The sequence below is a fragment of the Solanum lycopersicum genome, chromosome 9 (assembly GCF_036512215.1).
Source record: "Solanum lycopersicum chromosome 9, SLM_r2.1".
Lineage (NCBI taxonomy): Eukaryota > Viridiplantae > Streptophyta > Magnoliopsida > Solanales > Solanaceae > Solanum > Solanum lycopersicum.
The window spans coordinates 65,935,023-65,993,966 of record NC_090808.1 but is presented as its reverse complement, the minus strand read 5'-3'; the positions used below and the strand labels follow the sequence as shown (position 1 = coordinate 65,993,966).

The following is a 58,944-nucleotide window of genomic DNA, read 5'->3' as shown; positions in this document are numbered from 1 at the left end:
CTTTATGGAGGACCTTTTACCCCCTAAATTATTTAATAGTGTAATTTTTTACCCCCTAAACTATTTGATAGGGTATATATATGTGCCCACGTGGACACATTACTATTACAATTGGGCAATACTTTTTTATGTCCACATGAGCACATATATATCTTTAAAATATACGATTAAATAGTGCAGTGGGTAAAAGGTCATTTTCCAAAGTTTGGTATCGTAACAACAATTCTGGTCTTCGAAAATATTTCAGACCTTTTCCCTTAATAAAATAATGATTAATATAGTGAGTTTTACCATTTTACCTCTATTAATTATGAAGTGGATGAATTAAACATTTAAAATTTTCAAGATTTTCTATCTTTTTCAAAGTAATTAATTGAGGGTACAATAGACAAAAAAAATTTATCCTTTTTGAATTTGTCAAAATGAACAAATAATAAAGGACACGTAAAATAAGAAAAAATGAACAAATAACTAGGAACAAGAGGAGTAGGCGAGTGGCTAGTACAATTTTTGTAAAAGTTTATCTTTTATACATTAACAATAAATACTTATCCCGATATTTATCATAGTCATATAAATTTATTATAGTCTAGTTATTCAATAAGTTAAAAGTGCAGGTTAGTTACACTACACCAAAAATAACTTTTAGCTTCATTAAATATTGATACTAATAAAGAGTGCTAACGTCTTTACCTGCATTAAGTAAGTATCATTAAAACCAATATCGCTAAAGGCTTTAAGGATATACACAAAGAGTGACAATTACCGCTAAAAATACATATTTAACGGCAATTAAAAATTAAATGTCGCTAATGGTCATTTTATTATAGTGTTAATCATGATTAAGTTCTAAAAGTCGATGTGCAAATACATGTTATGCATATCTTGGCATGCTTGGTGCAAATATTGGTTGCCAATAAGTTTTTACGATACAACGATAGAGTAAAGAAGATTTACAATATCATATATATCACAGAAAAGATATTACAGATAAATTGAATTGAAAAGAAGATTTACAATATCATATCACATAAAAGATATTACAGGTAAATTAAATTGAAGTTTGAGTTTATATAATATTGGTATAATGCCCAAGTACCCCTTAACCTATGTCCAAAATCTCAGAGACACACTTATACTATATTAAGGTCCTATTACCCCTGAACTTATTTTATTAATAATTTTTAACCCCTTTTTAGCTTACGTGGCACTATCTTGTGGGCCCAACGATGATTGACTTTTTTTTTCGAACTAGTGTCACGTAGCATAAAAAGGGGTAGAAAATTACATATAAAATAACTTCAGGGGGATAATAGGACCTTAGTATAGTATAAGTGTGTCTCTGGGATTTCGGGCATAGGTTAAGGGGGTACTTGGGTATTTTCCCTATAATATTAGAGCAAACTATTATATCATCCAAAGAACATTTATAGAAAAACCTTCTTGAAATCTTAAATTTTAAATTACGTTACTTACAACAAAATTAGGAAAAAATACGTGATATAAATAAGATTAGTAAATAATTGGAAAAATAAGACATTATTTACACTAATATGTTAAAATCAAATGAAATAGTTGATGCAAAACAATATCTATATCTCACACGTAAATAAATCATAGCAATAATTTTCCTTTCCTCATTAAAAATATTACAAAGTAAATTCAATAGGAGTTTAAGTTTCTATACTCTATTATATGATATACACTATTAGATAGGATATGTTTCTATTACTATCAATAAAATATTTCATAGTAAATATTTTATTATTCATTACGTAAACTCAACTGGCTATAATAAGTGTGCTTAGTAATTAACCTGAAAGTGAGACACGTAATTATTAAGTTAAAATTAAATGAAGAAGTTGAAGTAAAATAATATATATTATATTACACGTAAATAAACCACTATAAATTATGGCATGCATTAACATGATGAAAACCACAAGCATAACAACAATAAAGTAAAGTTAAGCAAAACAAAAATTACTATGCTTTTCTCATCACATCATCACTTTGTCCTTTGCCTCTTCCTAATTATTTTTTTATCTGTTAATTCACAAAGCTTCCCTGGTGGTTATGTTGTGATCTTAAATAATGAAACCCCAATTGTGGTTACAGGAAGATGTTACATGAATGGAGAATTAAGTCCTGATAGCGATATCTCGTTAAATCCAGGATGGTTTGATAATTTTACTAGAGATATTGTTTCTGGAAAAAATAACACTTTTTCTTGTGACTTGAAATTAAGAGAAAAACACGGATTTTTTAAGTTATTTGATTTGAATGACACAAATATTTGTCACATTTCTAGTGAAGAATGTCGATGGAAAATACAAGAAGATGGACTATGCATGTTCTCTTTAGGTGTATGTAAGATGTTCAAATGGGATACTAATTTATCGACTAGACATATTGCAAGTGAACCAATGAAATATATTGTAAGTGATAAACTAATAAGTGAATGATAAAATTATAGCATCATATATCACGATTTGAAGTTTTACGAAATATATGAAAAAAAATGTTGTGGATTGAGTATAAAAACTTGTTAATCTATTTATTATACTTCCAAAGTTTATATTCTTAATGAGTAAAGATCGTTCAAAATTTCATTGGGATAATGGGACATTGATATTCAGGATGCTCCAAATATCATTTCAATTAGAATTTGTGTTAAATAAATTATTCTTGAAGTACTAATTATTTATCTTCTCTTTACTATTAAAATTATATAATTGGATAAATTTTACTATCATATATACTATTATTACCTATTTTAAAAATATTACGTATTTTATCACTAAATTAAGAGTTTTTTTTATTATAAATTGGAAAAGATATATTTATTTAAAATGTATTTTTGTTACCAGATGCACTAAAGTAAAGAAATAAGGGAGACAGAAAGGGAGGCGAATAAGATTTTATTATATTATCCATATACATGTGAATCACACTAAATATGTATATATATTTGTATGTATTTGGTGTAATTCATATGTATCTACTAGATACATACATAGGAGAGTGGGGAGCGAGATGGGCTAGAGGCGAGCCATAATTTATTATGCATCTCAAATACATGTGAATTCACTTGGATACAATATATCTATAACAAATTTGACCTCATATGTTCTGAGATACATGTATCTAGGCTATCTAAACGCACCAAAATCTGATAAACTATGTAATATTACAAAGTAGAGTGAATTTATAAACTATTAACTCCTAGACTAATGAAATTTTTTATTCAAAGTTTGTTGGTATATATAACATATCCAGTGGAATGAATTTAATGATATTCAAGTACAAGAATAATTATATCTACTCAAAATATTTCTTAAAACCCTATTCACAATAAATATTGTTGACGTAACCCCAATTAAAAGTATAAATCAAAAAGAAAAAAGAAAAAAAGACAAAATGGTGTTTATTTTTGTGTTAAACAAAATGCATATCTACCAATGTGAAACATTGTTAATCAGGAAAATCAACTAACTTCCTCCCTTTTAATGCTTTGTTTAAACCTAAAAAGAAAACGTAAACTTCTACCCTTTCTCCTACATTATTCGTAGCTCCAAATAAAGAGCAACATTTAATTAAGTTCATACACATACTTCTTCGTCCAATAATAGTAATTCACTATTTACTTTATTATATCACCTTTTGAATATAATAAATATAATGTCTTAAAAATGCAATAAGAAAATGATTATAATGAATGTAAGGGTAAAGTAGGAATTAAGTCTAAAATTATCTAATTGTTTCATAATGTGGACAAGTATTATTGGATAATATCTCAAAATAATATAGTGGACAACTATTGTTGAATCGAGGAGTACAATTTTTTTCTTTTTTTTTAAGAGTTCATTTCTTTTTTATGCATTAACACTAAGCACTTAAGGAATTTACGCTATCATTACCGTAAATTCAATTAGAGTTTAAGTTAATACACTGTTAGAGTAAAAAAAAAGTTAGACTAGATATTAGGTTATCAAAAGGGCATTTCTAGGAAAGTCTCCTTAATTTAAATATTAAATTTAAATTCTTAAACATTAAGATATGTTTTACTTAATAAATTAGATAAAATATACATTACGTAAACTCAATAATTGACTATAATAAGTGAGATTAATTAGTAATTAACTCGAAAAATAATAAGACACACAATCTAGCTACCAGATAATTTAACATTAAATGAAATACACTGCAAGCAGCAATTAATTCTTGATGCGGTTAATTTACCGACAATTGACACTCTTTGTATACGTCTCTAAAAATTTTAGCGACATTGATTTTAATGGCATTTAACTAATGCCGCTAAAGACTTTATCACTCTTTATTAATGTCAATATTTAATATCGCTAAAAGTTATTACTGTTGTTGTGATAATTGATGTAAAATCACATCTCACACGTAAATAAATCACTATAAATTGTGGCATGCATTAACAAGACGAAAATAACAACAACAAAAAAAAAATAATCCATGACTATGTCATACTCATCACATCATCACTTTGTCCTTTGCCTCTTCCTAGTTAGTTTTTTATGTGTTAATTCACAAAGCTCTCCATATTCTTTTGTTGTGATCTTACAAAATGAAACTCCAAGTATGGTTGTAAAATATTGTATGGCATATGGAAAATATCTTGCTGAAAATGATCCCTATTTAAAACCAGGAGGGGTTGATAACATCATCACAAAAATTTTATCTGGAGAAAACAACACACTTGAATGTCACTTGGGATTTGAGGGAGAGCACGGTTTTTTCAAGTTGTTTGATTTGAATGACACAAATATTTGTCACGTTCCTAGTGAAGAATGTGTATGGAAAATACAACAAGGTGGACTATGCATGTTCTCCCAAGGTAAATGTGTGATGTTCCATTGGGATTATAATTCTTTATCGATAAGACATATTACTAGAGAATTAATTAGTTATAATAATAATATTGCAAGTGAACAAATGAAATATATTACAAGTGATGAACTAAGACATTTGGAGGAGAGAACTCCTTAGTGAATAATGATGAAATTGTAACATGATATATCATGATTTGAAGTTTTAAGAAATATATGATAAAAAGTTGTTATTTTATTTTTTCTTCCAAAGTTAATATTCTTTGAACTTTATTCTCAATGAGGTAAAGTATTTCAAATTCTCATTGGGTTTATGGGGAAATTGATAACAATATTCCTCATGTTGAATATGAGCTTTGATATCAATTGTTTGTCTCAGCCTACATAAATATATTCTTACATCGCGTGATATCGTCTTATTTGAATCAAGTCTACGCGTTTTTTCTAAAAAGTTTGTGAAAATCTCACACCGTACGTTAAGAGATCTTACTTCCCAATCTTTTAAGCTACTAATGTGAAACTTTTATTTGCTTCAAAATAAAACAAATTCATACTTAATCTATTGTATTATTTCAGGAATGTCATTCACATTATCAATACAATGACTTGATAGATATTACCAAGTCTTTAATGTGAAGAACTTGATAAATGCTACCAAGTCTTAATAATACCCAAATATTATATCAAGTAGTTTTTCCCTTCTATTTTTATTGAAAAAAAACTACTTGCTTTGAAGCGATTCATTTAAATAATGGTGGTCCTATAAAAGTGGATATATAATGATTCATATTTAAGAATATTGATTAATATGTACAAGAATTTGGAGAAGAGAGAGGTTCACATAAATTTGAATATAATAAATGAAAATCTTGATGAATTAAACTTAAAATCAAAGGTGAAATTTGAATGGACTGACAATGAAGAAAATGAATGTGACTGAGAATACGAAGGTTCTCTTATATGAAATTTTTTTTTATATTTTCTTCGTTTCAAAAATGATGTATCAATTTTCTTTTTAGTTTGTTTAAAAAAGAATGACCTCTTTCTTTTTTAACAATACTTTAACTTTAACTTTCTATGTGACATGTTTAAGAACACATGATTAAATAGTATTTTAGTACATTTGACATAATTTTAATTTAAAACCACAAAATTAAAAAGTTTTCTTTTTTTTTAAACTCCATTCCAATCAAACTAGGTTATTTTTTTTGAAACAGAGAAATATTTATCTAATTATTAATCTGATAAAAGAAAGAAGTATTTGAAGGTGTTAGTGATGAAGATAAAATAATTGATCACCCAATAACAAAAGTAAGTTAGAAAATGGAGAGTGAAGTTTTAAAATATATTTATGATAAGAAACTCAAAAAAGAAATTGTTGTACTTAATGATAAGGGAAAATATTTACTCCCTCCGTCCGATATCATTTGTCATGTTACGCTTTTTAAAAGTTTGATTTTGGCTAAAAGTTGACTCTTGTAAATTTACTTTCTTTAGAATTCTAAGAATTCAATGACTCAAATCACTCCAGATCATGTTCTGGTTTGTATCAATTATCCAACTAGGTACAAAATTACTTATGGATCTAAGGAGCTATCATAACTCAAATCAATCTCGCTAACCTAGAATATTAACTTTGGTCAAAATTATATGACTCAAATCAAGTCTAAATTACATTTGGTCAGTCCATTAAGTTGACAAGACAAGCCCAACTCATGTTCTTCAAGCCCAATCGAAATTACTTAGACGAAAATATCCCTAAAACCCTAACACTAGCATAAAGAAGTCTTCATAAGATCAAACGAAAAGGAAGAAAAGAAGAAGGCATATAGAATCCTTGCTTTTCAGTGGTCATCGAGTCTCCACATACGAAGAAATCTTTGCTCCAAGTGTTGAGCTGCAAATACAAAGAAGTCTTCGCTTCAAAAGTTGAACCGCAAATATTCTCTCTTTACCAAATACTTATACTCGTCTTATCGACTATGAGCTCTGATATCAGTTATTAGGATTAGTTTGCCCAAAGATTGATACTCTTACATGGTGTGATTGTTAATAAATGTAATATGTGACTATATTATATATGTTGACTATTTTTTAAATTGAACCATAAAGTAGCTAATTTTGCACTTCGCCTCTTCTATTTCTAGCTTAAAACTTAAATAGGATAGTAATTTTTTAGAGCGCTTAACATAAAGAAATCAATCTTAAATTTAACTCCATCCAAAATATACCTCTGACATTTTGTTGAGAAAATAGCAGAGAGAGAAAAAATAGTGTAATGCTTATTTTTCAATTACTTTGCAAATAATAAGTGGAAGCATTCAAAAGCAAACACAATGACTTAAGAAACATTGTGTATTAGGAAAATTAGTTAATTTACTTCCTTTTTATGATTTATTTGATTTGAACAAGAAAAAGTAAACTTCAACCCCTTCTCCTAGCATAATTGGCACTAGCTTTAAATAAATATCGGTAGCAAGTAAAATTATTTTCAATTCTAAGAGTTTTACCCCAATATTTACATTAAATTGATAAGTTTTTACCATATATCAAATAATATGTAAATTTTATTGGAGTTTAAGTTTAACTATTAGGATATCCAAAGAATTCTAATACAAAAGTCTTTTTTAAATATAAAATTGAAAATCTTAAACGTAATTAATATATGTTACTTACCGCAACAAATAAAAATACATAATAGTGGAAGTTGTTTACACTTATGATATACATTAAGTAAACTCAATTGACTATTTTAAATGAGATTAGTAACTAACCCAAAAAATAAGAGACGTAATCTAGCTACTTAAAATTAAATAAAGTAGTTGATGTAAAACAATATATGACACGTAATAAATCACTATAAATTGAGACGAAAATCACAAGCATACCAACAACAAACTATAGTTTAACAAAAAATAATTTCATGACTATATCTTCCTCATCACATCATCAATTTGTCCTTTGCTTCTTCCTACTTAGTTTTTTATGTGTTAATTCACAAAGCTCTTATGTTGTGGTCTTAATAAATGAAAGTCCAAATAATGTGGTTAAAGAACGATGTTATGTAAATGATGATATGGATCATCCTGGAGAGGAGATCTTGTTAACTCCAGGAATGTCTGATCACATAACGACAACTTTTTTTCCAGGAGAAAATAACACACTTTCTTGTACCTTGCACTTAGGGAGAAAATTATCGATTCTTTTCACGTTGTTTGATTCTGATGATACAAGTACTTGTCATAGTCCTCATGAAGAATGTCTATGGAAAATACAGGAAGATGGACTATGCATGTTCTCCCAAGGTAAATGTGTGATGTTCAATTGGGATTATAATTCTTTATCGATTGGACACATTGCAAGTGGATCAACAAATTATATTACAAGTGATAAATTAAAAAGTGAACACATCATTTGGAAAAAAAACTCCTTAATGAATAATGATGAAATTGTAGTATCATAATTTGAAGTTTTACGAAATTAATGAGAAAAAGATACGGATATAGCATATTAATCTATTTATTAATTGTTTATTCTTCTCTTACAATAGCCAAAGAGATGTAATGGTATATTTATCACAATATTTTTTTAAAAAAAAATTGTGTCAACTATAATAATGTCCTGCAAAATCGAACGTGCAAAATAACTTTATTATATATATTGTGCATAAAATCGAACAAGATTTTTGTCACAATATAATGGTAATTAAATTGTAATGTCCCCAAGTTTATGGACTATAATCTTATGATTTGTATCGAAAAGTTAAGCAAAATAACGTGTCTATTTTCATATATTGGAAAAATAAAAATAATAGAGAGTATAACAAAATTAAAAGTCCTTTTGAATTGGCTTAAAATAAGTAGCTTTAATTTTAAGTCAAAAATAAAAAAATTAAACTGAAATAATTTTTAAGTTGAAAAAATAAAAAGTATGAGAGACTTACTTTTGATTTTTGACTTATATTAAGTCATGTTATTTTAAGTCATTTTTTTAACTTGCTAAATACTTCCTTACTTTTTTTTAAGTATTCTTTTACTTTGTTAAACACTTCTTAACTTACTTTAAATTATTTTTGACTTATGTTAAGTTATCTTTTATATTTTTCACACTTTCATAAATAAAAAGTTGACTTAAAAGTAGATCCGATCATTTTTTAAGTCAGTTCAAACCTCCTTTAACAAGTGAAAGCTTTCAAACCCTAACCCAAACACAAGCGTAATGAAATAAATGGTGTTTATTTTTTAAACAAAAATTAAATGCATATCCACCAACGTGAAACATTTTTATTAGGAAAATTATTTAATTTACTTCCTTTTATGTATTGTTAATTAAATTCGGACAAGAAAACGGGAATTTCCACCCCTTCCTAGCATAATTCATACTACATAGTCTTAAATAAAGGGCACCATTTAAGCAATAGCTAATAATAACAACGGGAAATTGTATATAATAACAAATTAATAACCTAAAATAAATAGAGTAGCTATGGTTTGATTTAATTGTGCTCCATAGCAAACATTTTGCAAAAAATTGTCAGGCGCCTCTCTCCCAAATATCTCGCTCACCACTCTCCTCCAATCTCTCACTCGCTTTCTCACTTTTTATACAAAAACAAGTGTATAATAATTGTTTCTAATTGTATAAAGCAGAGAAAATTATATAAATACACATATTTTTGTTGCGCTCTCTCCCCTCTTCTAAATCTCGCTCGCCATTCTCCCAAATCTCGCTCGCCACCCTCGCCTTTCTCACTTATACAAACAGAAGCGAAATGTATAAATTGTCAATCTGTTTGTATAGAGCGTGAGAAAATTGTATATACATATGGAAGTACATATATTTTCGTTCTATACACTTATAATTATACAATAAAAATACTCTCCTACCCAGTTTCTTTTGCCTTTCTCTCTTTCTCTTTTTATACAATTTTCAAATTATATCTAATTTCTCTCTTTTTCGTTTTATACAGTTCTATTCAATTGTATATTCCTTGTGAAGTCTCTTTTGTCTTTCTCTCTATCTCATTTTATACAAATTTAAATTGTATATAATCGTTCCATACACTTATAATAATACAATTCGTTTTATACACTTCGTTTTTACACAGTTCTCTGCCCAAGTGTCTTTCTCTTTCTTGTTTTATACACTTCGTTTTATAAAATTTGCTTCAACTGTATATGTACAGCGAATTATACAGTTTCTATGTTTGCTATGAAGCGTGCAAATTTTGTTATAGCATACAAATATGAATTTTTTATTTGCTATATGTGAAAGTTGCCCTACTAATAATTAGTAATATTGTTATCTTTTTTAAGAGTTCACTTCTATACGTCAATGATAAATATTTATCCAGATACTACAATATAAGTAAATAGGTTAACATTAAATGTACGTAGTAGTTGATGTAAAATCATATCTTACACGTAAATAAATCTCTATAAATTGTGGCATGCATTAACAAGACGAAAATCACAACACCAAATTAAATTCAACAAAAAATAAATAAAAAAATCATGACCATGTCTTCCTCATCACATCATCACTTTGTTCTTTGCCTCTTCCTACTTAGTTTTTTATGTGTCAATTCACAACCCCCCCATGATGTTTTTATTGTGATCATAAAAAACGAAACTCCAAGTGTGGCTACAAGATATTGTTCTATAAATGGAAAATATCTTAATGTAGATCAAGGAATCGAGTTAAAACCAGGAGAAGCTAATAACATCACAGAAAGTATTGTGCCTCGACATAGAAACACATTTATTTGTCTCTTTGAATTAGAGGAAAAACGTACGATACTCGATTTGTTTGATACGAATGACGGACGTATTTGTTACCGTATTAATGAAGAATGTGTATGGAAAATACAGGAAGATGGACTATGCATGTTCTCTGAAGGTATATGTGTGTTAACGTTCCGATGGGATGAACTAAAAAGTGAAAAATATTATTTGGAGGAGAACTCGTTAGTGAATAATGATATGAAATTGTAGCAATGATATATCATGATTTATAGTTTTATGAAATTAATGAGAAAAAGTTATGAATAGATTATAACAACTTATCATTATTTTTCTTATTCTTCCAAAGTTAAATATGCCTTCAACTTTATTAAATTAAATTTCTATGAGCGAAATAGTAAAGTGTTATATACATTGGGTCGATTTAATACTATGTTAAAAGAATTCGAATTTTCAATCATTACAAAGTAGATTTTTATCAAGTGTAATATTGTCACGATCCAAATCGAGCCGTGAGTGGCACCCACATTTATCCTCCTATGTGAGCAAACCAACCAATCTAACCCCCAATATTTCAAACATATTAAATAGAAAAACAATGCGGAAGACTTAAAAATCATTAACAGAATCAATAATCAACTTCTAAAACTCAAACTTATCATTATCCCCAAAATCTGGAAGTCATCATCACAAGAACATCTATCCTCAAATTACTAAAGCTAAGAGTATCTAAGAAACTAAAAACAAATACAAGAAATAGTCCATGTCCGAACATCAAGGACATCAAGACATGAATAAGAGAGAATCCAGTCCAAGCTAGAAGCTTTAGCTCACCCTGAAATCTGGTGCGATGAAGACTGGCTAGAGTTGCGGTTGGGTTGAAGACGACGGTACGTTTGTTGCACTCCACAATAACAAAGAAAAATAATTACAAGTAGGGGTCAGTACAACCACAAGTACTGAGTAGATATCATCGGCCAACTCAAAATAGAAAACAGTATATATCAGATAATATCATAAAATCAACTACAATACTCAACATGCGGCATTTACAATTACCATAACCCTTGGTCACAACACCAAGCTCATCAATGAGGACTCACGCCTCCCCATCATACTCATTTGGGAAATAGGTTCATTAAATTGAGTATATTGACATCTTTCAAGATTCATTATCTTTATTCCTCTTACGTCGGTACGTGACACTCCACTCCCCTACTACGATGTGCCGGAACGTGGCACTCCGATCCCCTAATTCTACGTGTCGGTTCGTGACACCCGATCCACTAATCTCATTCTGTTAATTCATCCAGCCTTCTTTTATACCAAGGCATCATCAATCTCATTACTTTAGTTCATCAAGCCTTCTCTTATACCAAGGCATCATCAATCTCATTACTTTAGTTCATCAAGCCTTTTCTTATACCAAGGCATCCTCATTAACAAAGTAGATTAGGGTTTCTTTTTCAAGATTTAGGATTCAATAGCTTCATCGTGCTTATTTTATCACAATTATATAATCACATTCATGCAAGCATACAATTAAGCATATAGAAGGGTTTACAACACTACCCAAGACATATCATTCGCTATTAAGAGTTTACTACGAATAGCATAAAAATCATAACCTACCTCCACCGAAGATTCGTGATCAAGCAAGCAATTTCCCAAAGCTTTGTTTCCTCTTCGTTTCCCTCTTCTCACGATCGTTCTCTTTCCCTCTCCTTGTTCTTTCTATTTTTCTTATTCAAACCCTCTTTCTTTTACCCTAATTAACATATAATTAAGTATAAAAGATGACAAAATAACCCACTAATTAATTTAAGGTTATCTCCTTTAACCCTCAAGAAATTGGATTATTAATATTCAACCACCAACTTTATAATTATAAGCAGGAATAGTCCAAAACATCCCTTAAAACATTTAAAGAAATCCGACCCAGCCTGGGATTACGCAGCCTGTGACGGGCCGTCGTGCCTGCGACGGTCCGTCCTGCTGAGTCGTCACAGAGTTCAGAGACTGAAATTTACTGAAAGATCTGTGACGGTCCGTCCTGCCATTTCGTCACGAAGTTCAGAGAGTCGATTTCAGTACCCAAATTTCAGAAATCTAAGTGTTTTGGAACGAGACCCCCTCGACGGTCCGTCATGCTCATGACGGTCCGTCGTGGGATCCGTCGTCTCAGCCAGTTTTTCCAGAAATAAAATCTGCTGCTCAAAACGAATAAACAGGTCGTTACAAATATGAAGGGAGAAAAATTAAAACTTACAACGTTGAGTATTGCATCATGACATAATAATACACTAATGTGAAAAGTAATTTTATTTAGTCCAAATATACAATAAAAACTCACTTATTAATTTATGTAACTATAAAATCACTCAAACGTTTCAAAAAAAAAAATGTAATATATGATTATAATTTAAATACGATGACAATTTTTAAAATAGAAACCCTAGAAGTTGCTTGCACTTCCGTACTCCATTTCTTGCTTGAAATTTAAGTAGGATAGTCAATTTTTTAGAGCGCCAAAAATAAAGAAATTAATGTTAAATTTAAATCAATCTAAAATTTATTTCTGAAATTTTACTGAGAAAATAGCAAAGAAAAAAAATAGTATAATGACAATTTTTCAAATTACTTTGCAAATGCTAACAAAATTAAGAAGTGGAAACATTCAAAAGCAAACGTAAACACAAACACAATGGATTAAATAATGTTTATTTTTAAAAATAAAATAAAAATTGAATGCATATCTACTAATATGAAACATTGTTTATTAGGAAAATTTGTTATTACTTCCTTTTTATGTTTATTTGATTTGAAAAAGTTATCTTCTACCCTTTTACTAGCTAGCTCTAAATAAATACAGGTAGCAAGTAGAATTATTTTTCTTTTTTAAGAGTTTAACTTCTATACATTCACGATAAATATTGATTTGGATATTTAACTTGAATATTGTAAATTTACTGTAGTTTAAAATTATTTAATAAAGCTAAGTGCATGTTAGTTAATTATAAAATATGAGCAAAATATCTTATATACCACAACAAATAAAAATATATGATAGTAAAAATTGTTTACAGTAATGATATGTATTACATAAACTTAATTGCCTATTATAAATGAGATTACTAATTAACCCAAACGTATCTAACTACCACGATAGATTAAAATTAAATAAAGTAGTTGATATAAAAAAAAAAAAAAAATTCACACATAAACACATCACTATAAATTGTGGCCTTCATTAACGAAACAAAACCACAAGCATAACAAACAACAAATTAATTAAAGTTAAAACAAAAAAAATAATAATCCATGACTACCTCATACTCATCACATCATCACTTTGTCCTTTGCCTCTTCCTAGTTAGTTTTTTATGTGTTAATTCACAAAACTCTTATGTTGTGATCTTAAGAAATGAAAGTCCAAATAATGTGGCTACAGATCAATGTTATGTTAATGATGAGATAGATCCCGCAGAGAAGGTCGTGTTAAATCCAGGAATGTCTGATCACATAACCACGACCTTTTTTCCTGGAAATTTTAATACACTTTCTTGTAACTTACAATTAGGGGAAAAACATGCGAATCTTTTCACGTTGTTTGATTCGAATGATACAAGTATTTGTCACAACCCTAGTGAAGAATGTTTATGGAAAATGCAGGAAGATGGACTATGCATGTGCTCTCAAGGTAAATGTGAGTTGTTCCATTGGTATTATTAATCAATTTGACATATTGGAAGTGACGAACTAAAAAGAACTCCTTAGTGAAATAATGATGAAATTGTAGTATAATGAATTGAAGTTTTACGAAATTAATGGGAAAAAAAAGATACATTTCGATTTGAATATTCACACCAATGTCATTTTAATTTGACTTAATGCGTTTATTATAACTACTCATGAAGTAATTATTTAATCTTCTCTTACGATAACCATAGAAATATAATGGTATATTAATCACAACACGTTCTTATGATATTTTTAGAATGTGTCAAAAGTTTTTCGTTTCTATCAATTCTAATAATGTCTAAACAAGTTTATTATATATATATTGTGCATAAATCCGAAGAAGATTTTTGTCGCAAAATAATGGTAATTAAATTGTAATATCCCCAAGTTTATGGACTATAATATTATGATTTGGGTCGAAAAGTTCGACAAAATAACTTGTCTATTTTCATATATTGAAAAAGTAAATAATAGAGAGAAGTCCGTTTGGATTGGACTAAAATAAATAGTTTTAATTTTAAGTTGAAAAAATAAAAAAATAGGGGAGACTTACTTTTGATTTTTGACTTATTTTAAGTTATTTTAAACTTATATCAAGTCAGTTTTTACCTGGTCAAACACTTCCTTACTTATTTTAAATCATTTTTGACTCATTTTAAATTATTTTTATATTTGTCAAACACTTTCAGAAGTTAAAAACGGACTTAAAAGTAAGTTTGACTAACTTTTAAGTCAAATTCAAACACCCTCTAAAATGTGGAAGCTTTTGAACCCTAACCCAAACACAAACGCAATGAATTAAATGGTGTTTATTTTGTTAAACAAAAATTAAATACATATCCACCAATGTGAAACATTTTTATTAGAAAAACTATTTAATTCACTTCCTTTTATGTATTGTTCAATTCGGACAAGAAAAGGGGAACTTCCACCCCTTCCTAGCATAATTCATACTACATCATCTTAAATAAGCTAATACGTATAATTAGCAAAATTGTTTTCTTTTTAAGAGTTTCATTTCTATAAATATATTTATCTAGATACTACAATATAAGTAATAGTTTTAACATTAAATGAAGTAGTTGATGTAAAATCATATCTTACACGTAAATAAATCTCTATAAATTGTGACGCACATTTTTCAAGACGAAAATCACAAACATAACAACAACAAATTAAATTTAACAAAAAATAAAATCATGACTATTTCTTCCTCATCACACCATGTCCTTTGCCTCTTCTTATTTAGTTTTTTATGTGTTAATTCACAGCTCCCCTATGATGTTTTTACTGTGATCATAAAAAATGAAACTCCAAGTGTGGTTAAAAAACGTTGCACTATAGATGGAAAATATCTGAACGAAGATCGTGCGATCGAGCTACAACCAGGAGAAAGTTGATAACATCACCGCAAGTATTGTGCCTGGACGAAACACAGTTGATTGTCTCCTGGAATTAGAGGGAAAACGCAAGATATTTAATTTATATGATTCAGATGATACTGATATTTGTAACGTTCCTAATGAAGAATGTCTATGGATAATACAGGAAGATGGACTATGCTTGTACTTGGAAGGTCTATGTGAGATGTTCGATTGGGATTATAATTCTTTATTGAATAGACATATTGTGAACTAAAATTTTAAAATATCATTTGGAGGAGAACTCCTTAGTAAATCATGATTTGAAGTTTTTATGAAATTAATGAGAAAAAAAGTTATGAATTGAGTATAACAACTTCTTATTTTGTTTGTTCTTCCAAAGTCGATATATGCCTTTAAACTTTATTGTCCATGAGTAAAGATCTGCCAAATTCTCATTAGGTTTATGGGAAAATTGACAGTATACATGTGAATCTAAATTTTTTAAAAAATATAAATTAAAAGTGTATTATAAATGTATTAAAAATAATCAAGTGAAAAAAATTTATTATTGCTATAAATGATAAATATTTTTAATCTATAGTATATTTATGTAAGTTTCCCATTCGATATTTAAAATTAAATGCATATTTACTAATGTGTAACATTGTTTATTAGGAAAAGTTGTTAAAGTTTACTTCTTCTTTTATGATTTGTTAGATTTGAAAAAGAAAAAGTAAACTTCTACTACTTCTCCTGGAATAATTCGTACTAGCTCTAAATAAATATCGGTAGCAAGTACGAAAACACACAATAAGTCGATTAGTTTTTACCATACATTAAATTATATGTAAATTAATTGGAATTTAAGTTTAACTATGAGGTTATCCAAAGAATTCCAATAAAAATATCTTCTTAAAATATTAGATTGAAAATGTTAAGCGTAATTTAAATATGTTATCTATCACAACAAACAAAAATACATGAAAGTGAAAATTAATGATAGTGTAAACGCAATTGACTATTATATATGAGATTAGTAATTAATCCGAAAAATAAGTTATGTAATTCAACTACCACAATAGGTTGAGATTAAATGAAGTAATGGATGAAAATCATATCTCACACGTAAATAAATCACTATAAATTGTGGCACGCTTTAACAAGACGAAAATCACAAACATATAACAACAACAAATTAAAGTTAACCAAAAAATAATAATCATGACAATGTGTTTCTCATCACATCATCACTTTCTCCTTTGCCTCTTCTTACTTAGTTTTTTATGTGTTAATTCACAAAGCTCTTATGTTGTGGTCTTAATAAATGAAAGTCAAAATAATGTGGCTACAGAACAATGTTATGTAAATTATGAAATACAACCTGGAGAGGAGATCTTGTTAAAACCAGGAATGTCTGATCACATAACCACAACTTTTCATCCTGGAAAAAGTAACACACTTTCTTGTAACTTACAATTAGGGGAAAAATATGTGGATTTTTTCACGTTGTTTGATTCGGACGACGCAAGTATTTGCCACAATCCTAGTGAAGAATGTCTATGGAAAATACATGAAGTTGGACTATGCATGTTCTCCCAAGGTAAATGTGTAATGTTCCAATGGTATAATTATTAATCGAATTGACATATTGCAAGTGAATTAATTAGATATAATAATGTTGCAAGTGAACCAACGAAATATATTGCAAGTGATGAACCAAAAAATAAACACATCATTTGGAGGAGAATTTCTTAGTAATTAATGATGATGAAAATTATAGCATGATATATCATATGAAGTTTTATGAAATTAATGAGAAAAATTTATGAATCGAGTATCAACTTATTATTTTGTTTACTCTTCCAAAGTTTAATATGCCTATATCAAGCTAGCGTTTGGCCATAGATTTTCAAATATTCTTGGCAAATATTATTTGAGTGAAAATTTGGGTGAAATTTCACCATGTGTTTGGCCATAAAATTTGGGAAATATATTTCACCTTTTTAGAAAAATATGATTTATACACACAAGTTTTAAAAACTATCAAAACTAACTAAAAGTTTGTATTACAAGTCAATTGAATGTTAGTTACAACAATAACAAATAATGTCCATGACACTGAAGCAATGTGGTAATTTGGAGTGAGTGCAACAAGAATTATTCCATACATCGTGAAGTAGATAAAGTACATGACTTTGTTACCTAAAGCCAATTTTTAATAATTTTCATCAACAATCATATCATTATTTAATATTCACTAAATATTTCATCACTATTTTGGTGTTCACGTAAAAAATGATGTAAAGCAAATACTAGAGAGGGTGTTTTTGTAAAAGATAAAAGATTGTGGTAAAATTTTAATTTTTAAAATATCCCAAATAATAATATTTGGCCCAAATACTAGAAAAAATTAGTATTTGGAAATTTGGGATATTTATCAAAAATATTTGCCAAATAATGATAAATTGTATGGACAAACATTATTTGCCAAATTTTTTCCAAATATTATTTGAAAAATTTATGGCCAAACGGGCCCCAAGAATCCTTTCTCATTGGATTTATGGGTAGATTGATATTCACGACACTCCAATGTCATTTGAATTAAATGAAGGGTCTATGTAATCTATTTTGGATAGTTTCAGAATAGTTTTGACATATTTCATTAAAACTCAAAGAAATCGATTTTAAACTTAAATCAATTTAAAACTTATTTTCATATTGAGTGTTGAGAATATAATTAAATGATAAAAATATGTTCTCTTTAATAGTTTAAGTTTTTAAATTAGATGGTGATACACTTCATTGTGATATTAAAACAGACATGGTTCTGAAATCAAATTTCACCATCACTCATACTTTTTTAAAAAAAATAAAAATTCGAAGTAAACAAAATTTACCGATGTGAAACATTGTTTATCAGGAAAATCAGAAAATTTACTTCCTTTTACTGATTTGTTCAAGAAAAAGTAAACTTCTACCTATATTAACTATATAGTAATTCGTGCTAGCTTTAAATAAAGGGCAATATTTAGTTAACCCAAATACGGATAACTACTACTAGTAAAATTGTTTTTTTTTTTAGGTGTTTTGACTTTTATACGTTAATGATAAATATTTAGCTTGATATTTACCTTAAATTATGTAAATTTATTATAGTTAAGTTATTTAATAACGTAAAAGTGTGTATAAGTTAATTATAGCTAAGTTCTAAATATATGTGCAAATACGCATTATGCATAGATTAGCGTCATTGGCTTGATATAAATATTGAATATCGAATTGCTAATTAGTTTTTACCATACATCAAATTACATGTAAATTTAATTGGAGTTTAAGTTTGTATATTATATTGTCAAAATAAACTATTGTTGACACCCAATTTTGGCCTAACATTTTAAAAATTCGTGATTTTGAAGCTTTGTTTATTTAATAGCAAATTTTTGTCCGATGATTTTAAAATTCATACATTTTGAGTCAAATACAAAAAAAATGTCTTTCCTACATTGTCTCTCAAACAATTTTTCAATTTTGCAATAGTCCCACATCGGTATTTCATCCTTTTTGAGGATTTTTGGGTTTCTATATAAGCTCACTTCATTCACTATTTTTAGGATAGGATTTGGAGGGAAAAAACAAAAGAATAATCATAAAATTTTGAGAATTCTTGGTTCCCATAGTTCAAAAATTTTAAAGTGCTTTTGTAGTTTTTCAAGTTGAGGAGGTGGAGTCGTCTCTTTCAAACTCGGAGTTCCGGTTCGCTGTCCAGAACTAGGTAAATTTTTTTTTCTTAGCCTTGTTTTATTTAATTCTTAGTTCTTTTATGTTTTCTGTTTATTATATGTAGCTTGTTTTGTTTTTTTAGTTTAATGTAGTTCTAAAAGTCAATTATTATTTGTGTTTATTGTAGTTTTAATATTAGCATTATTTTATGATTCGATGTTTATTTATTATTACTATTATTTTAAAATTGTTAGTCAACTATTTGCTATCTTAACTTTTTAGGTTTTTGTTATTATTCTACTTTAATGTTATTTTTAATTTTTATATATATTGTGTTATTGTTGTTTTCATTTCTAATTATGTAATTTTAGTTTGGTTGTTGTTTTCCATATTCTCTTGGGATAAGTTTGTTATGTTTTGTTGATGTTCAGTTTATATATTTTATATGTTGAAAAGGGCCAATGAGAAAACTCTCCGTCGGTTTTGGAGGCCTTCCCATTTAAAAAGACGAAAAAATAGTTAAGTTCATATTATTTGTTTTGTTAAATTGGGCCGATGAAAAATCTATCCGTCGGGTTTAGAGGCCTTTTCATTTTAAAAGACGGAATTTTAATTCAAGTTTATATATTTTATGTTGAAAATGTCGATTTCCAAGGCCTCCCATGTTAATAAGACGGATTTTTATTTTTAGTTATTATTTGAGTTATTCATTTTTATTTTTATTTATTTGGTACTAACTTTTTTACTAAGTGTTTACAGGTACCCGGAGGTGCTTCTCCTTGAAATTATTCGAATGAAGTTCGAATCATACTTTTGATTTCATTATCTTGTGAATATTGACGTTAGGCAAACTTTAGGCCGATTATTATTTTGTTTTTATTTTGTATATTGCATGTTTATTATATTTGTACATTATTTTATATTCTTCCTCAATTTGAAAAAAAATGAATTCAGTCGGGAACCACATTTGTGGATTCCGAAGGGTGCCTAATCCCTTCTCTTCGGAATAACTTGAACCCCTTACCTAGAATCGAATTGGTTTCGTAGATTAATAATTGGTTTCCTAGTTATCCTAAAAATTAGGTGGCGACTCTTTTTAAAACTCGTTTATTTTTAAAATTTGTTAAAATTGAAACAATTAATCATTTTTAAGTTGTCGCGACGTTTCGACCTATTTCAAAAGAGTAGGGATGCAAACAACTATCAAGTTATCCATGTTGCGGAAGCCGAATATATAGAGAGTAATGGAATCACAACTACTATATCTAAAGGTAGCTAATAAATAGTAAATGAGACAACAACAAAAAGAACACCAGAAATTAACGAGGTTCGGCAAACTTTTGTTTTCTTTTGCCTACTCCTCAGACATAACCAATCAATATTTATTGAGACTTTTACCAAAATAATTTATTATTTAAATCAATTTACAACAGTAATATATTTTTTCAAAATTTTACAAAACTAGTATAAACGTTGTTGATAGTAACGTATTAGGCCATCTATTAATTCTGCCAAGAAACAGACCAAAACTAACGGGGGACGGCGTTAAAGTTATAATACGTTACTACAAGTAACTTTTTAGAGTTTAAGTTGGAATACGTTACTGAAAGTAACGTTTTAGAGTTTAAGTTGGAATACGTTACTGAAAGTAACGTTTTAGAGTTTAAGTTGGAATACGTTACTGAAAGTAACGTTTTGGAGTTTAAGTTGGAATACGTTACTGAAAGTAACGTTTTAGAGTTTAAGTCGAAATACGTTACAGATGGTAACGTTTTAGAATTATTATCTTATAACCCATTAGCCGCACTTCCCTCACCTTCTAACCTAAATAAACCCTATTTCATATTTTTCCCCTTTTTTCATTCCCTCGCTAAGAGAGCTGGTTCTCGTCGTTAATGTTGCCGGAAAAGGGGATTCACAATATTTCAGCGCCATAAGTATTTCGAGAGGTAGTTTCTTTGCTTAAGGTATGTTTTTCTTTACGAAGGAATTGAATTGAATCGTAAGTAGGATTCTATCTTGTATAAATTGAAGAACGTGCCAACCAACTCATGAAATTGGATTCCAAAATAAGTTGTTATTTGGTAACTTGTTTTGTTTAGTTCGATTTAAGGATTGTTTCATGGTCACTGAACTCAGAATTGTTATTTAAAGTTGTAACAATTGTATATTGTTGAAGAAGATTGCGTAGCAGTGCATTGAGAGAATAGCTATAGTCATTGTTACATTGTCTTTTAGATTAGTATATGTTTGTTAGTTAGTTACATAACATAATTAGTTTGTTAGCCTAAATTGCTTAACTCATTAGTTGGTTAACTTTGATTATTGTAATTAGCACTTTAGTCATTTATATAAATAGCCTATTGTACAGATGTAAACATATAATGAAACTATCTAATAATGATAATCTATATTCTTCTCTGTGATTCCTTAAATTTGTCTCATCTATTCAAACAATTCTCTGTAAATTTTGATTCTTAACATATATCAACAAAAAGATTATACTCAAGTTCTATTGTTGCTTAGTGTAGTCTAAGATGGTTTGTCTTATACAACACACTTCCAAATTAAAGAGAATGACCTTAAAATTTTTAAATGTGATTTCATAACTTTACATCACTTTTGAAGTATGTCGCCAAGAAAAAACTACATAATAGTTCGGGCTAACATTTAAGTTTACTTTCATGTGTATTTCATAGGTATTTTTTATGGCTAATGATAGTGAATACAAGTTGGATCCCGGTTCATTGGAATCGAATGTATTAACGGGACAACTTACTCATAGATCACAAGATATATGGGAAGGAAATGTTAATATGATTCTTAATACGAGGAGAGAAGATGGAAATTTTTGGAAGCTCATAGAGAAATATCCCATCCATCCACGAGTTCTTGAAGTAATTAGGTTATCTGGATTATATGGTGTTTACAAATCTAATCGGCCTGCTATTGACCGTAGTTTGATCACTGCACTAGTTAAGCGTTGGCGTCCCGAAACTCACACTTTTCACTTTAGAACAGGCGAAGCAACAATTACCTTGCAGGACGTAGAGGTGTGTATGGATTACCTGTGAATGGTGATCCAGTACTTGGTAATGAAATGATAAGGACCATAGAGGATTGGCAAAACATTTGTCAAAGATTATTAGGTTTTGTTCCTTCTCGTGAAGACTTCAAAACAAATTCCATCAAGGTCGCTGCATTTAATTCACACATGTTAAGCCAGCCACATTTGTCGAACATGGCAACACAAGATATGGTTAATCAGAAGGCAAGATGTTTCATGTTCTGGATGATTGCAGGTATGATGATGGCGGATACATCTGGTGGTTATTTGAAGCTTATGTACCTGCCTATGCTCGAAGACGTCAATAAAATTGGATCTTATAGTTGGGGGAGTGCGACCTTGGCATACTTGTATCATTTTCTTTGTAAAGCTTCACAGAGTACCCAAAATGAGATAGCCGGATTTTTGCCACTACTTCAGGTATACCTAATGATTGTACATATAATTTATTTATATTTCTTTCAATTTGTCTCTGTAGTGTTATTGGAGGATGAAATTTTTTAGAGATGTAATCCTAAAACTCTTTCTCCCAGATTTGGGCGTGGGAGAGAGTCACTGTTCTACGTCCTCAAATAGTAGCCCACAGAGATGCGAGAACTATTTGTCATGTTGGTTTGCCTAGGGGTCCGCATGCTACTAGATGGTTTGCACATCTTAGTTGGACGAATACTACCAAGCATGTGTTGAAAGTTTATAGGGATGCACTTGACTCTATGATAGAAGATCAGGTACATTGCTTTTACTTATTTATAAATATTGTAAATGTAAAGACTCACTTTGCTCTTTTTTTTTCATGTAGTTTATTTGGGAACCGTATTCCGATGACTTAATTGAGAGTCTTCCTCTCTATTGTCATGCTGGACGAGACATATGGCGAGTTAGAGTTCCAATATTTTGTTGGGATGTGGTCGAGGTTCATTTGCCAGATCGTGTTATGAGGCAATTTGACTACAACAAGCTATACCAACTCCGTTTCCATTTGATTCCAACCACTTTCGCCATGATCGTCGAGGAAGACCAAATACAAATTGGGAGTTGGAACATGCACATTGGTTATCATTTTGGAACCAACGTCTCCAATATAGTTGTGATGCACCGGTTAATAATGAACCACTTTGCTATGATGATCCATATCTTATTTGGTTCAGGCGCATTACTCGTCTTGTTATTAGTAATCCTAATTCACGTCCTCAAAATCAACAAGGTTATGTGCCTAATTCGACGGCATATGAAACTATGGTATGCCATTTATTGATTACTGTTGTTTAGTGTTATTGCTGCCAAGTGATTTATGTGTCTTTATTGATTTTAGTGTCATTTATCTTGTTTAATGTAGTTGCTGGCAAGTTTTTCATTGTTCTTGGTACTGCTAAGTAATTAGAAAAATGCTAAAGGTAATATATCTAGGAAAATTAAAAGAGTGGGAGTAGTGAAGTGGGGATACTGATGAGGAGATGTAGAGTTATTTTCATTTTTATGAATGATTGGAATTCAGCCAGTTGCATTCTTTAGTTGGCAGTGAATTCATTGCTTAAGTGATAGTCCGATCTAAATCATCAGATTAATGGTGCGTCATTAAATAACTTTCGCTTTAATTTATTTAGGTGCGGCATATTCATTCGATTGTTGATGAAGCTAAAACACTTGGTGATAATCCATCATATGAGGCCTTATACATGTTTAGAAAAATGGTGCGAGATCAAGGTTTTGATTGTTTGAAATATGTCCATGAGGATGACAGGGTTCATGTGTCAGCCGATTATAGAAGAGATGTGGTACAACTTGTACAGTTACATCACCCAGTTCGTAGGCGAGGAAAAGGTGGTGTTGCAGGTAGGAGAGAACGTGCTGTTGAAAGAGCACAAACACATGTTGAAATAGATCAGGCCACACAAAATGTCCAAGAAGCCTTAGAAGATGATCAAGCAACATCCAATTATAATATTGGTTCTATTTCAGGAGGTTGCACTCATGAATTCACTCAGACATCAAATATGACATATCAACTGTCAGAAACAGATATCATGCCATACGTGACGCCACAGACTCTACAAATATCAAGTCATCCAAGTCTTTCATCACTTGAGAATGTCATTGGTAATTTTGAGAATGTCCCAAATTTTAACTCATCGCCTGTGCCTCTGATTATTGAAACCCCTGATGCCACTAATAGTTTAGAGGACCCGAATCATGATGTGGACGATAATGATCCAAAGGATGCAAGTGAAGGCGGTGATACGACTATTCAAAATAGTGAACCATCAAGGAGGGAGAAGCGTAAAATTAAACTTAAGCCTTGTGGGACTGGTACTTTAACATCTGACATTTTTTATTTAGTTTTACTCTCTTTTAGAATAATAGAACATTTATATTTTCTTTACAGGCGGTCACTATGCTATCCAACATGTCCAAAAACAGAGAGCCAAGAATAAGTAATGAAAATTGATGTTGCTGAAATCTTTTGGTGTTGCTGAAACCTTTTGGTGCTGCTGAAAATTGGTGTTGCTGAAGCCTTTTGGTGCTGCTGAAAATTGCAGCCAGTACTGCTGAAAATTGAAGCTGCTGAAACCTTTTGTGGCTGCTGAAAATTGCGGCCAGTACTGCTGAAAATTGGAGCTGCTGATATATTGTATGTATCTATAGGTGAATTTGCAAAGTTGAATGATGGAGCCATTGATGAAGATATGGAGCTTTGATCTTGTGGCATGGAGGGGTTTCTTGTTTTCAGCATTGATACTTAACTTTATATTCGCTTGCCAACTCTTTTTCCTTCAACCCCTTGTATCTGCTTTAGGTAAAGATCAAAATTTTATGATTATTTTTGTTTGATTTTGATTTGGGGTTTTCGATTTTTATGTTAGCTGTAAATTTGGGTTACTCAGATTTGTTTGATTTTTAATAGTGACAGTTGATTTGGGGATTTTTAACAGATTTGAGCTTCGTGGTAAGGGAATTTGTTTACATTGTAGAGGTTTCTGATTTTGAGCAAAATCTTGAATGCATATTGCTGTTGTATATGAGTTGGTGAATCCATTTGTGTCTAATTTCTACTTGGGAAGTGTAAAGATCATAACTTTAATTGTTGAAAGAAATTAGTAGTGAAGAAGAACTTTTTTCGCGATGAATAGGCGTATTGCTAGGCAATATGAGACTGAGGAAGTAGTTTTTGCTGTTCTTTTTGAGGTGGGGTGTCAATTAACCTCTAAGATTTGTATCCTTTATGTTCTTTTTAATGTTGATAATGAGGATGTGAGACAATTTGCTAGGCAATTTGTATCATTTGCTACTCTTGATGTGTAGACGCCAAACCTGGTGATGCTGCTGCATTGTTTGAGAGAGTTACACAAAATGTAAAAGTTAAGAAATAGCAATTGAGAGTTTATCCATTGTGTAAATTTGGTTTAATAGAACAAAGTCTATTTCTCTGAAGACAAAAGAATGATATTTATGGATATATATATATATAGAAGGATTAATTAGGCTGTTTTTGCTCTATTTTGCTTTGGAAGGTGGACAGTGAATATGGGGAAAAGAGAGGTTAAAAGAGGTATAAAACATAGTAAAACTTTGTATGTAACATTAGTTTATATATTTGCTAATGACGCAGTCTTGCACAAATTAAGAACAAAATAGGGATCAATATTGTCTTGAAATTGAAGTAGTATATTATTATAATATTTTTATAAAGTAGGTAAGGTATCATGTCCTTCTCCTTCCCTCGTCTTATCGGCTACGGATATATGTGATTTTAAGCGGGTTTACACTTATTTTCAACTTTTCACTGTGGTAGTATATTATTTAAGTTAGTTTCTTAAAGCTATAAAAATATTCAAGATAGTGAATGAAAGCAGTTTAGTAAAAAATAGTACAATTAGAGCTGTTTGAAAGTTAAAAAAATACATAATTAGAGCTGTTTGAAAGTAAAAGAAATACATAATTAGACTACCCACTTAAATTTGATTTCGAGTTGGACATCGACGCCTGTCATGCCCAGTTTGTTTACACAATCCACAAGCCCGCCCATATGTTGCAGTATCACGATCCATCTCATTATGAATTCTAGTGGTCCTTGATCGATTGGGACGTCGATAGAATTCATTACTTCTCATTATAAAGCTTGGTGATGGCCAATATGCCTCGTGTCCAATCGGTGAGAATGACCCAGAATATGTTGTAACATAATTCTCTATTGTGAAATGCTCGCTGACAAAATTTCTAGCTAATGCTCCCATTCTTTCAGTAACCTTCATGACATGTGAACACGGGAAGTGCAAATTAGCCCATTTTTCACAATCACATTTTTTTTCACTTAATGAAATACAATGAGGATTACCACCAATACCATCAATTTGTATTGATCTAACCTCATATACCCCTGTGGATATATTCCAATCATAAACAAAGTGTCTTTTTGAATTTTCATAGTTTTTCTCCCACTTTTTTTTAAACTGCTTGTCCATAATTCCTTTTGCTCAACAAGTTGGTGAGTTTTTTGACATCTACGAGTATATCGTTCAACGGTTTGCTCCAATGAAAGTCTAACCATAGCAGTGACGGGCAAGCCTCGAGCTTTCTTTAGAAGTCCGTTGAAAGACTCTGAAAGATTTGTTGTCAGTACTCCCCATCTTTTTCCATTATCATGACTAACAGTCCATTTGTCCAATGGAATTCGCATGAGGTATTCATATGCTTCTCTATTTTCTTCTTGAATTTCCCACATCAAAGCTTCAAACTTCCTTACTTGATGAGTTGTAGCAGCCCTCCACATAAGATTACTGAGGTCCCTATTTGGAAATTGAGATTGAAAATTACTTTTAAGATGTCTCAGACAAAATCGATGAAAGGCCCGAGGTTCCTACAATCGCCACAACTCCGATAAACTAGTCAAGATTCCTTTTGCCCTATCAGAGATAATACAAATATCTTCTCTATATTTTATCACATGTGCACTCAATTTCCTAAAAAACCATTTCCATGCCTCTTTCGACTCTTTGTCAAAAATACCAAACGCAAGAGGAAGAATGTTATCATTTCCGTCAACTCCAACAGCAATTAACAATTTTATCTCATATTTACCATACATATGAGTTCCATCTACTGAAATAACAGGACGACAAGTTTGGAACCCATCAATGCATGGCTTGGAAGCCCAAAATACAAACTTAAAAGTTTTTACCTCTGGTGAACTCATTGACTCTTCGTGTTTCCATTCCACAACTGTTCCAGGATTAAAGTATTGAAAAGCTGCAAAAAACTTAGAAAGCTCACTAAATGATTTCTGAAAATCACCATATACCAATGTAAATGCGCGTTGACGCCCAAGCCACGCTTTTCTATATGTTACTTGATGACCAAATTTTTCATGAACCTTAGACATGACATCCACTACCAACAATTTTGGATTTTTACTTATTTGATTTAAAAATAGAGATGCAATTAAATTGGTATCTAAGTTAGTGTGACCTGTTGTAAGTCCTTCAGTCTCACATCTATGATTATTAAAATACTTTCCTATCTTCCAAAGGCTACCTCCAACCTTACGACCTCGAATAAAACCATGGACAACCCAAAGAATCATAAAATCTGCATCTCACAGTCCATACGCTCTTAGTTGATATTACAATCTTAAATTCTTTATTTTTGCGCAAACTCCAAATTGTCACAGCCCGTTTTAACTTAGTTTTACTACTAAAATACATATTTTTTTCTAAATCTTTTTTTGCATCCTCGACCCAAACAGAACAACATTTCATTTCGGATTCACGAGTAGAGATAAAAATATCTTCCTCAGTCTCCAATGTTGTAAAGTAAGGTATATCATTATTTTGCATTTCATCAAATTGATTTTGAAAATTCACCGCACTTTCATTTTGAGGTAAATCTCCAATATCTTCATCGGATTCACTTTCAATGACTTTACTCTCTCCATCATCTTCTGAAGGTTCATCCTCCTCCGAATTTTCATCACTTCTTTGAGCATGTGCATCATTACACAAATCAAAGGTAGCTTCATCTTCTCTGTAAAAAAAAAAATTCATGAAATACAAAAAAATGAAAATAATTAATTATTCATGCTATTAAATAAAATTAGCTAAAAAGATTATTCTACCTGATTTCATATTGATTGTGTATACTCTCAATATGTCTTTGACTACCCGAGCCTTCATCAAATGATTGATGAATACCATGTGTTGCAGTGTATGTAAAATGAGGCTGACTGAATGTGGCAAATCCATAATTTTGAGCCAATAAATTCATATGATAACCATGTTGATCATTCATTCGATACAGATTATCTTGATTTATTGGTCTAATCTTTATATACATGTCCAAAAGATTTATATCAATCTTGTTCAAAAATTTCTGAGGAATGGCAAAAAATTGTACCAAAGATTGGTCATTCTCAATTTTGAACTCAATAAATCTTATAACGTTACCTTGAAATGAGCATGAATATTTTCCAGAAATATCCAATTGAATATTTTCTCCATCAGTCCCCATTTTCTCATGCAACAATTTAATTAATTCAACGTAGTTGGTCGAAATAGACATGCTAACAATCATTCTGGCACATTCGTTATATCGAAATCCGTTTATTTCAGTGATTATTTCACCGCCCCAATACAAAGCAATCATCATGTTATCTTCAAAATTAGCCATCAAAAAATCCTACACACAAAAATAAAATGCATTATAGTTATTAAAAATATGTTATAAGTACATTACAATATATTGACAAGCCATACCTATTGAAATTTTGTGAGTATTGATTCAACAATAGGGCATATACGCAGAAGCTTTGTAGAACATTATTTGAATGTGCTAAACGTTCTACACAACCATTTCTTATAATGTTCTGTGGCCAACACTTTAAGAATTTATTTTAAAGTTAAAACGTAACATATAGTAACGTTTTATTGGACGATCAAATCAGCAAGAAATCTTCACATACTCGTGACATGATAGAATCGTTACTTAGGGTAACATTTTAGTCTTAAAACGTGACTCCCAGTAACGATTTAACGTCACATTTTGTACAAAGATTCTCAGGTGGCAGACCTGTGATTTGATTTGATATAATCGTTACTCAAAGTAATGTTTTATATGTAAAACGTGACTTCCAGTAACGTCTTCGACGTCAAATTTCGTACAGAGATTCTAAGGTGGCAGGTGGCAGATTTACAAAGATACGTTACTGATGGTAACGTCTTAAGCTTAAAATGTTACTGTCAGTAACGTAATGCTTCTTAACGCCGTCTACCAAATACTTTTAGTCTGTTTATTTTTTGAAGATGAAATATAGCCTAATACGTTACTACCAACAACGTTTATACTAGTTTTGTAAAATTTCAAAGTTTCATATTATTTTGGTGAATTAAATGAAATAATAGATTATTTTGGTCATAACTTCATATTTATTTCACTCCAAAAGAGTACAAGTGAAATAGTACAAGAGAGAAAGAAGAACAAATGTCTTAGGAGATGAGAAGGCAAGTTAGAGGTGTGTTACAAATGAATTAGGAGTTACCTATTTATAGGAGTGAATTCTTCCTATTAATGTCATCCATGACATCACAATATGTCAAAATGTCAAGATTTACCTTGTGAAATCAATTTATGGTTCACCTAAATTTCACCTACAAAATGTGCTATCTTGACTTTTCTGCCAATGAAAAATTATCCTCCTAACTATCATATCTTCTCATTAATCCATTTTTGAATCTTGTCAAATTTAACAATCCACAGGATGATGAAATCTTTAAATACTATGATATGTCATATGATAATTAATAACAGATAAAAATACATAATAGTAAAAATTATTTAGATATAAATTACGTAAACTCAGTTGACTATAATAAGTGAGATTTGTATAATTAAACCGCCTCCTTCGTCGAAAAATTACGTTGTATATATATGTCAAATTTTACATTTAAAAGGATATATATTTAAAGTTAGATGACAAAAATTATGCTTTTGGTGCATTCGGCAATGGGTGTCTATTTGATTGAAGAAGTTATGCGTTCAAACCTCAAATATCGCATATTTTTTTATTTTATTTGACACACCATTATTCTTGGACACCTATAATAAAATTTATGACTCCGCCATTTAATCATTAACCCAAAAATTAAGATACGTAATCTATCTATCACAAATAAATGGTATCCTTCATTAACAAGACAAAAAAACACAAGCATACCAACAACAAATTATAGTTAAACAAAAAATAAAATCATGACTATGTGTTCCTCATCACATCATCACTTTGTCATTTGCCTCTTCCTAGTTAGTTTTTTATGTGTTAATTCACAAAGCTCATATGTTGTGATCTTAAGAAATGGAAGTCCAAATCATGTGGTTACAGAAATATGTTACGTACATGAAGGTCCAGATGGAGAGAAGATCTTGTTAAAACCAGGAATGTCTGATCACGTAACCACAACCATTATTCCTGGATATATTAACAAACTAACTTGTCGTTTGGAATTAGGGTATTGGAAATACGTCGAGCTTTTCAAGTTGTTTGATTTGAATGACATGAGTATTTGTCAAAACCCTAGTGAAGAATGTCTATGGATGATACAGGAAGATGGACTATGCATGTTCTCTAAAAAGGTGAATGTGATGTTCAGATGAAATGATAGTTCATCTATTAGACATATTGCAAGTGAACCAACAAAATATATTGCAAGTAATGAACTAAAACATGAACACATCATTTGAATAATGATAGAAATTGTAGTATCATGATTCGAAGTTTTATGAAATTAAGATATGGATGTAGTATAAAAACTTGTTAATCTATTTATTTTTCTTCCTAAGTTAATATGCCTTGAACTTTATTTATTCTCAATAAGTAAATATGTTTCAAAATGGTTTTAAAAAGAACAACTTTCACATATAGCAAACATAAATTTTATATTTGTATGTTATATATATAGTTTGCATAATTGCGCTCCACAACAAATTTTATGTTTGCTATAGAGCTTTTAATTTGTATAATTCGCTATAAACATCTAATTTTATACAAATTGCTCAGTTTTGTATAAATTCATTTATACATTGTAATCTATATAATAAGATTTATATTTGTATAATTATAAGTGTATAGGATATATATATATATATATATATATATATATATATATATATATATATATATATATATACACACTTTTCACTCGTTTTATACAAATACAAGCGCATTTTAAATCGAAATGTATAAAATGACTAATTGTATACTGAATTAGATGGCAAGAAAAAGGGAATGCACTACAACAAAAACAACTTTTAGCAGCATTAAATATTGACATTAATAAAGAGTGTTAAAGTCTTTACCGGCATTAGTTAAATGTCACTAGAACAATTATCGCTAAAGCTTTAGGATCATATACAAAGAGTGTCAATGCCGCTAAAAATACATATTTAGTGGCAATTAAGAATTAATTACCGCTAATGATCATTTTTATTATAATGATGACTGTTGCGAATTATAATCAAAATAAATTATGGCTATAATATTTAATTTGAATTAATAATTTGCTATTTTATACATATTTTCCCTGGGGATAGCTCCAAAAAGCCCTTTAATGCTCAACCTAGCAAAAAGTCCTTAAGCCCAATAAATGAATTTAACAAAGAAATTGGTAGTTATATTTGAACAATAACACACAAAGAACACATTTTGATCCCTTTTACACATAATGAGTCAAAAGTCTAAATCTAGAAGTCCAAGCCCAACGCAAAAAATAGAGAATTTATGAATATTTAGACACAAAATCTTACATAAATATACTCTTCGACAGCCATCAAGCTTACCAACATAGCCGAAGTATACACTAGTGATGCATTCCGATTGAATATATTGTGTATAACTATGTATATTAAGTATATTATATATACTGTGTATACATTATGCACATATTCTATAAACTTGATGATCAAAGCTTGATCCTTGTAACTTCCTTTTTTTCTTCTTAATTTACTTCGAAAACTCTCATCAATCCAATAATTTTAAGAGATGAAAATACACAAGTATTAATTCCTAGATTTATCTCTTGATTGGCTCCACACATGTGAACATCATAAAGAAAGATGATGAACATATTCTTTGTATTCAATGGTGGGTAGCCAATCTTTCAATAAACTTTTTCCAATAAGGATGGTCAAATCAAAACTTTTTATCACTTTCACTTTTAAGACCATAATAATAATATGACTAGTACACTAGACAAAAAATAATAATCATGAACACATTATTTACCTATCTTTATGTCTTAAACAGCAAATTGCCAAAAAATAAAAGGGACAATGAATCATGAATTCCCACACCCTTTTCCACCTTTTTTTGGAGGGTCAATTCAAACAAGATCGTGAGGTTAAGAGATTCATGTATTCAACGAATTTATAGCCTAATCAGAAACCAGCATGCTCGGAAAATCTTAAATTTTTTTGTGACAAAATAAAGGGAAATTTGTATATCATGAAAAATTAATGAATCAAATTAAATGTTATAATCACATTTTGATTTAATTGTGCCCTGTAGCAAAATGTTTGTCAGTCACCTCTCTCGCTCGCTTACTCTCACTTTTATACAAACATAAGTATAAAATGTGTTTTTGTTTGTATAAAGCGAAAAAATATTGTATATATACATATATTTTGTTCTCCTCTCTCCCCTCTCCCAGATCTCGCTCGCCACTCTCCCGATCTCGCTAGTTACCCTTGCCTCTATCGCTTATACAAACAGAAACAAAATGTATAAATTGCATTTTTTTTTGTATAAAACGGGAGAAAATTGTATATACACTTACAAATACATATATCTTCGTCCTATACACTTATAATTATACAATACAAATATTCTTTTGCCCAATTTTCTTTTGTCTTTCTCTCTTTCTCGTTTTATACATACACAAATTATACAATTAATTTGTATACAACTGCTTTCTTTTGTATATCGATAACGAATTATACAATTGATTTCTTTGTGTATGTACAACGAATTATACATATTTATGTCTGTTATGGAGCGCAATTATACAAACTTTGTTATGACATATAAATATAAATTTTGTGTTTGCTATAGGTGAAAGTTGCTCTAAAATAAATCATTGTACTTTTTCAACGTGAATTTTTTATTTAGTAAATAAAAGTTATCAACTTGCGTTAACTATGTCCCAACATGCATATGTTAGTAAATGAGAAAAACAAATAGTTGCTACTTTTTTGGCAACCTAAATCGGAACACATATATAAACATTGTCATAAATAATTTCAAAAAATATATATGGATCGGTACTTTTTCCATGCAAAACAATATGATCCACTTGGTAATGTTTCTCTAGTATTTATGTAATTAATAAGTAACATTAAATTTTAGTCAATCACTTAGTTATGATCGTTTTCAATCGAGCTCCTAAGCAAAAAATAAGTTTTCCTATTAGACATGATAAAAAAAAACTATTTATATATATATGATAGGACTTTGAAGTTATATATACTGAATTATATATTAACAATTGTATATAAAATGCAATTGAATTTATAATAGCTAATCAATTTATCATTTATATAAATTATTAGTAGTAATTAACATATCAATTTACTTTCAATTATTTTATAAATAAATTATCTACTTATATAAGCATTTGTCATATAGCTCGTTACATAGAATTTAAACTCAAAAAAGTTATAGAAGTAAGTTCACTTTTTTTTTTTGGTTATTGTATACCCAAGAAAGAAAATAAAATAAAGTAAAGCAAATAAAAAAAGGAACCAATATACAATATATCCCTCTTTCAAACGCTTTACACAAAGCAAAACACATAGAATATCTAATTATCTATGCATCACTTAACCCAAAAACTTTTAGGAATATTTTCTTGCATGTTATTGAAGTAACATAATAGAACATATATATCGTTTGACCAGTTAATTACTTTATCTACATGATCGAAATATGCATAATATATTCAATATATCGGTATATATATAGTGTATATGAATATATATACACAACATATTCTTATATTTTGTACATATTTTATAAACTAGATAATCGAACATCGTAGACTCTTCGTAATTATCACTATTACCATATACTATAAGAAAACACAAGATGTTCTTTCTCGTGGCCCAATGGTCCCCAACAAAAACACCCTTTTGTCATCTCCAATAAATAGTTTGATAAAAAAAAAAAAGTGAAATTAAATTAAAGTAGTATTAGTAGTAGAAAACTTTATTTTTGTCTTTTTGACAGAGGCACTTTGGAAGAAAATGATGTTACATTATCCTTTCACTTAACATGATTGTGGTTGCATCATTATCAAAAGGTACTAAAAATCATCATTTCACTTACTTATAAGTATTCATTGTCTCCTATTTTTGTGAAAAAATCCTTTTTGTCCAACTACTAATCTTTCTCTATGCATGCGTGCTTCTATCATTATATTTTATTATATATATATATATATACACACACAATTTATACATTTAGACACACCAACCATCTTCAATGCACCTTTAATTATTTTTTAGATTATTTTAGATATCTATATTAGAGTCTGACTAAATTTGAATTCGTATTAGGGGTAGAATGCGCAAACAAAGGTGATCTCGTACTAAAAAAACTCAAACCTAAAACAATATTTTATTAGGAACGAAAAAATATTTATCACTCCATTATATAACTATTTAATCAGCTCATACAATCAAGTGCATTTAAAATGATACCCTCATTCATGAGTTTTTTTTTGTATAAGAGACATTGACAGGCTGAGAAAGAGACATTTAGTGGCATATATTTTTATGTAGAAATATTTAACGGTAATTGAGTTAATATTGTTGTATTGAGAGTTGTTAAAATTTTAGTTGCATTTTATGGAACATTGATTATAAAGACTCATATTATAATATCTGTTGTTATTATAATATAGCAACAATTATATTATTGTCAATTCCCATGAATTCTTTATTTGTTATAATGATTTAAGCTAAAATTTGTCTTAGTTTTTTTATAATTTTATCTTATACTCCCTTCGTCCGGAATTGTTTGTCATGTTGCATTTATCGAAAGTCAATTTGACTAATTTTCAAAGATAAATTAGATCACATTAATTCGATATTTTAAACAAAAAAAATAGCAATTCTAAAACTATATGAAAAGTACTATAAGTTACAATTTTTTGCATATTAATATGATGAAAAAATGCATTTTAAAACGTTAGTCAAAATTTTTATAGTTTGACTCTAAAAATAGAAATTATGACAAATAACATCGGACGGAGGGAGTAATAAAGAAAGGATAATAAAGGGTTTATAATTCTTTCAAAAACAAATTCATGATATTTGAAGAAAAAGTAAGTCTTATAAACACATAATTCAGTAAAAGGTCTTTTTATTTAGGTATAGTCCAGCAGTTAGATTAACTGTAATAATTAGTAGCCCAACAAAAACTATATAGTTAGGTATATCCAGAGATAAATTAAAGCTTCATAAAATTGATATTATGGGACCAATAAAAGATCCCAAATGCCATTATTTTCACGAAAAGATTGTAGATTGGCGATATCATTAAAGGATAAGTGTACTAGTACTTATTTTCTTTTAAAGAAGAATTTATTGCATCGAGAGTTTATAGCAAATTATATAATTATATAATGTAATAAGAGGTTTTGTAAATGCATATTAATTTATATAATAATTGTTATAAAAGCTTATGATGTACAAACACAATCATATGTTCATTTTCATATAATATGTCAAAAAAGAGAAGATACTTATCTCAGTCGTGACATAAATATCTGAGAATTGTTCTAGATTATTAATTTTATCATGAAGTTTTATGACTTCATTTTGATATTTATATCTCCTTATATTAAGTATAACATCTCGTTTTGTACCTGAATCTCTTAAATATAATAATTTTTGTTTTTTAACTTTCACCCTTACATCCAAGCATCACGATGTTCACGTATGACCAATGCATTTGAATATAACTAAGTAGAATATGATCAAACCATATAATAAATTTGAAATCAACTTTCCCTCTTTTAATGACTTTAATCACTCAAATTAGGAGATGATAATCCTGTTTAATTAGTGGCAAAAATCCATTTTGTTACATGAAAATGACACGTGGCAAATTTATAGACGTTGATTAAAGTTTTGGAGTACCACAGAAGAGGAGACAAGCAACTCTACACAACTGCAGCTATTTTACCCTTTTAGGTAAGGCTGACAAAAAGAACCATGGCCAACAAATATCTTTTCTTTTTCAAAAAGTGGCATTTTTTAAAAATCTTTTTTAGTTCTCTAGAAATTTCATTTCTGTAATTCACTAAATTTTTCTCACTTTTGCAAAAGTTTTTTTTTTTTTAAAAAAAAAAAAACACTAACTTGAATGATGTATCACTAATAAATGAACTTTTCTTGATTGGTCATGCAGATCTATAGTATATAGATTCTTCTTACCTAAAAAAAACTCTAAGAGAATTCTAAAAATAAAGATCAAATCTTTTGATATTTAGTACCGTAAATTTAAAATTTCTTATTAAGAACGAAAGAGTATTTATCACTTGACATAGGTGAAGTCAGAAATTTCGTCAAGAGTGTTCTACTTTTAAAAAATCGATTATTTTTTCTAGTGAAGTGGATACACAAAACATTTTTTTATCGATGAGTAGGTGCACAATAATTAAAATTCCGTGTGTTTTTGTACAAAAAGAAATTTTACTATGTGAGTGTGCTTACCACTATACTATTTAATTTTACTGTGTGAAGAGTGTTCAATTTATTATATATCCAGATGTTAGACTATATTTTACTTATATACCCGATATAATTTTTCAAAAAAGAATGTTTATCTGACCATCCTTACTAGAGTGTAGCTCCGCCCCTGTCACTCCACCACAATCTTCATTGATTAAGAAACCCATCACGAACAAATAAGATTTCTTATGTTCACGGCCTAAATATTCGAAACAATTTTGTGACAAGATATGATTCATAAATTATGGTTCTTTGATGTTATTTATATTTATCTACATATGGTTGCACTATTACATATACTAGTGAGACGAATTAACAATCCTACATGTTTAGGAGAAAATCAAATTAATAAACTAATTATAATTAGCACTCTTCACGAGTGGACATAATCTAGTATATTGCATTTTCCAACCATTATTAACCATGAAAAAGAGTGATATATAGTGTCCTAACAAAATCATCACTTTCTAAAAAAAAAAAGTATTATATCATCCATAAGAAAAAGGCAAATTTAAGGACTAAAGTAAGTCACATGTGAAACTTTAGGGTACCAAAATGTTAAAAAGTGCATATTCACTTTCTCATAGAGATGAGATTGAAATAGAAGCTTTTCTTCTTCTCTTATCTATAAAATCACAAAGTGACTTTTAAGAGTACTTACTAAACTTTTTTTTTTTTAAAAAAAAATGAGCTTACTAGATTCTCTTCTTTTTCATAAGAGAAAAAAGCATTCTTCTGATGTGTAGTGAGTGGTAATATATTTAACAGCTTTTTATAAAATGAATCTATCTATAGATTTAGATTTTATTTTGATATTGCTTTTACCTTCTCCAAGAGGGTTCTTGCCTTTTGATGTTTACTAGAATGAAGAATAATATTAGAGGGGCAAAAGTAGCACATATTAATATGATTGGATTAATAACATGTCTATTTATTCACTCAACTCAGTTTAATCTGTTTAAGATTCAACATATTTTAGAGTCGGCTCATTAAATTATGAGAAATTCTATTAAAATATTTTCAATTTTTTTTATATATTATGTTTAACAATAATAAAAAGAATTTTATTGTTAATTATTTTGGTAATTAAATAAAATATAAGAAAATAAAAACTTTGGTAAATGGTTATGTAGGTTGGGCTTGGATCATTAATTAGCCAATCTCACCCCTTAATTTTGGTCCATTCAATTTTTCCCCAACAACCCCGCTCATCATGACACACGAAGTATATTGATATAGACTGTCACACTATATAAGAGAGCTTATTTTCGATAAGATTCTAACTAGTCTACAAGTATCCTCTATCATTAATTGATTGATATGTTTATTAAATATTAATTTGTGAATTTCTGACAAAATTGATTGATCATTCAAAAGAAAATGTATTATCTCAAATTTTTAGTTTCGACTTCGTTTCTAATTGTACTAACCAATATACATACTCTCTCCATCCGAAATTGTTTGTCATCTTACACTTTTCGAAAGTCAATTTAACTAATTTTCAAGTTAAATTAGATTCACATTAATTCAATATTTGAAACAAAAAAATTATATATTCTAAAAATATATGAAAAGTATTATAAGTTACAATTTTATTCATATTAATAAGATGAAGAAATACATCTTAAAATATTAATAAAAGTTTTTATACTTTGACTCTAAAAATAAAAATCATGACAAACAATACCAAACGGAGGCATTACTAAAGAGGAACATTAAAGTGCACGATTACACTCTAGTACTCTACTAATGAACATTAAAGTGCACGATTACACTCTAGTACTCTACTAATTAAAGTCTACATCTTTCACATTATACTAATTAATTGTAGCCTAAAATATTCCATTATCCCAACACAACAACCACCACGGTATTGAAGAAACATTTACCCATCCACTACTTTTTACTAGTCCATATAAATTATTTTCTTACTTGTCCATGTTAATAAATTAATTATTTTTCAATTAATATAATTAAATTTAGATTCTCAAACATAGTTAATATGTATATTTCGATAAGATTAATGATTTTTAAGGAGAGAATATATATAATTAATACTGAACTAGTAAAGGAAAGCAAATATATATAGTGTTATTCAGTCACCTATTCTTACTTGTCTATTTATTAAAGTAATATATTCCATATAAAACAATAAAATTTAGATTTTCAAGCATAGCTAATATGTATATTTTGACAAAAACAAATATTTAATACTAACAATATTTAAGAAGATCAAAATAAATCTATTAATATTGAACTAGTAAAAACGAACGAATATACACCTTCAATCATCCAAGCTTAGCTCAAGTTCAAATGTCAATTATTAGGGTGTTAATTAGACTCATAAATCTTTAATATATATATTCTTGACATTGACAGTTATCTTTGACTGGGGGGTTGAGAATCATGTAGACTAGAAAAAAAATTAAAATAAATGTCCAATAAATAAAAAAAACATGAAGGGGGTTGTTTGTCACTTTCAAGAAAGTAATCATACTTGTATTGACTCATGTAGTAGATGTAGCATGTTGAAAAAAAAAAAAAGATATATCTATATACTAGCATGTTGGAAAAGGAATATATATTATATGCATCGATTTTAATTTTATTATTCTTCTTCTTTTTTTTTAGTTTATTTTAAATATTTATGTTTTCTTTTAGGGAATCTTTTATTTTTAAAACAAAATATTTAAGATCACAATATTAAAAAGATGGTGCATTTCATATAATTTTACTTTAAAATTATAATTAATAGAAAAATTTACTTAATTTTGTGACCAGAAGAATCGAAACAAATAACCATAATATATACGTTCTCATTTTTATTTGTCCATTATATTGATTAAGACATAATAAATAATAAATAATTTTATCATAACATTCTTATATAAATTATATATCATTTAAATGTTATAGAACAAATAGTATTAATAATAAACATAAAATAGAAATAAAGTAATATATAATCTCTTGATTTTTAAAATTAAATTGCTAAAGTTGAAACAATTATTTTTAATAAGCATAATATGTTAGAACATTGCTCATCAATATATGACTTCAACTGACATATATGCCTATTAATGCTCTGATTTCCACCAAACACTTCAATCTTTGTATAGTTATAAATAAATAGACATATAAATCCTATGCGACGTTCTATATATAATTTGTATCATAAATAATATTTTATATATATTATATTATGTAGATTTTTTTTTTAATTATATCAATTATTTTAAATATAATATTCTGAATAAGTAAAGACGAACGGAGATGTAGTTGATAGCATGGGAAGTGAAGCCTATGGAATATTGGAAGAATAAAGAGAATTAAGGCAGCTATCCCTAGTCAAATTCTGACAATAAAAGAATGTCTTATAAGCATGCCGACAAACATAGCGTTCCAAAAACTTTATTAAATCTTAATAGTAAAAATTATAATAATCACTTTATTAATTAAATTTATATTTGAAAATTAATATTTACACGCATGCATTACTGCACCACGAAGCAAGTAATAATATTAATCATAAAAAACAAAAAAAGGGATAATTATAAATAAGCTAATTAATAAATTATATGATCTTTAAAACATCAACTATATATAGCCAGTGCTCGCCATGTGTGATATAAAAATAAAAAAAGATGATGAAAATAATATTGTCAAATGATAATATTTGTCACATCTGAACTTATGTTTAATGTTATGTTTATTTTTTATATTCTAATACTGTTGAAGCGTTCCACATGATAAAGACTGATCTGAGGCAATTAATTACTTAAATGGGTTAAAATGTGTTTTAAAAATAATAATTTGAATTTGATTAAGCAATAACTTCAAGTTTTTTATTTTGTGTTTGATCAAAATTTTAAAAAATGTTTGTTAGAAAAAATAATTATTATTTTGTTTTTAATTGAAAATGCTTATATTTTTCTTAAAAACTTGATCAAATACTTTAATAATTAAAAAAATATTTTTTTTTGTTTTTTTACTTCCGAAAAGTACGGCCATTTTGGCTATAAAATAAGAATATGATTTTAATGTAATTATGTACTTGTCATAAATAAGTACACGCTTGATCCAATTACAAGTGAAACACTAAAAAGTGAATGCTATTTTTGGACTAGTACTGTAGTACATTTGGCGTAGACATGCTACAAATCATAGAATTTGTGTTGATTGTGCATTTAGATTAAGGAAGAAAAAAAAAACATATATGGAAAAGAAAATTCAAGAGTAAAGAGTTGATATATTTTTATTATGAAAGTGATTCTATAAGACAAGTATAGTAATTATCGTTTACAATTTTAAAGATTATTCTACCGTAAATAATATTGAAAAAGATTTCTAACTCATAAATCTGTATAAAAGATGACATATATCCTTGAAAAGACATAAATTCTTGAGACATTCATAAAAGAGATCAAATATTAAATGTTACCTCTCTCATAGCTACCATCTCGAGTTCTAAGTTATCAAATACATTGCAATGAAGTTTATCGTCCTAAGTTCGAGATATTTGGTACGAACAATACTGAGAAAATAATGAGGGAAGGAAAAAGGTTATATTCACAAATATTCATCAATTTATTTTTCAATTACTTTAAATTTATTGCAAACAATGCTGAACACACTTGTTAAATGTGGCAACCAAATGTATCTTGTTTGTTACGCAGCACAAATACAATGTATTCCGATATCGCATACTATGTGTGCTAATATTATTATGTCTCATAATTAAGTAAAATTTCGTTATTTTTTCAATAAATATCGCTATTTACGAAATTTTCTAAAGAGGGTCCACCACACGCACGACACTCAATAGGGTAACGTTTTTCCTAGGAAACTCCACCATGGCAACCCCACAAAACACTAGAAACCACAACCACAATGTGCCTTTGCTCTTATCTTAAAATTAACATAAAGTTAAACCAAAACTTAGAAACCAAACAAAAACAGCCCATCTATGGTTTCAACATCAATTTTAACCTTATTTGCTCTTAATGGATTCCCTTTAGACGTGGCTTAATATATCTCTACGCGTTACGAGAGCGAGCATGAGCAGATTCAGAATTTAAAATTTATAATTATTCAAAATTTAGAATATTAGATTGATAGAAAAATTTATGATTAATTTTGACTTTTATATAATTTATATTTATATATCCACTAGTAATTTCTCCTATTCTTCATTTTTTTTTATGTGTTAAGTAGAAATTTTTTGGACACTATTGGTGAGCTTTATTAATTGAGCTTGATGTCGAAGAAAGCAAAGTGAATTTATTTATTTTTGAAGGTGAATCTAATGCTAAAAAGAAATAGTAAGACTTGTATTAGAATTTAGAAGGTTAGATATAATAATATATTAGTCATGTGTGTTGATTTGGAATAATTTGGATCAATTTTAGAGGAAAAAGTATGTTGTAAAAATTTATATACAAACATGTTAAAGGTACAAATATTTAGATGAATTCGTCCAAACTAATATTATATAAATTAAACGATCAACTCCTCACCAAAATATATATCTCTTCTTTTAGGTACAAAATCATTTCTTTTTCTTAGTAGTACCATATGATTGTAGTAAAATTCAAACTTTGATATGTCATTTTTGCATGAAAACAAGAAACTTCCCATACCCCCCCACCCCACCCCACCCTAAACCATAAGAAAAAAAAAGAAATGAAAAAACATTTTTTTTTTCTTTTTATTTAATTGTAGGTAATGATATGGTGCATTTATGGGTATGTCTAGTGTATTGTTGATGACACCAAAAACCAAACAAAAGAAGGTACATTCTATTTTAATGATGTTTGTTTTGATGTGCAGCAAAATTGTCTCTCTTCATACCTCACACAGGTAGAAGATCCACCTAATGATGAAAATTTGATCCATTTTCCACTTTCATCTCTTGACTATTCATGAATCTTTAAAAAAATGTCATCATTACTATTGAATTTTTTTTACATTTATAACACTTTGGATCTTTGCTGCTTTCTTGCTTCTCTCTGACAAATCAAATGAATATCCAACCACACACATACTAGTTCAAACTAGTAAACTATTTCTCTTTTTTTTTTTTAACGATAGATAATCCTCATTCGCTATAATTTTTTGTTATAATCATTGTCTGTCTGATAAACACTATATAATGAGTATTTTATGCGCACTAAATAAATTTATTACCATGTAATAATCTTTAAGTTGTTGAGATTTAAAATAATATAATCCCATAAATATTATGATATAGTTTTAATTTATCTTTTTGTTCTTTTAAAAGAGAGCCAGTGGATTTAGGCAACATAAAAAGGTACTCTGGTCTCCCATAATCCACATTTTTACTGGTTCACTTATTTTGTCACATTCAGAAAACAACTTGAATACAGAAACATCAATTCAAAAGAGTAATATTTTTTGGTTGAAACTTTAATTTTACTAAGTGTACTTTTTTATTTTTACTCAATGAGTTTAGAATCTCTTGAGTATCAAATCGTTTTAGTTAGTGAGAGTTTTTACCTGCCTCCACTCTCAATGATATTGTCTGATACAGATTTAAATTTAATCAGAGTTTATAAAAATATCAAACAAAATTGATAGGAACACCTCACAACCATCCAAAGAATTTGATGAGTAGTGGACATTATTTTTACCCTCACATTTTATTGCCTATATAAAATAGGACCCCCATTGTAGTTCCCCAAGTCTAGAATGTCATCATATGTCTTGAGATTATTATTTTTTTGACAAAAAATATGCACTAGCTTACTTTGATTCTGTCTCCAACACATACACAATCACAGAGACCACTCATTCCCACTCTATAAAGTCCATAGATACCATCATGCAAACCACAGACCAACTAAGGTCCATTATTTCAAAGTCGGAATAAGATGATTGAGATCTTTTTTATTTTAATTAAATAATTGTTTATTATCGATTAATTGTTCATTATTTCAAGTTAGAATGAGATGATTGAGATTCTTTTATTTTTTATTAAATATTATGATTTTGAGCTTTTGAAAAAAGAAAAAACAATCCTATTTGAAGTGTTTCTCTCAATAGGTTATGTAATATAAAAATTCAAATTTAATCAAACTTTATTATAAATATCAAATATTTCGTGAATAATAATAACAATATACCGAATATACCCCTACGTATGTTCCCTTACAAGACATCATCATCCCAAATCTCAATCAAGAACGCACCTTAATACTTATTAGGTCCATTTTGGATCATACGCTTAATTTATGAATTAATTATGTAATAAGTAATAAATATGTAATTTACGGGATTTTACAAAATATGTTTTGTTTACAAATTTTAAAATAAAGGTGGAAAATAATTGTCAATCTCAAAAGACTTTTGGAACAAAAACCTTCTTATTCCCCCTTCCCCTTTCCCCTATTTATAATTAATTCATTTTCAAAATATCCCTAAATTAATTTCTTAAAAATAAAAGATATTTATATCTAATGTTTAAACTTAATCAAAATCACATAGAAATTGTGAATCATGATACGTTAATACTCTATTTGGCTAAAAATTTTGAGAAGCCAAAAGTATTATTTATTTAATTTAAATAAATAAAGATATTTAACCAAGCTTTTTGAGAATAATAATAATAATTTAAATAGTAAATAAAGGTTATTTTTCAGATGTATTATTATTTTTGTTGTATTCTAATGAGTAAAGTGTAGATTTTAATTCATTTTGTAGGTCTATTTTTAGTGGAAGCAAAAGCTAATGATCCCCTATAAATTCAAAAAGTGGAAAAAGACAATAATAAATTAAGGTCCACACCCGATAGATATTTGAACCGACCGTTACAGCTTACCGAAGCTTTGCTGCTTGAGGTACATAAGAGTTTTTGGACATAAATAAAGAGTCGTTTCGACGTTTGATCGAAGCAAAGTTAAAATTTTTATTAAAAGAGTTTAAAATTTTAAAAAATAAATATATGAAATAGTTGAAGAGAATTTAACATTTACTATATATATCTAAAAAATCATTTTAATTATATAAAAATAATATAATTTTTCATCGAGGATGAACTCCCTAGATATATGGTGCCCCGCCACTGTTTGATTTCATATTATAATTTCATAGTTATTGTTATTTGGATGAATTTTTTCATTAATTGTTAATTTAGGTGGACTTGTTTGATGGTTCGTTAGATCTTAAATAAAAAAAATGAAGATCAAGTCACGAAAAAAAATTAGTAAATTACAAATAGCTGATTAGTGATTACTATATAATTTATCTGATCTATGTTAATATTATACATGAGCCAAAAAATTGTTAAAAAAAAATAATTTTACCTTCACAAATAAGAGTAAATCTATCTATATACCTCGTGACTCCGTGTTATTATTCTTATAATTATAGCTGGGTTGATAAGAATATATATAAAAAAAAACAAAATTTATAAATTGTGCGCATTTTTCACTATTATAAGAAAAACTACAGTTTGATATGTAATTTTGTTTACAACTTATGACAAAATACAATTTTAATTTTAAATTAGTCTTCAACCAAATCAATAATTTCAATATGCAAACTCAAATTTTTTATATTAATTATTTAGTATTTAAAATTTAGTCGCAAGCCGTAGACCTTGAAATGGCCACTATTCATATCTGTGCCATACAAAATTTACCCTATTCTTTCAAAAAAAAAAAAAAGTCCAAAATTTAGAATCAATTCTTTTATTTATCCAAATTGAATAAGTTTAAGTTTTTTTTATCAATATCATCGAAACCTTTGTCGTATTGTTTTTAAATTATATAATATAGTATTCAAAATATATTAATTTAACTAATTCAGATTAATGAATATCCTTATGAAATTTTAATAGTCCTTAGTTATTTAATTAGTTAAATTTGTGTTATCAAAATTATAATTTTTAATATGGTGATCACATTTTTTTCATTGTGTCGCGTATTATATAATGCTAACTTACTTATTTAATTAATTATTTGATATTCAACTTTTAACAGAATTCAAACTCAAAAAACATGATTAAAGAGTCTTGTCACATTTATTGTGCACATACTGAAATTATTCGTTTGCACTAGATCCACTTCAGTGCCTTTTTTCAGCCTTTTAAATTTGGTTAGTAATAAATATCATTTTAATAATTTAAGATAATATTAATTATTATTTTTTTCAAATATATCCTTGTTATAGTAAATTAACTATACAGCTTTCTTGATACAAATATTTCTATGCTTAAAAATAACAAACAGTGAGTTCAAATTATCAAAAATAGTTTAAAAAAATAAATAAAATTGGAACCTCCAAGAGAGGGCTTAGGGGTAAAAAAGAAAAAAAAAAGGGATAATTTAGACAAACAACCTCTCATAATTAGTGCCACTAATTATTTTTTCTTGATAGACATGCGGTATGTATATTTTGATAAATATCGAATTATGAAAATAAACTTTTTGTTTCTTTAATTTCTATATTATTTAATATGTATTTAAAAATTTATAAGTATTCCATACAAAATTCATAAAAATATACCGAAGATTTGAATATCTTACCTAAATATTTAGCTACATACACTATCCATATAATTATCAATATAATATTTTTTGTTAATTTAAATTCAAACTAATATAATACTTGAATTATAAATTCCTTCATACTAAAAGATTCTTACATTCACTATTAAATACCAGGGAAAATACCCAAGTACCCCCTCAACCTATGCCCGAAATCCCAGAGACACACTTATACTATCCTAAGGTCCTATTACCCCCCTGAACATATTTTATATGTAATTTTCTACCCCTTTTTAGCCTACGTGGCACTAGTTCAGAAAAAAAAGTCAACCACTGTTGGGCCCACAAGATAGTGCCACGTAAGCAAAAAAGGGGTACAAAATTATTAATAAAATAAGTTCAGGGGGTAATAGGACCTTAGTATAGTATAAGTGTGTCTCTGAGATTTCGGGCATAGGTTGAGGGGGTACTTGGGCATTATCCCTAAATACTATAAACTAAATACATAATTACAAATAATAATATACTCAAATATATGTGTTGTTTTCAATCAAACAATACACACTTTTTGTTTATTTCCAATTTGAGAAAGCTCATATTATTGTTAAAGTCATAATTTCTCGATATATATATAAATTAAATTTAAGTAAAAATTATATTATTAATTTAAACTAAACTTCAAAAATCAAATAATATTAAAATTCAGTATGAAAGAGTATTTTTTAAAACATCTTTTTAAAGCAAATATGCAAAATTATCAACTCTGACATTTTTAAAATTGAGTCATGAACAATCATTAACTTTGATTAAAATTTTGTATTTATACTAAGAAATCTATTTAATTAGGAGTCGATTGACATGATTAAAAATAATGATATAATATATATATATAAATTATTCTTTGTGTCTTAATTGTATACTCTATTTGATATTCTGTTATGTATAATGAATAAATGACAAATTATAATATTTGCAATGCAAGAATTTTTTAATGAATGCACTTGTATGATTAAAAACACTCCCCCTTATTTTCACATTCTTTTAACGTATTTGTGATGGACATTTTGTAAGAAACAAATATTTTTTTAGAAATTATGCAATACATATTACTTATACTATAATAAATATAAAAAATAATCTCAATATAATGAGTACCACCATTGTCAAAATCAATATTATAAGGTTCCTTTTCAAAAATTTAGAAAAATTTATAATTTTTAAATACATTCATAACGATCAAGATAAGTATTTCTTTCTTAAATTTATTAACTAATAATCCAATGCTTTTACCAAATATGAAACTAAATAAGAATTATATAGTAGTCTGTTTTAGCCAACCTTTTAAAAAAATGTGTTTATTTTGAAAAATATATTTTACAAATATACTTTAAAAAACACTTTGGTTAAAATAAAAGTAGCTTGTATTTAATGAATAAATTTCAAAAACACTTATAAATAGTAAGTAAAATAAAGTAACAAGTCTTTGGTTAAACTTTTAAATATATTACTCTCTTCGTTTCACAAAGAATGACCTGATTTGATTTGATACGTAGTTTAAAATTATATTTTTTTTGAATAATGTATTTCTAAATTAAAATTTGGTCAAATTTACATAATTGACCTTTGATCTTGTGGCCTTAAATATGTCAAATGAAAAATTGGAATTAAAATGTAATCCAAAAAAGAAAGAGGTCATTTTTTTAGACAGACTAAAAAAGAAAAGAAAATCATTCTTTTATCAACGGAAGGAGTACTTATTATTTTTTAATAATAAAAAAACAGAAACATAATCAATATAATCTAATCACAGTTAAGTAAAAACTACATTTTGTTTATTTTTTTAAAAGAACAACTTCCCTAAAAATACTTAATTATTACCAAAATCATAACCAAACACCTTATTATTATTTCTAGAAAATTCACACTTTCAAAAACTTGATCGAACAAACTATTAATTCAATTATCCAAAATAACCCTCAAAATTTACTTGGAGAAATTAAAGAAAGAGTGATGAAGGAGCACTGAAGAGAGTGACACAGAAAAAGTGTGGCCTAGACACAGCAGCACTATAATGTGTTTGTGAAAAAAGCAAAAGTGTTATTGTGTAGAAGCAGGTCCCTAACAAATGCTTTTACATGTGATAAAAGAAAAACACCACATACACCTACATTACATTGCATGCTTCTATGTAAAAATAAAAAATAAAAAATAATCATCATCATTATTTTTTACTTTTTCCTCTCTGTTATATATATATATATGTATGTTTGAAAGCTTGATAAAAATCCCATCTTTTTTCTCTCTCTTGTTAGTCTTTGCTCACATTATTACTGAAGTCTGTAATATTCTTGGAATCAACCAAAGACTTGGTCTTTCATGGTTTCATTCATTTGGTGATTGATTTTTCTAGACACCCTTTAAAGATTTCATTTTTATTGTTGTGTTGTTGATTGTGAGTTTTGGGGTTTGGGGGGGTGTAAATGAAAATTTGGGGTTTCAAAGTTTATTCCTTTTTCTTGTTTTTGAGTAATATTTTTTATTATTGTATACTTACTTGGTTGCTTTTTTGATTGTTTCAAGGTGTTTTTATTCTCTATTCTTAAGCAGTCATATATGGTTTTTTGCATTTACTAATGCTTGTAACATTATCATATAAGTCTTTCTTTGTCTCATTTTCTTTGGATTTATTATTCATTCTTTCTTCTCTGTGGGTTTTCTAGTACAAAGTTTTTGGCTTTCTACAAATTGGTAAATAAAAAAAAGATTTTTTTTCCACCTTGATTTATGGATATTGGGTTTCAAATAGAAACATCTTAAGAGGGTTTTGGGTTCTGAGGAAAATTTTGATTTGTCTTTAGCTCTGTGTTTTTTTCTTTACGGTTTCTTGAAAATTTGTTTTTGCTGATGTTCATGCAGAAGGAGAAATAGTTTAAAAAGATTTTTTTTAGTACTCTTGTATGCTTGTTTTTCTGTGTATGCATTTATATTAAGGTGGTTACATATCTATTCATTCTTTATCTTTTGCAGTTTTATCATCATTTTTTACTATTTTTTTGATAGTCTAGTCTTCTGCAGTGACAAGACCTGTGACAATTTTTAATTGCAAAATTTCATTTTTTTTGACATCTTTATTAATGTTTAGCTACTGTTGTGTAATGTTTTTGGTTTTATATGTTGAAGGAAATGTGATAAATGTTTGGATATGCAAAATCAAGAAAATTTCCATTGTGTGTGTGAAAGTTGAAAGCTTTTTTCATCACTTAGCTTCCTGCCAAATTCATTATGTAGCTGACATGTGTTACCCTTTCTGTTTTTGGTGTTTTCAGTACAATAATCTTCAAATCTTGAGGCCATTTGGAGTGTTGAGAACTATATTGGACTGTGCCATCTAGTGAAAGACATCATTACTTTTGAACAGTTTTCTTCTTGTGCTTATCTAGAAAAGCAAATAAAGATAAAATAGCATCATCATGCCTATAAGGCAGATGAAAGAAAGTTCAGAACAACACATTGTGATCAAACCCCATTTGCAAAACACTATGAATCCAGTTCAGAAAAACCCCAAGACCACTCAAAATGGCAAAGGGCCACCAAATCAAGAACCTCCAAACAACAAAATCCATATCCAGACTTCACCCCCTTCAAGAAATAGAGGTAGAAGGAGAGGAAGAGGAGGCAAAAAGTCAGATCAAGGTGAGACCTTTATGAGGCCTAGTTCAAGGCCTTGTACAGCAGCTAGCAAGCCAGTTATAGCAGCTTCTGTTGAAGCAACAAATGTGTCAGGAGTTGAGAGTAATGGAACTAGCTCAGGGTTTCCTTCTTCAAGTAAGTCTTTGTGTTTTGCCCCAAGACCAGGTTATGGGCAACTTGGGACAAAATGCATTGTAAAAGCAAACCATTTTTTGGCTGATTTACCAGACAAAGAGTTGAATCAGTATGATGTAAGTTGCTACTCTCTCTATTTAAATTTTTCTGTCTGGTTTTGACTTGACACAATGTACTAAAATGTTTGTTAATTTTGTGATTTTAGAATTAAAGATTGTTTTTTTTGAAAAAAAGAAAAACAAGGCAAATAAATTGTTGAAATAGAGTGTATTTGCATTTTTGATGGTTTCTTTGAGCATCTTTGAAGAACTATAGTAAATTTTTGTGTATTACTTTTTGGGGCCCTTAATCTGACATCCCCTTTGAAGTTTTTTACCCTTGTTATTTCACTTGTTTTTACTTAGCTTTTTTCACATAGCATTAATGAGACTCTAAATTATGGTCAGAACTGTTGTGATAATTCTCTTTGTATTTTTTTGTATGTATTCCCCTTTAGAATGCCAACTTTTTGCTGCTGTTTGCAGGTTACTGTAATCCCTGAAGTGTCATCAAGAACTGTAAACAGAGCTATCATGGCAGAGCTGGTGAAACTGTACAAAGAATCCCACCTAGGGATGAGATTACCAGCTTATGATGGCAGAAAGAGTCTTTACACTGCTGGTGAACTTCCTTTTAAGTGGAAGGAGTTTACCATTAAGCTTATTGATGAAGATGATGTGATCAATGGTCCAAAGTAAGACTTTATTGTTCTTGTCCTCATTCATTTTGGATTGTTTCATACTTCAATTCAGAATTTACCACTAGATAGCTTTAAATGTAGAAAAGCTTTTTATTCCTAAGCTTCTCAAGTCTTGTCAAAATATTACTAAAGAATAAATAAATAAGATGATATCATTATCTCAAGTTGTGCTGGAAACTAGTTTTGGAACTTTCTCAGTTGCGTTTGGACATGCGTTTTACTTGTAAAAAAATGAAAGTTTTGTGTCTGAAAGTGAAAATTTGAAGATAAATTTTCAAAAACTGACCAATTTTCACGAACAAACAATGTTGTAAAAATATTTTTTAAAAATCTACTCCCAAAATCTATGGCAAAACGGGGGCTTAAGAAAGATGGTTCTTTGTTTTCTTGTGTAATCATTCAATAAAATGTGCCTTAATCCCAAAGTAGTTGATGTCGGGCTATGCGATTATCTAAAATGGATTCATTTCCGGTTAGGCCTATTTCATTCCAATACTAAATAATTTGTCTTTGTTCTCTCTTGTGAATTGTAAAATGTTTTAGGAGAGAGAGAGAATATAAAGTGGTGATTAAGTTTGTTGCAAGAGCAAATCTACATCATCTGAGTGAATTTCTTGCTGGTAAGCGCGCTGACGGTCCAAAAGAAGCTCTTCAAATTCTGGACATTGTTTTGAGAGAGCTTTCGATCAAGAGGTAGACACACCTTCAGTTTTTGGACCAGCATTTGATTTCTGTTAAGTCTGAATTTTTGTCTGATAATGCACATTTCTGTATAGGTATTGTCCAGTTGGAAGATCTTTCTTTTCACCTGATATACGGAAGCCTCAACCTCTTGGTGATGGTTTAGAAGCATGGTGTGGATTCTACCAGAGCATTAGACCGACCCAAATGGGCTTGTCGCTTAACATTGGTAATTTTATTGTTATATTCAGATTAAATACAATATGACTGTTGTGAAATTTCTAAAGAATTATATGATTGTTGTTCACGTAGTTAATCATTCCTAACTGTATTGGATCTTTGGATCCTGAATAACAGATATGGCTTCAGCTGCATTTATTGAAGCTCTACCAGTGATAGAGTTTGTAGCTCAGCTTCTAGGAAAAGATGTGTCGTCAAGACCCTTATCTGACTCGGATCGTGTAAAGGTAGTACCATCTAACTGGACTTGAATGATTCCGTTGTCGAGTTAATGCTGTTAAGCTTGCTGCATTGCTTTTAGATGAAATGATTTGGCCACTTTACACTTAGATTAACCTTTAATTTTGCCTTCAAATGTCATCTAGATTAAGAAGGCTCTTAGAGGAGTGAAAGTTGAAGTGACACACAGGGGCAATGTCCGGAGAAAGTATCGTGTTTCAGGACTAACAACTCAGCCCACGAGGGAACTAGTGTAAGCTTTTTGTCTTATGCCTTTGTATTTGATCCCTTTAACATTGTAATACAATAGATTCGTTCTGAGAGTGATAAAACATAGGTTGACCTAATGCTCATTGTTTCTTTTCTCAGATTTCCTGTTGATGACAATTTAACCATGAAGTCGGTTGTTGAATACTTTCAAGAAATGTATGGCTTTACTATAAAGAATACACATCTTCCATGCCTTCAAGTAGGGAACCAAAAGAAAGCCAACTATTTACCTATGGAGGTGAGAATATTACTTGATATGCGGTATAGCTTGAAGCCTTAATGTTTCTTTCCAGTAGTTCTGAACTTGAAATGTTATTGTTTTCTAGGCGTGTAAAATTGTTGAGGGACAACGATACACCAAAAGGTTGAGTGAGAAGCAAATTACTTCTCTTTTGAAGGTCACATGCCAAAGACCAAGAGATCGTGAGAACTCAATCTTGCAGGTATGCTCTTAGATTTGTACTTCATGATTTCTTTCTTAATTTTAATATATTTAGCTTGTCAATGATACCTCTACTGCTCGAACTAGTCTAAACCAGCTTATTGGCTTTTCAAATGTTACAGACCCTTGATGTTAAGAGTCTCCTTATTTTTGTTATGCTAATATGCTTTCGAATGGTTCTTGACTGTCTTGTAAAATATAGACTGTTCAACACAATGATTATAATGAAGACCCATATGCTAAGGAGTTTGGAATCAAAATCAGTGAAAAGCAAGCATCTGTGGAAGCCCGTGTGTTGCCTGCTCCTTGGGTAAAAACACTACACACAAAGCTTTTATTCTTCAGTCTTGTTAACTTGAATGCTTTATCTTTGACATCTACTTCTCTCATTTCTCCACAGCTAAAATATCACGAGACGGGGAAGGAGAAGGATTGTCTACCTCAAGTTGGGCAGTGGAATATGATGAACAAGGTCCTTTTTCTGCTTTTTTCTTTCTTTGGTTGTTACAACAAGCAAATCATCAGTTTACCTACTTACTTCTATGTTGCACTATTCATGCATTGACGTCACGAGTTCAATTTTGTTTTGCATGGTGGCAAAAAGAAAAAGATCCAATATCTCACTCTTTGTTTACTAAATCATACTTTACTTTGTATTGCTTATTTTTCATATTATGGTAACAATCTTATTCTCTGGGGTTTCTCATTTACTTTGTATTGTCTATTTTTGCTTTACATTTTGCTAACATCTAAACTTGATGTGTGCACAGAAAATGATAAATGGGATGACAGTCAACCGTTGGGCATGCATCAACTTTTCACGAAGTGTCCAAGAGAGTGTTGCTCGTGGCTTTTGTAACGAACTCACTCAGATGTGTCAAGTATCTGGAATGGTAGTTGTTTTGCAACCTCTTTCTCTTTTTTCCTTGTCCATTTCTCTTTCAGGTCGATGTTTGTTAAAGACACGAAGACGATTGACCTTTGCTCCTGTGCGTTATGCTGACAGGAGTTCAATCCGGACCCAATAATTCCAATATACATGGCCAGGCCAGATCAAGTAGAGAAAGCCTTGAAGCATGTATATCATTCATGCGTAAACAAGCTAAAAGGAAAAGAACTTGAGCTTCTGTTGGTCATTCTACCAGATAACAATGGTTCCCTCTATGGTATGGTGAATATAACTTTCTTATGTTGAATTGAGATAGCTTTGAAGATTGCCGCCTTCTCAAACATTCTTACGCCATTATCTTGTAGGTGACATAAAGCGGATATGTGAGACTGATCTCGGTTTAATAACCCAATGCTGTCTGACAAAGCATGTATTCAAGATCAGCAAACAATATTTGGCAAATGTATCCTTGAAGATCAACGTCAAGGTGTGTCTGAGTTCGCTTCCTACTTATAACATGCATTAAATCCTTTTATTTCTAAATTTGCATTCTCACAAATACTTTCTGCTGTGGTAGCAGATGGGTGGTCGAAATACCGTCCTGTTGGATGCTATTAGCTGTAGAATACCATTAGTAAGTGATATACCTACCATCATATTCGGAGCAGATGTGACCCACCCTGAAAACGGAGAAGATTCTAGCCCTTCAATTGCAGCTGTAAGTTCCTTATTTGAGGCCATGCTTCTTATTTTCTGGTGTAGAAGGAACCTCAATTTCCTAATCTGACTGCAGGTAGTAGCTTCTCAAGATTGGCCTGAGGTGACAAAATACGCCGGTCTTGTTTGCGCTCAAGCTCATAGACAAGAACTTATACAAGATTTGTACAAGACATGGCATGATCCTGCACGTGGAACAGTTAGTGGTGGCATGATAAGGTATTCTTTCTATGAGTTCTGTTTTTAATTTTCAATGTATTTATTGTCGTTTGATGAAAAATCGCTTACGCTGGTGTTACTGTATCTATTTTGCAGGGATCTTCTTATATCCTTCAGAAAGGCCACAGGCCAAAAGCCACAAAGGATAATCTTTTATCGGCAAGTCCCTTACTCTAAGTGCTTTGATAGATGACCCTACAGTGACTAACATAAACATTTATTGATTTGTGCATTTTGAGACGTGCATTGTAATTAGTGACTTCTATTGTCGCTTCGTATGATTTGCTTATTTCCCAGTCTTATAAGAGCATTTTGTGTGCAGGGATGGAGTGAGTGAAGGTCAATTTTACCAAGTACTGCTTTTCGAGTTAGATGCAATTAGGAAGGTCGGTGCTAATCCTGTCAATGCCTCTTCCTCTGGTTTCTACTGCACCATAAATGATTTTAATCTGACGGAAAGTTCTTTCGTGCAGGCTTGTGCGTCTTTAGAACCAAATTATCAACCGCCAGTAACTTTTATCGTGGTACAGAAACGACATCACACCCGACTATTTGCAAATAATCACAAGGACAGGAGCAGCATTGATAGGAGTGGAAACATATTGCCTGGTAAACTATCCTTCGTCTTAGACACACTTTAGAGATATATTCAAGCATCATGAATGATTACCATCTTTTTCTTCTTCAGGTACTGTGGTTGATACAAAAATCTGTCATCCAACAGAATTCGACTTCTATCTTTGTAGCCACGCTGGCATTCAGGTATATAACCGAAACAACCTTTTTCCTCTGTTGGAATCATTCATCTACAAATGCTAAAAGCATTAACTTTTGTTCATCTTGGCAGGGTACGAGCCGGCCTGCACATTACCATGTTCTGTGGGATGAAAACAATTTCACAGCAGACGGAATCCAGTCCTTGACTAACAATCTCTGCTATACATATGCAAGATGCACGCGTTCTGTCTCTGTGGGTAAGTGAAAAATGTAGATATAAAGTTGGGCTATAGTACTAAGATAATATAAACCTCAAGAAAATGATGATCTCCAAGTAAAATTTTTACATTTTCCGTGTATAACTAAGCTATCGTATGCCCATAGGTTTTGAAGTTGAAACATGAAAATTTGAGTTTTTGAACCAAATATTGTCATTGTATGTTTCAAAGTTTTAAACTTGAAGCTAAAAAGATTGGTTCTTTGCAGTTCCTCCTGCATATTATGCACATTTAGCTGCATTTCGAGCCAGATTCTACATGGAACCAGACATGCCTGAAACTAATTCAGGCAGCCCTCATCAAGGCAGCAGCAAGGCTATACGAGAGACGGGTGTTAGGCCATTGCCCGCGCTTAAAGAAAATGTGAAGAGAGTGATGTTTTATTGTTAGGAAGAAGAGATAACAAGTGAGTAGCAAATGTAACAAATAGTAAGTAGGGGGTTCAGTTCAGACCACATGAATCTTTGTTTGTAAATGTATGTTGATCATCCTAGGTTAATTGTCATGTTAGTTTTAATGATGTAAAGCGGCTTTATTTTCAATTAATGGTAATTAGTTTAGCATTATAGCCAAGGTTAATCCAATGTTTCATCAAATCCAGCTAGAAATAACTCTTCCTACTACTGTCTTTTTTTCTTATATATGTCTCTTCTCTGATTTAAAATATTAGTAACTCGGTTTTTTTGGTTAAAATTAAAATTAAATTTATTTTAGGCGGTCTTTTAACTATATATCAAATCAAACTAATCATCAAATAATTGGCTTGATGATTTTTTTTAACAAATTGTCAAAACATCATTTGGCTGTGTATTAGCAGTTGATATATACATAGGTTCGCGATGTATAGCCACTAGAAACCAAGCCATTGACATTGGACTTGTAAATCAATTCATAGTTTTTTGGGCACTTCGAATGGCTTGACATTGGACTTGTAAATCAATTCATAGTTTTTTGGGCACTTCGAACTGTCCACTATGATGAATAAATACTTTTGTATTTAAAAAAGTTTAGCAAAAAATATAAAATTATTAATTATATATCTTCGATCAATACAAATTTGTTCATTTCCATATCTCCTCTTTTTTTTGTTTTTCTCATTTGGGCTGGCCCAACATTTATCAAACACTTCCATTCAGCAACATGAAAGTATGAATGCACGATAACCGTACTGTCTTCAAATGCTAGGTCTGCCTCTTGCTTAATTATCGATTATGAGAGGAAAAGTATAACACATTTCGATATGTAGAGGGAAAAATTCTAGTTATTTTTTGAAAGGTAATTCAGTTAATACTATATTTACAAAAAAAATAAAAAAATCCAGTATAGTTTCCCTAGGATGGAATAGTTGCACTTCAAATCCCTCAATGCATCCTATAAGATTTGGGCCCAAGGATAATATATGAGAGAAAATTTTGGGCCATCTAAAATAAATTGATGATATTTGAATTCAGGCGATAATCTTTCTTCGTACAAATATCGAGTGCAAGTAAGTATTTTTTTTGACATAATGTTAAAGAGAAATCAAATTATGCTTTCGGATTTAAGCTTTATACACAATATAACAAAAACAATCTTTAGCGGCAGTAAGTAAACACATTAACAAAGAGTGATAATGTCTTTATCAGCATTAGTTAATTGTCATTGGATCCAGTGTCGCTATAGGTTTCAGGGAGATGGGAAATTTTAAAGAGTGCTAATGCCGCTAAATAAATTTTTTAGTGGCAATTAAGCTATTGCTAAATGCCGCTAAATACACATTTTAAATGGGAATTAAGCTATTGCCGTGAAATTAATTGTCGATACAAATCATTTTTGATGTAGTGACACATGATTCTAATTGCATTATCCCGAAAGTTTTCTTAATTACCAAAATTTTGAACTTTTTATTGCTCTCGAGTACATTCCTTGATTGTCTGATACACTGCTAATAATACATGGATGTATCCGTGCGGAGAGATTTGTCCGAGGGAGGAGGGTGTATCTGAAGGGAAATACAGATGTATTCGAGAAGAGATATAGATGTATAATGTACGTGAGAAGAAATTTTTGTAATTTTTCAAGTGATAGAAATTTTTATAAATTATGATATTAAGTGTATTTATATAATTTTTCCTTACTTTTAGGCTTTACAACATTAAAAATAGTCAAGTATTGGTTAATTAATTCTCCCTCTTTGTCATATTAATTATCCACATCATTATAAATCTACAATCTTTTCATTTGAACCTCTATTGAAAACAAGAAGTAAATAATAGAAGCATTTTTTTTTTATATAAATAACTAAAAAATGTCGTGAATATACCATGATGCAAAATCTAATAGAACTACCCGCGGTTTTTGTTGCGACCCTTTTGATGTGTTCGATACGAATAAAAATATTTTCTTGTTAATTAATTAAATTTATCGAAATTTATTCTCTACAAAATAAGTTTTTTATAAATAAGGAAAATATTTTTTCTATATCTATAAGAAAAACAAGTTTCATACTTGGCGAGTGTGTCATTTCATCAAACACACCTCATTGAGTGATTTTCAATGATCTCATATTTAAAAAAAAAAAACTTAGTTGAGTAATTTACTTATACACATTAATGTTAAATTATTTGATACGTATTGTTCATAGTTCATTGATCTTTTAAAATATTTACTCTACAAAATAAAATTACTTACATTTTCTTAGAAAACATTTTCAAAGAAGTAATTTCCCACCCTAAACTCCATGTAAACTCAACAATAAGCAAATATAACACTCAATATCTTAGAATAAAAATTATATATCTTACTCATCCTACACTTATATCTTGTAACAAATATTCTTATTATGGTTCTTTAATATTCCCCCTTTTTTCAGCCTCAACTATATCAACATTTTCTTCACTAAATCTCTTGGAGAACTGAAATTCCTAGCTGGATATCACTTCATGGGACCATTAAC

The 58,944-nt window shown here is 29.3% G+C and overlaps 3 protein-coding genes across 6 annotated transcripts; 2 read left to right on the top strand and 1 right to left on the bottom strand.

Annotated features, from left to right (window-relative positions):
* Positions 1-24,039: 24,039 nt before the first annotated feature.
* On the top strand, positions 24,040-25,859 carry LOC104648850 (uncharacterized). Its single transcript, XM_026032557.2, has 3 exons — positions 24,040-24,799; positions 24,876-25,286; positions 25,793-25,859. Exons 1-2 carry the CDS (start codon positions 24,169-24,171, stop codon positions 24,926-24,928), a joined length of 684 nt encoding a protein of 227 aa, XP_025888342.2. The 5' UTR covers positions 24,040-24,168; the 3' UTR covers positions 24,929-25,286; positions 25,793-25,859.
* Positions 25,860-26,442: 583 nt separating this feature from the next.
* On the bottom strand, positions 26,443-27,869 carry LOC138338650 (uncharacterized). Its single transcript, XM_069289627.1, has 3 exons — positions 27,352-27,869; positions 27,036-27,276; positions 26,443-26,736 (listed from the first exon to the last, which is right to left on the bottom strand). The coding sequence occupies exons 1-3, from the start codon at positions 27,867-27,869 to the stop codon at positions 26,443-26,445; spliced, it is 1,053 nt and encodes a 350-aa protein (XP_069145728.1).
* A 21,077-nt stretch (positions 27,870-48,946) lies between these two features.
* Positions 48,947-56,575, top strand: LOC101259671 (protein argonaute 10). Of its 4 annotated transcripts, none has more exons than XM_004247565.5 (22): positions 48,947-49,166; positions 50,100-50,714; positions 51,123-51,331; positions 51,881-52,030; positions 52,114-52,247; positions 52,376-52,485; positions 52,624-52,730; positions 52,847-52,985; positions 53,074-53,190; positions 53,392-53,499; positions 53,590-53,661; positions 53,960-54,082; positions 54,196-54,355; positions 54,444-54,565; positions 54,659-54,796; positions 54,872-55,014; positions 55,111-55,173; positions 55,337-55,400; positions 55,488-55,623; positions 55,703-55,776; positions 55,862-55,988; positions 56,218-56,575. In XM_004247565.5, the coding sequence occupies exons 2-22, from the start codon at positions 50,244-50,246 to the stop codon at positions 56,397-56,399; spliced, it is 2,949 nt and encodes a 982-aa protein (XP_004247613.2). In that variant the 5' UTR covers positions 48,947-49,166; positions 50,100-50,243; the 3' UTR covers positions 56,400-56,575.
* The last annotated feature ends 2,369 nt before the right edge of the window (positions 56,576-58,944 follow it).

Excerpts from the sequence above, each read along its gene's own strand:
- LOC104648850 (XM_026032557.2), top strand. The coding sequence starts at position 24,169 with ATGTTTAGAAAAATGGTGCGAGATCAAGGTTTTGATTGTTTGAAATAT. Across the intron at positions 24,800-24,875 it reads ACTTAAGCCTTGTGGGACTG|GCGGTCACTATGCTATCCAA; the intron begins GTACTTTAACAT and ends TTTTCTTTACAG.
- LOC138338650 (XM_069289627.1), bottom strand. The coding sequence starts at position 27,869 with ATGTCTAAGGTTCATGAAAAATTTGGTCATCAAGTAACATATAGAAAA. Across the intron at positions 27,277-27,351 it reads TTATCGGAGTTGTGGCGATT|GGACCTCAGTAATCTTATGT; the intron begins GTAGGAACCTCG and ends ATTTCCAAATAG. Across the intron at positions 26,737-27,035 it reads GCTTGCCCGTCACTGCTATG|GTTACTGAAAGAATGGGAGC; the intron begins GTTAGACTTTCA and ends CATGTCATGAAG.
- LOC101259671 (XM_004247565.5), top strand. The coding sequence starts at position 50,244 with ATGCCTATAAGGCAGATGAAAGAAAGTTCAGAACAACACATTGTGATC. Across the intron at positions 53,191-53,391 it reads GTGAGAACTCAATCTTGCAG|ACTGTTCAACACAATGATTA; the intron begins GTATGCTCTTAG and ends TGTAAAATATAG. Across the intron at positions 55,777-55,861 it reads GTAGCCACGCTGGCATTCAG|GGTACGAGCCGGCCTGCACA; the intron begins GTATATAACCGA and ends TCATCTTGGCAG.